This window comes from Triticum aestivum, chromosome 6A (assembly GCF_018294505.1).
Source record: "Triticum aestivum cultivar Chinese Spring chromosome 6A, IWGSC CS RefSeq v2.1, whole genome shotgun sequence".
Classification (NCBI taxonomy): domain Eukaryota; kingdom Viridiplantae; phylum Streptophyta; class Magnoliopsida; order Poales; family Poaceae; genus Triticum; species Triticum aestivum.
The window spans coordinates 13,149,343-13,221,431 of NC_057809.1; the positions used below are offsets into that span (position 1 = coordinate 13,149,343).

Here is a 72,089-nt window from a genome sequence, read left to right on the forward strand (position 1 = left end):
AACTAAATGAGTTAGTTGCAGGATGATGTATTACAGAACGAGTAAAGAGACTTGCCGGTAACGAGATTGAACTAGGTATTGGAATACCGACGATCGAATCTCGGGCAAGTAACATACCGATGACAAAGGGAACAACGTATGTTGTTACGCGGTCTGACCGATAAAGATCTTCGTAGAATATGTAGGAGCCAATATGGGCATCCAGGTCCCGCTATTGGTTATTGACCGGAGACGTGTCTCGGTCATGTCTACATTGTTCTCGAACCCGTAGGGTCCGCACGCTTAAGGTTACGATGACAGTTATATTATGAGTTTATGCATTTTGATGTACCGAAGGTTGTTCGGAGTCCCGGATGTGATCACGGACATGACGAGGAGTCTCGAAATGGTCGAGAAATAAAGATTGATATATTGAAAGCCTATGTTTGGATATCGGAAGTGTTCCGGGTGAAATCGGGATTTTACCGGAGTACCGGGAAGGTTACCGGAACCCCCCGGGAGCTAAATGGGCCATGATGGGCCTTAGTGGAAAAGAGAAGAGGCAGCCCTAGATGGGCTGCGCGCCTCCTCCTTCCCCTAGTCCTATTAGGACTAGGAGAGGTGGCCGGCCCCCTCTCTCTCTTTTCCCCCTCCGCTAGTCCTATTCCAACTAGGATTGGGGAGGGAGTAGGACTCTCCTGGCGCGCCAAGCTTGGCTGGCCAGCCTCCCCCCCTCTAGTCCTTTATATACTGAGGCAGAGGCACCCCAGAAACAAACAAGTTGATCCACGTGATCTATTCCTTAGCCGTGTGCGGTGCCCCAAGCCACCATAGTCCTCGATAATACTGTAGCGGAGTTTAGGCGAAGCCCTACTGCTGTGGTGCATCAAGATCATCACCACGCCGTCGTGCTGACGGAACTCTTCCCCGACACTTTGCTGGATCGGAGCCCGGTGATCGTCATCGAGCTGAACGTGTGCTCGAACTCGGAGGTGCCATAGTTTCGGTGCTTGATCGGTTGGATCATGAAGATGTACGACTAATTCCTCTACGTTGCGTCAACGCTTCCGCAGTCGGTCTGCGTGGGTACGAAGACAACACTCTCCCCTCTCGTTGCTATGCATCACATGATCTTGCGTGTGCGTAGGAAATTTTTTGAAATTACTACGTTCCCCAACAGTGGCATCCGAGCCTAGGTTTTATGTGTTGATGTTATATGCACGAGTAGAACACAAGTGAGTTGTGGGCGATACAAGTCATACTGCTTACCAGCATGTCATACTTTGGTTCGGCGGTATTGTTGGATGAAGCGGCCCGGACCGACATTACGCGTACGCTTACGCGAGACCGGTTCTCCCGACGTGCTTTGCACAAAGGTGGCTAGCGGGTGACAGTTTCTCCAACTTTAGTTGAACCGAGTGTGGCTACGCCCGGTCCTTGCGAAGGTTAAAACAGCACCAACTTGACAAACTATCGTTGTGGTTTTGATGCGTAGGTAAGATTGGTTCTTGCTTAAGCCCGTAGCAGCCACGTAAAACTTGCAACAACAAAGTAGAGGACGTCTAACTTGTTTTTGCAGGGCATGTTGTGATGTGATATGGTCAAAACGTGATGAGATATAAGTTGTTGTATGAGATGATCATGTTTTGTTAAAGTTATCGGCAACTGGCAAAAGCCTTATGGTTGTCTCTTTATTGCATAAGATGCAAGCGCCAAATAATTGCTTTACTTTATCGCTATGCGATAGCAATAGTTGCAAGAGCAATAGTTGGCGAGACGACCGTGTGACGACACATTGATATAGATCAAGATGATGGAGATCATGGTGTCATGCCGGTGACGATAGAGATCATGACAGTACTTTGGAGATGGAGATCAAAGGCGCAAGATGATGATGGCCATATCATGTCACATATTTTGATTGCATATGATGTTTATCTTTTATACATCTTATTTTGCTTAGTTTGACGGTAGCATTATAAGATGATCTCTCACTAAATTATCAAGAAGTGTTCTCCCTGAGTATGCACCGTTGCCAAAGTTCGTCGTGCCCAGACACCACGTGATGATCGGGTGTGATAAGCTCTACGTCCATCTACAACGGGTGCAAGCCAGTTTTGCACACGCAGAATACTCAGGTTAAACTTGACGAGCCTAGCATATGCAGATATGGCCTCGGAACACGGAGACCGAAAGGTCGAGCGTGAATCATATAGTAGATATGATCAACATAATGATGTTCACCATTGAAACTACTCCATCTCACGTGATGATCGGTTATGGTTTAGTTGATATGGATCACGTAATCACTTAGAAGATTAGAGGGATGTCTATCTAAGTGGGAGTTCTTAAGTAATATGATTAATTGAACTTAAATTTATCATGAACTTAGTCCTGGTAGTATTTTGCAAATTATGTTGTAGATCAATAGCTTGCGTTGTTGCTTTCATATGTTTATTTTGATATGTTCCTAGAGAAAAATTGTGTTGAAAGATGTTAGTAGCAATGATGCGGATTGGATCCGTGATCTGAGGTTTATCCTCATTGCTGCACAGAAGAATTATGTCCTTGATGCACCGCTAGGTGACAGACCTATTGCAGGAGCAGATGCAGACGTTATGAACGTTTGGCTAGCTCAATATGATGACTACTTGATAGTTTAGTGCACCATGCTTAACGGCTTAGAATCGGGACTTCAAAGACGTTTTGAACGTCATGGACCATATGAGATGTTCCAGGAATTGAAGTTAATATTTCAAGCAAATACCCGAGTTGAGAGATATGAAGTCTCCAACAAGTTCTATAGCTAAAAGATGGAGGAGAATCGCTCAACTAGTGAGCATGTGCTCAGATTGTCTGGGTACTACAATCGCTTGAATCAAGTGGGAGTTAATCTTCCAGATAAAATAGTGATTGACAGAATTCTCTAGTCACCATCACCAAGTTAGTAGAACTTCGTGATGAACTATAATATGCAAGGGATGACTAAAGTGATTCCCAAGCTCTTCGTGATGTTGAAATCGACGAAGGTAGAAATCAAGAAAGAGCATCAAGTGTTGATGGTAGACAAGACCACTAGTTTCAATAAAAGGGCAAAGGGAAGAAGGGGAACTTCAAGAAGAACGGCAAGCAAGTTGCTGCTCAAGTGAAGAAGCCCAAGTCTGGTCCTAAGCCTGAGACTAAGTGTTTCTACTGCAAAGGGACTGGTCACTGGAAGCGGAACTACCCCAAGTGATTGGCAGATAAGAAGGATGGCAAAGTGAACATAAGTATATTTGATATACATGTTATTGATGTGTACTTTACTAGTGTTTATAGCAACCCCTCAGTATTTGATACTAGTTCAGTTGCTAAGATTAGTAACTCGAAACGGGAGTTGCAGAATAAACAGAGACTAGTTAAGGGTGAAGTGACGATGTGTGTTGGAAGTGGTTCCAAGATTGATATGATCATCATCGCACACTCCCCTATACTTTCGGGATTAGTGTTGAACCTAAATAAGTGTTATTTGGTTTTTGCGTTGAGCATGAATATGATTTGATCATGTTTATTGCAATACGGTTATTCATTAAAGTCAGAGAATAATTGTTGTTCTGTTTACATGAATAAAACCTTCGATGGTCATACACCCAATGAAACAAGTTCATTGGATCTCGATCGTAGTGATACACATATTCATAATATTGAAACCAAAAGATGCGAAGTTAATAATGATAGTGCAACTTATTTGTAGCACTGCCGTTTAGGTCATATTGGTGTAAAGCGCATGAAGAAACTCCATGCTGATGGGATTTTGGAATCACTTGATTATGAATCACTTGATGCTTGCGAACCATGCCTCATGGGCAAGATGACTAAGACTCCGTTCTCCGGAGCGAGCAACTGACTTATTGGAAATAATACATACTGATGTATGCGGTCCGATGAGTGTTAAGGCTCACGGCAAGTATCGTTATTTTCTGAACTTCACAGATGATTTGAGCAGATATGGGTATATCTACTTGATGAAACATAAGTCTGAAACATTTGAAAAGTTCAAAGAATTTCAGAGTGAAGTGGAAAATCATCGTGACAAGAAAATAAAGTTTCTACGATCTGATCGCGGAGACAAATATTTGAGTTACGAGTTTGGTCTTCAATTAAAACAATGTGGAATAGTTTCACAAACTCATGCCACATGGAACACCACAGCATAATGGTGTGTCCGAACGTCATAACCGTACTTTATTGGATATAGTGCAATCTATGATGTCTCTTACCGATCTACCACTATCGTTTTGGGGTTATGCATTAGAGACAGCTGCATTCACGTTAAATAGGGCACCATCTAAATCCGTTGAGACGACACCATGTGAACTATGGTTTGGCAAGAAACCTAAGCTGTCGTTTCTTAAAGTTTGGGGTTGCGATGCTTATATGAAAAAGTTTCATCCTGATAAGCTCAAACTCAAATCGGAGAAGTGCGTCTTCATAGGATATCCAAAGGAAACTATTGGATACACCTTCTATCACAGATCCGAAGGCAAGACTTTTGTTGCTAAATTCGGAAACTTTCTGGAGAAGGAGTTTCTCTCGAAAGAAGTGAGTGGGAGGAAAGTAGAACTTGACGAGGTAACTGTACCTGCTCCCTTATTGGAAAGTAGTACATCACAGAAAACTGTTTCTGTGACACCTACACCAGTTAGTGAGGAAGCTAATGATGATGATCATGAAACTTCAGAACAAGATACTACTGAACCTCGTAGATCAACCAGAGTAAGATCCGCGCCAGAGTGGTACGGTAATCCTGTTCTGGAAGTCATGCTACTAGATCATGATGAACCTACGAACTATGAAGAAGCGATGGTGAGCCCAGATTCCGCAAAGTGGCTTGAAGCCATGAAATCTGAGATATGATCCATGTATGAGAACAAAGTATGGACTTTGGTTGACTTGCCCGATGATCGGCAAGCCATAGAAAATAAATGGATCTTCAAGAGGAAGACGGACGCTGATAGTAGTGTTACTATCTACAAAGCTAGAATTGTCGCAAAAGGTTTTCGACAAGTTCAAGGTGTTGACTACGATGAGATTTTCTCACTCGTATCTATGCTTAAGTCTGTCCGAATCATGTTAGCAATTGCCGCATTTTATGAAATCTGGCAAATGGATAAACAAAACTGCATTCCTTAATGGATTTACTAAAGAAGAGTTGTATACGATGCAACTAGAAGGTTTTGTCGATCCTAAAGGTGTTAACTAAATATGCAAGCTCCAGCGATCCATCTATGGACTGGTGCAAGAATCTCGGAGTTGGAATATACGCTTTGATAAGTTGATCAAAGCATATAGTTTTATACAGACTTGCGGTGAAGCCTGTATTTACAAGAAAGTGAGTGGGAGCACTACAACATTTCTGATAAGTATATGTGAATGACATATTGTTGATCGGAAATAATGTAGAATTATTCTGCAAAGCATAAAGGAGTGTTTGAAAGGAGTTTTTCAAAGAAAGACCTCGGTGAAGCTGCTTACATATTGAGTATCAAGATCTATAGAGATAGATCAAGACACTTGATAAGGTTTTTCAATGAGTACATACCTTGACAAGATTTTGAAGTAGTTCAAAATGGAACAGTCAAAGAAAGGTTTCTTGCCTGTGTTACAAGGTGTGAAGTTGAGTAAGACTCAAAGCCCGACCACGGCAGAAGATAGAAAGAGAATGAAAGTCATTCCCTATGCCTCAGTCATAGGTTCTATAAAGTATGCCATGCTGTATACCAGATCTATTGTATGCCCTACCACTGAGTTTGGCAAGGGAGTACGATAGTGATCTAGGAGTAGATCACTGGACAGCGGTCAAAATTATCCTTAGTGGAATAAGGATATGTTTCTCGATTATGGAAGTGAAAAAAAGGTTCGTCGTAAAGGGTTACGCCGATGCAAGTTTTGACACTAATCTAGATGACTCTAAGTCTCGGTCTAGATACATATTGAAAGTGGGAGCAATTAGCTAGAGTAGCTCCATGCAGAGCATTGTTGACATAGAAATTTGCAAAATACATGCGGATCTGAATGTGGCAGACCCGTTGACTAAGATTCTCTCACAAGCAAAACATGATCACACCTTAGTACTCCTTGGGTGTTAATCACATAGCGATGTGAACTAGATTACTGAATCTAGTAAACCCTTTGGGTGTTGGTCACATGGCGATGTGAACTATGGGTTAATCACATGATGTGAATCGTTAATCACATGGTGATGTGATCTAGATTATTGACTCTAGTGCAAGTGGGAGACTGAAGGAAATATGCCCTAGAGGCAATAATAAAGTTATTATTTATTTCCTTATTTCATGATAAATGTTTATTATTCATGCTAGAATTGTATTAACCGGAAACATAATACATGTGTGAATACATAGACAAACAGAGTGTCACTAGTATGCCTTTACTTGACTAGCTCGTTAATCAAAGATGGTTATGTTTCCTAACCATGGACAAAGAGTTGTTATTTGATTAACGGGATCACATCATTAGGTGAATGATCTGATTGACATGACCCATTCCATTAGCTTAGCACCCGATCGTTTAGTATGTTGCTATTGCTTTCTTCATGACTTATACATGTTCCTATGACTATGAGATTATGCAACTCCCGTTTGCCGGAGGAACACTTTGTGTGCTACCAAACGTCACAACGTAACTGGGTGATTATAAAGGTGCCTACAGGTGTCTCCAAAGGTACATGTTGGGTTGGCGTATTTCGAGATTAGGATTTGTCACTCCGATTGTCGGAGAGGTATCTCTGGGCCCTCTCGGTAATGCACATCACTTAAGCCTTGCAAGCATTGCAACTAAATGAGTTAGTTGCGGGATGATGTATTACAGAACGAGTAAAGAGACTTGCCGGTAATGAGATTGAACTAGGTATTGGAATACCGACGATCGAATCTCAGGTAAGTAACATACCGATGACAAAGGGAACAACGTATGTTGTTATGCGGTCTGACCGATAAAGATCTTCGTAGAATATGTAGGAGCCAATATGGGCATCCAGGTCCCGCTATTGGTTATTGACCGGAGACGTGTCTCGGTCATGTCTACATTGTTCTTGAACCCGTAGGGTCCGCACGCTTAAGGTTACGATGACAGTTATATTATGAGTTTATGCATTTTGATGTACCGAAGGTTGTTCGGAGTCACGGATGTGATCACGGACATGATGAGGAGTCTCGAAATGGTCGAGAAATAAAGATTGATATATTGAAAGCCTATGTTTGGATATCGGAAGTGTTCCGGGTGAAATCGGGATTTTACCGGAGTACCGGGAAGGTTACCGGAACCCCCGGGAGCTAAATGGGCCATGATGGGCCTTAGTGGAAAAGAGAAGAGGCAGCCCTAGATGGGCTGCGCGCCTCCTCCTTCCCCTAGTCCTATTAGGACTAGGAGAGGTGGCCGGCCCCCTCTCTCTCTTTTCCCCCTCCGCGAATCCTATTCCAACTAGGATTGGGGAGGGAGTAGGACTCTCCTGGCGCGCCAACCTTGGCCGGCCAGCCTCCCCCCTCTAGTCCTTTATATACTGAGGCAGAGGCACCCTAGAACACACAAGTTGATCCACGTGATCTATTCCTTAGCCGTGTGCGGTGCCCCCAGCCACCATAGTCCTCGATAATACTGTAGCGAAATTTAGGCGAAGCCCTGCTGCTGTGGTGCATCAAGATCGTCACCACGCCGTCATGCTGACGGAACTCTTCGCCGACACTTTGCTGGATCGGAGTCCGGGGATCGTCATCGAGCTGAACGTGTGCTCGAACTCGGAGGTGCCGTAGTTTCGGTGCTTGATCGGTTGGATCGTGAAGACGTACGACTAATTCCTCTACGTTGCGTCAACGCTTCCGCAGTCGGTCTGCGTGGGTACGTAGACAACACTCTCCCCTCTCGTTGCTATGCATCACATGATCTTGCGTGTGCGTAGGAAATTTTTTGAAATTACTACGTTCCCCAACACAATCTCCATATATACTAATATGTTGATCAGTAGTTGATCAGTTCCGGACTTCCTGACTACATTGAGATACAAGTAGAAGCGATAAACAAAGCTAGCTTAGATAAATCTACAGCTCGACAAGCAGATTTAGTACAGGTGTAAGATGAGCTAGTTACATATATACCTTGGTTAAGTGAAGAAATGGCACTATGTAGAGGATCTGTAGGTCGATAGAAGCCAAGTAGATCGTTCAGGTGCCACTATAAACTGGCTGGATTGGAGAGCAAAAACAAGAAAAAACAGCCGTGCTACATGGTACGGCGGGATAAACTTGTGAGGTGCTTATTTCTTGTGCTTACACACAAATGCCTTGCACAGACTAGAAGCAAGCGGTTCTATTCCTTACCTTTCCCTTTTCCATATTCCCAATCCATGCCAGGATTACCTTTTGCTTTAGCTAAATATAAAAAACAGTTCTTTGCTTGCAGCTGGCTAGCTGCGCGCAGGATTTAAAGATAAAGATACAAGATTGCAATGATGTCTGCTCACTGTCCAATCTTCCAGCTAATTGAAAAACTTTTGTGTCTCTCAAGTCTCAAGCCATTCGGATTGAAGAAACTCCGAAGTAGGGCAACCAAATTTGGATTTCAACTTGAATTGCCATTACACTAGTAGCAAACGGGTTAAATGCGAAGCATATTAGTGCCGGTTTGATTTTGAGTCGGCACTAATGTGACCATTAGTGCCGGTTCCAATGGCTAGGCGGGTGGGCATCATTAGTACCGGTTCGTGGGCAACCTTTAGTACCGGTTCATGCCGCGAACCGGTACTAATGAGGCCAGTGTGGCTGTGGTCAGGCTGGGGCCCCCACGAAAACCTTTAGTACCGGTTCATGGCATGAACCGGTATTAGAGTTTCTTAGTAAGCTGATTTTTAATCCTACCTCGCCAGGAAAGAGACAGTATGAGCGGTTTATAAGCTGTGAGTGCAGAGACAATGACGAAGAGGCGCAATGCTCACCTGCACGTTGATTAGCTTCAAGCCTTTCGGAATAGCATAGATTGCACTGAGCTATGTGCAGTGCAGTCTACACTATTCCGAAAGGCTTGAAGCAAATTAACCAGCATTGCACCTCTTTTTTATTTTTAATAACTTATTTGAACTCCGGACTTCTTCTGTTCCGTATGCAGCATTCAAAGCGACGTCATCAATTTCCAACATGTTCTGACATTATTTGTTGTTTTTCAGTCATTTACCTAATTGTTTAGAGAGCTAAATGACCATGAAATTGAAAATCACTACAAAATGAATTCTGAAAATGTTGAAATTTGTAATGGTATTATTATTTCACCCGCATAGCATGTGCAAAAAAGTAGAGAGGGTCACAAAAAAACTACTCAGAAATAAATAGAAGAAAATAAATAAAGCAGAAAAGAAAAAACTATATAAAAAATTACTCAAAAATAAATAAAAGAAAAATAAATAATGCAGAAAAGAAAAAAAACTATATAAAAAATTACTCAAAAATAAATAGAAGAAAATAAATAATGAAGAAAAGAAAAAACTATATAAAAAATTTGTTGGGGCGTTGCCCAGTGGGTCTGCCAGACCTAGGGTGTGCAAATGCAGGCCCAGAAGGGCCCGCAGACTCACAGGGCAGCGCGCCCTAGTTAGGCCCAGAAGCCTGCTATATAGAGAAGTTCGAAGAAGCAGCCGCGGCTGGGTTTATAAATAAGTGCGGCTGCCCTTCGCTCGGCGAGGTGGGACTAAACATTGTGCACCGTCGGTGGCAGCGCACAACCATTAGTACCGGTTGGTGATTGCAACTGATACTAATGATTGGGCCTTTAGTACCGGTTCGTGGCATAAATCGGTACTAAAGGGCAATTTTCGCCAGGCCAAAGGGCGGGAAACGACCCCTTTAGTACAGGTTGGTGGCTCCAACCGGTACTAAAGACCCTTTCTATATATATGGCACTTACGAGAAATTCAGTTTTATCGACCACCACTTCTTCTCGATCCAACTTCTTCACCGCGCCCGTCGCCCATCGCTCGCCGCCCCCGCCGCCCGTCGTCGCCGTCACCGCCGTCGCCCCTCCACCCGTCGTCGCCGTCACCCGCCGTCGCCCCCGCCGCCCGTCGCCGCCGCCTCGCCCGCCGCCCGTCCCCGTCGCATCGCCCGCTGCCGCTCGTACGCCGCCGCCCCCCACTCGTACACACACACATACACACACACACAGACACACACACACACACACACACACACATATACACACACACATACACACACAGACACACACACACACACATTGTTTTTACTTATTTTATATTTTCTGTTGTTTAGATCAATGTTACATAAATTACGTTGATAATAATGTTAGAATGTTAATGTTAGATAAATTACATGGAAAAGATGTTAAATATTAATGTCAATTTTAGATGAATTAGCTAGATATTAATTAGGTATATATATGAGATTTAAACTAGTTGAATTAATATAACTAGTTTATTTTTAGTATGAAAATTAATAGAACAAGTATATATTTTTAGTAAGAAAATTTAGGTATATGAGATTTGATGATCTAATCAAAATATTACTATATAGAACTACGTACTTTATTTTAGTAAAATTTAATAGAACTAGTTCATTTTTAGTAAATGCTTAGTTGAATTAATAGAACTAGTTTATTTAGTTGAATTAATAGAACTAGTAAGTGTTTAATGTTTCACCTATATATAAACATATGTTAGATATTAATGTCAAATGTTAGATGAATTAGATATAAATTATATGTTAGATATATATTTAATTTAGTTATATGAGATTTCATTATCTAATTAACATTTTATTATATAGAACTAGCTACCTTATTTTTAGTAAAAAAATAATAGAACTAGTTTAGTTGAATTAGTTGAATTAATTAGTTGAACTAGTTAGTTGAATTAGTTCAATTAATTAGGTATATTTTTCGTAAGTGCTTAGTTGAATTAGTTCAATTAATTAGTTGAACTAGTTGAATTAACAGAATTAGTTCAATTAATAGAACTAATAAATGTTTAATGTTTCACCTATGAACATAGGAATATTGTTTGACGACGAAAACGATTTCATTATGTGCGAATACTGCGAAGACCAGGGCGGCCTGTGTGGCAGAAATTTTCTAGTTAATGATAGACGCTTCAGCATCAAGCTGGATGAGAACTTCGAAGTGGATACAGTAAGTCACAACGACAAGTCTTTTTTCGTAATTAAGCATGACTTATGCTTAATTTGCTTCAACTTTTAATTTTAATTTTTCACTATTCTACTAGCGTATCCCCTACCATGCAAGAATTTTTTCTTGGATAAGATAGGTTTCAGTCCTAACGAAACTATGGAGGTAAAAAGAGTTTACTTGGAGACCGAGCATGGTTATATCTTCAACGTCAAATTATACAATGCAGACACATACACCTATTTTGAGTGCAAAACTTGGCAAGCACTATGCAAGGCTTATGCATTTGAGCCTGATATGGTTATCACCTTTGATATTCGTCCGGAAGATGATATTGAAGGTAATAGAGACATCTGGGTCGATGTGCAGACGCCTCCAGTTCTATCATTATGTGAATTTCTCAACCATATTTATGTCTTCGATATGAGATTATTTGAAACAGTTGAATAATTAATAGATCTCAATTTATATTGACAGCTTACTTCCAATCAAGCAAACATGTCCGGCGCTTGGTAGACAGGACCGTCCATTGTCCCGGGGCTGAACTAAACTGCGAAGAGACAAGTCATTATGTTTCATGGCTTGAGGATCTTGATGCTGTCAAGACAAATTTCTTTCCTGCACTTAGAAATGTTAGTACTCAAAACGTGTGACCAATAGTGTTCGTACTGAACTACGGTCACATATATTTAGGAAAGATGGTAAGATTTCTACTATTTCTCCTCAGTGCATCTTTTGCATACATTATTTTTTTAAGCTAAACTTCATTGCTAAGTATGTTACTATACGATGTTTTTCAACAAGGACTCCCGATGAATGTTGTGCCTGATTGGATCGAGACTAAAGGTACCATGAATATTATTAGCTTACGGCCAAGATATCCTACAATGCACTTTAGTGCATTCAGGATTTCTAATAGTGAGAAATGCATAATAGTAAAAGACTGGAGCAAAATTGTGAACGATCACAGAGTGATTTGCTTTTGTGGTGTTATGAACGCTTATAATATCATTACCATGTTGAACTCGATGATATCTTTGCCATGAAAACCATTGGTGATGATATATATGATGCAAGAGTTTTTATATTAATATGATGATGATGATGAGTTATTATATCATTTATGAAAGAAACTGCATATTAATTTCAACTGGATGGATTTTAGCTAAGTGATCAAGTATATGTCATATCCATATTACCTCGATCACTAAATTAGGTGATAAAGTATATATAATATGGATATGACATATACTTGATGACTTATCTAGGATCCACGCATCCAGTCAAACTAATTTGCGGTACATTCACCAAATAATTTAACAACTCATTATAATGTAAAACAATCACTAAATTAAATTGAAAACACAACATTAAAGTAAAAATAAAAAATAAAACCAAAACACACCCAAACATTTAGTACCGATTGGTGTTACCAACCGGTACTAATGTCCTACGCGGCCACGAAGCTGGCTCGTGCCACGTGGTTGCCCTTTAGCACCGGTTCATGCTGAACCGGTACTAAAGGGGGGGGGGGGGGGCTTTAGTGTCCACAATTTAGTGCCGGTTACCGAACCGGCACTAAAGGGCCTTACGAACCGGTGCTATTACCCGGTTCTGCACTAGTGTTACAGTAAGGTAGGATGCTAATGGGGCAAACTGTGCCCCTACTACTATGTAGCGGAATGTGGTTGACACATCTGTTTGCAGCTCTGGAGAAATGTGCGACACAGATTCATATAAGAGCTGTGCTAGTGTACTACAAGGCTTCATGCTCTTTAATGTAGTGTGAGGTTGACATGATATGCTTAGTTCTCCTACATAAATAAATCAATCAATCAAATAATGCTTCACGCATTGCTAGAAACTTTATGCGAAATGCAAACTACCCACAACAAAAAAGCAACCCCCCTGTACTCAGAGCCTGTTAACGAATCTTGATATGCACCATTAGTAGTACGTACATGGATGGTTAGGCATGCAGGTGCTACAAAAATATCAACTTCTCCTTGACCATGTAGTTTCCGTAGCGCCAACGAAACTCTGCAGCCAGGTCTAGCAAGCAATGTGCCTCTGATTTACTCCAGGTCTAGAAGGTGGAGCTCAAAGGGAGGGGGCAAATCGATTTCAGGTTTCTAGCAGTAGCATCTATCACCTTACCAAGAAACTAAACTAACGACGGATGACTGAAATGCAGAGCCAATGGAAACATGGAAGCTACAGCAGTGAGCAAGCAGAAGCAGGTACCCCGACTCGCAGCACAGGGTAGGAGGGGTCCGCTCGGCCGGCGGCGCCGTCTTTGGCGGTGCTTCCGCTGCCGAGGGTTGGTTGCAGGGAAGCCGGACTCAGCGCCATCGGAGGAGATGCGAAGGAGTGGCGGAGTGCGTCGCCTCCGACGAGACGCGGAGGGGTGACCCCATGCCGGCAGCTCTGGACGGCGAGGCCGCCGGCGATATCTATCTTCAGGGGGAGAGGACACACGGACAAACCACCACCCTTCGGCGCACATAGGGCTAGTTTGGTTCAATACCTGGCAAAAAAAATTGCTAGCCTGGACCTTCCCTGAGACCTGCCTGAAAATTGTTTGGTTGGTGCCTGAAGAGTGAAATACTAGCCTGACCTGGAGCTCCTGCCATAGTCATTAGCCTGACTGAAACATCAGGCACGATCGTTAGCCTGGACCAGCCGTTTTGCACCGGTCGCCTGGCTGCTTTTTTCTTGTGGGCCAGCAGCTATTTCTGACATGTAAATAATTGCTACACAGGGCTAGGGATGAAAATTGAGTGGAAAGTTTCCGCTTTTTCAGAGGAAAAATGGAAACGGAGAGGAAATGTGAAAACGAAAATGAAAATTTGCAAAATGGAAATGGAAATGGAATTTTTTTATACGGAAACGGAAACAAAAACGAAACGGTGTTTTCCAGTGAAATAGACGTAGAAACGGAACTTTCCATTTCCGTAAATATGGAATTTCCGTTTCTGCTATAGGCCTATGGCTACTTTGTAGCCCAACTACCAAACAACACACAATGACACAATGAGTAGAATGAGCGGAATGGGTCATTTGAGGACTAACTTTTACTACCATACACGTACTCAATGGATCCTATATGGAATTGTCATGTACTACTACAATACTATCCTATGTTGCTATCACAACCATATTATTTTGCAGCCATGTTAACAATTCCATAAATTTGTTTGTTTTTTGTCTATATTTCTCTATGATTCAACGGGGTTTTAAGTTCTGGTCAAGGAACCGTTTTGTTTCCATGTCTGCTCTGTATTCGCTCCGTGTCTATTTCCGGTAGTATTTATTTCCGTATTTGTTTCTGGGGTTTCTGTATTCGTTTTCGCTTTTGCAAAAAAAATGAAAATAAATATGATAGCACCCAGTTTCGTCCGTATCTGCGCCGTTTTCATCCCTACACAGGGCACATGACACGAACCAAACGCATAGCACTCAGGCAGGCCTGGCCAGGCAATAGTATTTTTCATGTCTCCAGGCCATGGCCAGGCTCCATTTTCTTCCAGGCATGAAGTCCATGCCTCAAACCAAACTAGCCCATAGTCAACGCCTGGCCCAGGAACAATGTTCTCATGGAAACCCCATCGGGCCCATTTGCAATTGCTACTTCTTTTCTACTCCCCTTTTCTTCGTTGCGCGACGCTATACGCGTCATCCGGCAGATAGCATAAAAACATCGAGCGCCTTCAGGGCCGTCCGGTTGACAAAAAAAAAACAGCCGTCGGATCTTCCCCAAACGTGCACGTCGCGAATCGCAACAAGCCGGTTGTTGCGTTGTTGGCTCTACAACCGAGGCTTCGTTGCAAAACCACCCGAAGCATTGTTTTCTTTGTTTTTTGAGCTTAAAGCATTATTTCCTTAAGTGTCATCTCTGCACTGTAGAAATTTATTTGCAACAGAGCTTGTGTTGCAAAAGTATTATTTTTCGTCTTTCACCTTTTTACAACATAGATAATGTTGCGGAAGGACTTCTACAACATTGATGGTGTCCGAGAAATATTGTTTTCGTCTCAAGATCTCTGCAACAGGAGCCTTGTTGTGCTCGGCCTTCTGCAACAAGATCATTGTTACAAGACCTTTTTGAATCATTTTTTCTCCGGTCTCTGCAACAAGGAGGCCTTTTCTAACAAAGAGGCTTGCTGTCTCTAAACACGAGGCCACCGGCAACAAAGGACCTCCGGCCGGGCTCGCTCTGTGTCGGAGGTGGGGGGTTGCGAGCCCGTGTCAACCAGGGATGGCTGCGTCGTGGCCCCGGCCACGTCTAGGCTCGCCGGGCATGGCTCTTCCCTGCCAGCACCTGGACGGCTTCGACAACGACCGCGCGGGCAGGTTGTGGTGGTGGAATCCCCCCACTGCATCTGTAACAACGATGGCACCGCGCCACGCCTTCACTCTGGCGGGCATCCGCGCAACACTCCATGGCCCAACATCGTCTAATGATTTGGGAGAGGGTGGGCGTACGGGAGAGGAAGAATAACAGAATGAGATAAGGCTTGTGGGATGTGTGGCTGAAAGGGGGATGTGGCCGCTAGCGGTGTGCTCACTCCGCACTGCAGGATCAAGACGATCTGACGACGAAGGAGGCGGTCGGCGCAAGTGAGTTATCAGTCAATTGAACAGAATCATTTCCCTAAGAAAAAAAGTAAGCATAATTCTCTGACAACCTTCAGAACTCCGAGAACGCTTAATAGGCTCCCATCCAAATTGTCATCATCTTTCAGATCGGAACAAACAGAAGACATGGATATAGGTAGCGCTAGTGATAATGTTAACCTATAACCAAACCGTTGTGCACACCACACACACAAAACCATCACTATCATCATCACCATTCATGTTGCAAATTAGAAATTACAATCAGTTGATTATTCGAACCACAACAAAACAACTCCACATACACAATAATCACCATCATCATTCAAGCTTACATATTACAGCCAGTCGATGGCCGACTGTACCACACCAAACACTCACACCCACACACAGAAGGAGCTCATGCTGCACTCGGATTTATTTTTGTCATTTGCTCGAAAGCAACCAGATGAACAGTGCTTTGATGGACCGAGCAAGGATGGCCAAATCAAATCAAACCAAAACCAAACCAAACCAAATCAAATGAAACTGCAAGGGGCGTCACCGCACTAAGGCAATGATGATGTAGGGAACACCACAAACCAATCAAGCAGCAAGCAGGGCAAGCAACATATACACGGCAGGAAAGCTTCAGTTATGTAGGTCTGCATGATGACGCACATGCATTCAGGTTGGACGAGCCCGAAGGTTGATTCACGGGAGAGGTGAATTACCTGCGGCATAATAAACCAACATTTGGTAGGGATGATTAAACATATGGACTTTCAAAGGATACAGTAGATAAGTTGGTTTTTGTTCTAGAAAAGAGAAGCTAGTGATTTGTTCAGCACAAAATTAAGTTTATTTGCAGAGTAGGAGAGATGGAGTAATATGTGTGTAGCTCACCTGAGTATGGTGCCTCTGGGCAGCTCGGCCTTGTAGTACAGCGAGTGGCTTGGCTCGTAGAGGGAAGGGTGATGGTACTTATTCAACCCGTCCCACTCAAGGTTATCCCACCAGGCCTTCTCGCAGTCCACCTTGGGTGGCTTGGTGTCGCGGCCGACGGACGGCAGACGCCTAAGGCTCCAACAGCCTCGGATCTTGACGGTCTCGAGTATAGGCGCCCACATCCTGCACCCATATATGTGCTGCAGCTTGGGGACCTCATGCAGGTGGATGCTCCTCAGATAGGGAAATTCTATAATTGTATCCTGTTTTTGGCGCCCAGGGGCCAAAGGGAAGACCTCCCTTAGATCATCACAGTACACTATCTCGAGGGTCTGCAAATAACTACAGAAGAACCTCCCTGAATTTCTGCTGGCCAAGGTGAACACGTGTAAGAGCCTGGGACAGCAGTCCAGGTGCAAGAACTCCAGGCTACAAAAGGTCAGAATTGACGTAGTAAATGTCTCTGCCGTCAGAAGCTGGGACAACCATAATGTCTCCAGACGCCTAAAGCTGGACGCACCATTGCCCTGCCCAATATTGAAGACCGTGTGTAGCTTGGGGCACCTCTCGACTCGGCACCATCTTAGACTCTGCCATCCTGATCCGTCGAGAGGTGGAGGGATATTGGTGATGGACAAGTTATCATAGGCATGCACAGATGTACTCTGCTTGCATATAAAACCAGGCAATAATAAAGCACTAGTGCTAGCACTTGGTGCATCCTCCAAAAGCTTGTTGCCCTGTCCATGAATGATCTTTATCATACATGTCTTCGGTTCATCCCAAAGAAATATCTTAGGGCAGTCCCACATCACCATCACTCCAACTGGGCCACCATCCTTCAAGACATATCCATACATGGAGTCCACCATAGTCCTTGTGTGCGGTTGGACTTGCAGTAGTTTGTGGCTGCTTGTTCCTTGGATGTTGCAACCACCAACAGTAGCTGCAGGAAAGATATCAATATGTACGGATGTGGCCCTTAAAAATTCTCTTACAGGAGAAAGCGACCTCAGGAGCCTTGTATCCATAAGAGAAATCCGCCATCCACTGTTAAACTTTTCTTCTTTCTGTTGTTGGAGGGCTTGATCGCTAAGGGGATGTGCATGTGATGCTTCACCTCCGTCAGCTGATGCTGATATTGAGGTGGTGTCAAGATGCAGCAAACCAGACCACCCTTTCCCTTCAAATGTCTTAGGCCACAATATTGCACGGAGCTTCTCTCAGCCTAGCAGGATGATCTGCTTGGGGAGTGAGGTGGCTACCACTTCCCTGAAGTTGAGTGTTTTCACTCCTGTGCCCGAGAGGTCCAGCTCTTCAAGACTCCCCAATGATCCTTTCAAGAATATGTTCTTCAATTCTTTGCAGTCCCTAAAAGAGATGATTTTTAACCCACCACAGGCACCAATAATGACAGTATCAAGGTTAATGTTGCTTGCTGAGCCAGATAAGCTTCTCATGTAACCACTGACCATATTCCCTGAAAAATCAAGAAGCTCCATGCTTTCCATATCTGAGAACACATTGGTGTCGGAACAGCAGGTGGACTTTGTTAACCGGAGCTTGCGAATGTTACGCAACCGTCCTTGTAAATGGCTAAAGTCCCAGCTTTTGGCTCCCATCACATTTAGCTCCCTGAGCTGGGTCATGAGATCCATCATCCGTGCAGACAAGATCCAATCACAATCTGTGTAGCGCAGGTCAAGCACCCATAAGCTTTGGAAGCATGACCACAACCTTGGGGTGTCCTCCTCTTCCAATTGCGCCTCATCTCTTTCCTAGGTTTTGACAGTGGTCAAGCCATAAAAATCTAAGGCTGTGGCAGCAGAGAAATGGAGGTGATGAAAAGCTAAAGCTACATCTTGAGAGTTTCATCACGCCAAGCTTGTCAAAATGCTGGAACATTCTGTTAGGAACGACTCCATCAGGGACCAGCACAAATCCATGAGCTGGTGATGCCCAGTGTGGTACGCACTCAGCATACCATAGAAAGCGAGAGGGAAATTCATTGTCGCGGTAGTCCATATTCCATCGGATATCACCTTGCAGTCTCTCACCAACTTGCCATGCTTCAGCAATGTCTGTGGCTTTCTGTATGATTCCATCACATATCCAATAGTTGCATGCATGGGTAGCCAAATCATACTCGCTGTCGACATAATGGCGGCTGGTGCAATGTATTGTCAACATATACAAGAAGCACTGAACAAGTATTTCAGGATCAACACCACTCTTATATGCAACTAGTGTAGCCTCTTTGCGCAGTAGATAGTACCAGAGATCTTGTGGGTTTTTCTCGTAGCATGAAGCTGAGAGAAGAACATTTGTTATATCCTTCTTGATGGCCTTGTCTTTCATATTGGGATCCATCCGAAACCTCCCTTGGAAGGTCCATATCACCTTGTTGGTCAAATATTCATATACAGGAAGACCAAGGCTAGATATGTCAATCTCCTCGTTGCTTCCATTGTGAAGAACCAGCAAAAACCTGCTGCCCTGTATGCTCCTCTGGATCTCTATTGCGACCTCTGCTATCCCAGCCCGAGATTGCTGATCAGTAATACCATTGAAATCATCCTCCTCGTCTTGCTTGCCAAACATCTGCATCACCTGATTGGGAAGATTCAGCTGCTCTGCGATTTCCCTCTGAACTGCTCTTGTGCTCTCCCACTTAGAGCAGTCGATGTGGATGACTTGCTCAAACTGCAGTCCCCATTGCCATTTCTTTTCATTCGATGCGAGCTGTTGGGCTACGGCTTGCACGACCGCAGATGCCCCCAGCCCGTCCCAGCCATCAAAGTATATGACATTTTCTTTTCCTCTAGTATACTTGAGTTCATCGAGAATTCCTTCAACAGCCTAATCAATGGTGTTTGCCTTGATAACCTGCATGCATATGTGAAGCGGTGAGGACGGTGGCCACCAGTGCAAAGTAGCTACATACATAGTAGCAGTACTCCCTCCATTCCAAAATATAGTGCGCCCGCGCTTCCCGAGGTCCAACTTTGATCATAAATTTAACCAACGAGACCAACTGTGGCAGGAGAAGAAATTATATAGTTGAAAACTTCTTTTGAATACGAATTCGCTGGTATAACTTTTGCTCCCGCCGCAGTCGGTCTCATTAGATAAATTTATGGTCAAAGTTAAAGCACGGGAATAGAGGAAGCACTCTATTTTAGAACGGAGGTAGTATATATATGAAACAATATGTGATGGGCAAGGTTACGCAAGCGTGATGCAATTAATGAACAGAACTCCTGAGATATAGAACACTTTACAACAAAAGATTTACCACAATCGATGCACCCACGAGGGTACAATAACCCAAATATTTTGTAAACTAGCTCGAACTGGATAAGAAAGATAACATGCACAAGTGAACGAAAAGTGATGGTACATGTAAACATACTTCTGTACGCATGATGAATTGGCAAGATACTGCAATCTCTACCCTCTAGATTAATTCCATTTCCAGGTCATCATTGATCAGTCAGCTCACTAGAAGTCTCCAGCTGAATTCCTCGAGCTCGATTGATTCCTGTATACAAATGCAATGATATGCAAGCAAGATTAATAAAATAAAACTCAATGACCTAAAGGAGAGCATGCAAAAAATATAATTCTCGTGCTTCCACAAAATTTCATAAAAAATCACACGTGTATGTCATAGAGTACTGTGTGCGGCTGTTAAGTTTCATACAAATTTTTATATTTTTATGTGCAAAAAATAACAAAATTAGAGCACATAAATGTGCTTTTTAGCCTCTCATGACTGCTATTTTAGTTCGGACTGCATGTGAGATTTCACCAAAACTTTGCAATACATAGGTTACTGTAATATCTACATGTGATTGTTAATGAAATTTTCTGAATCTTCGAAACTCACTTCTATTCTTTCAAAGTAAAGAGAGCACATTTGCTCAAGGGTAGAAAATCTATGTCCTGATAAAACTAGCATACATAGATACGAAGAAGCAGACAGGCTGATTGAATACAGGTGTAAGCTGAGCTTTACATACCTTGGTTATATTGAATAATTGGTACTATGCAGACTTGCAGAGAGTATGTAGCTAGGTAGAGACAGGGGCAACTAGAAGCTGGCTAGACTGGAGAGCGAAATCTGGACACACAACATGCTTCAACGGGGTCCTTGTGGTTACACACAAATGCCTTGGCTAGACAGAATAAAAGCAAGCAGTACTATTCCTTACCTTTTGCTTTGCCTTTTGTCTTTCCTTGAGGACTATCTTTTGCTTTCACTAAAGACAGAAATCAATTCTATGCTTGTAGCTAGCTTAGCTGCAAGATTTAAAGATAAAGAATTCAAGGCCTGACCGGCCATTGTTTGATCTCGCTGCTAGCTAATCAAACAACTTTTGTGTAACTTGCATTGAAAAGAATGTGGTGCAAGTTAGATTCAAGGGTGCGGCTAATATCACTAATCCTATTTTACTATTTAGCTTCATCTGCTACACAGATTCCTATACAAGTACTACTCACAAGGATTGCAGTTTTTTATTCGAATGTAATGTGAGAGCCTGAAATGCTTACTTAACTTTGCTACATAATAAATCAGAAAATGCTTCCTACACTGCTACAAACTTTTAAGAAAGTTACCTGCATATAATATTGACACTATCAAGAACTGTCAAGGCACACTCCGAAATGTACTAAATAACATAGTTTTAAATAGCCGGCTATAGCCCCGCTATAGCTCCGCTATAGCTGTTTGAGGGTGTTGCCGCTAAATGATTTCATGTACAATTTGGCGCTATAGCTCCGCTATAGCCCGCTATAGCCTAGCTATAGCTGTTTTTAAGGGTCGCCGCTAAATGCCATAGCCCGCTATTTAAAACATTGCTAAATATCGACACACAATTTTTGCGCCCTTCACTGCATCTGTCAGATATGGTCAGAAATATCACATTGTCAAGCTAAAACATAAGTAGCCTGTTGTACAGAAATATTGTAAAGCAAAAAAGCTACATGCTGCGAAGAAATATTTGGGCTGCTTCATGCTTATCAGTGTGCACAAATACCTTAGAACGCAGAATAAAACAAGAGGCAGTATCCTTACCTTTTGCTTTCGTTTTTCTCTCACATTGGGATGATTACCTTACGCTTTGCTAAAGACGGAAATCAATCCTTTGCTTGTGTCCAGCTACCAGCAGGGTTGAAAGATAAAGATAAATGATTGCAAGACTGTCCCTTTACTATTGGATCCTCCTGCTAATTGAGCATCTTTTGTGTCTTTCAGGCAGGCCACCTGCCTGTCAAGTAGAGCATCCAGCTTTGGGTGTTAGATTGCATTGCAATTCAGTGAAGTAGGATTCTCACTACTAGGAAAAGGCCTACTAATGACGCACCAATTTTGCCTACTAATGGCGCATCACTGATGCGCCATTAGTATCACGCCACTAGTATTTATTACTAATGGCGCACCACTGGTGCGCCATTAGTATCTGGTATACTAATGGCGCACCACCCAGTGCGTCACTAGTATATAACACCATGCGCCATTAGTATGCCTCCCAGGGGCCATATTTAACCATGTGCTTTGGCACACTAATGGCGCACTGCAGATGGATGCGCCATTAGTATACTTGGCATACTAATGGCGCACTGTTTGGTGATGTGCCATTAGTATACTTTGGCATACTAATGGCGCACTCTATAGTGATGCGTCATTAGTATGAATATTAGGTTTTTTTTACTTTTCTGATTTTTGCACAGGTTACAAAATATATTATTTGACAGAATATAGACAGTAGCACACAGCAACAGCAGATTCATTGAATACAATAGAAGATTAGTCTCCGAATATAATTCATCATATTAGTCTCCGAATTCAAAAGATCGAACAAAGATAAAACAATACAAGTCTCGAGACCGCGAGTATCGAGTTTGTCTTCACATTACAAGTCGATATCGATCATCTAAACTACCATCACATAGAAGAGAGCTGCGTCATCACGATGAGCATCATCGCGATGAAACTGGTCTTCATCCGGTTCCTCCAACGCTCCCTCCTCTCTCCCGCTAGATAGCGGGCGTATCTAGATTCCGCCTCCGCCCTAGTGGTGTACCCTTTGTAACTGTTACCGTTGAAACGGTGAACCTGTCTCCGACACTCCTCCCAGTCGTCGTAGACTCCGGAAACCTTACCCTTGTACACGACATACGATGGCAACTCTATGCACAAGCCAAACAACAGACAATACATACATAAGCAATATATAAGTATGCAACAAAAGGATCGGAAGAGAAAAACAAGACATTAATAGCACGATTCATGTCCTACTAATAAATAGCATCAATTACATCTAAGTTGAACGACTGTCCAAATCAAAGAGACATACAATTCATTAAAGTTTAATTACAACATGAGCCAATCAATGTTTCAGAACTACACATCACTACTTTTGACTCGACTCATGGACAGGAGCGTGGATGAAGCCGCCGTCTGTCGTGATGGTCATGAAATCGCGGGCATTGTCAGCCTACATTTGTAGCATTCCGTCTATCTCAATGTTGGATGGTTGATATCTGAGGAAGAACTGCCCCGAGGTATGAAGGACATCTTGATGGATGATGTCTGCAAACTCCGACTGGATGCGAAAGAATTCTTGTCTGATGTCCGCGTCCTGGATTGCCGACAAGCTCGCGGCCCAATCTTTGAGATTATTTGGTAGCAGAAGGTGATGATGGTCCCTTACGATCGCCCGCATGTGATGGAGGGCGTAGTAGGCATCCTTCTGACCGCCAGGCGGTTGCTTGACGCAGCAAAACGTTGTATTGTGGGCGAACACGTGCTTGCCGTACTTACGAACTGCCCTGATGAAGGTGCCTCCAGATTTGGCGTAGCCGGGGAGAACATCATCAAGAACTTTCTTGATATTTGTGTAGTCTATCTTGGAGTTATGGTTCGGGTCAAAATACGTGGCCATGGAATATTTCGGGCTTAAGAGGATGAGTGTGCAATGTGTGTCACTGCACAGAACACGGAATGTTAGAAAAAAAAAAAGAATGATCGAAATCTAAGAAATCATATGTTACGGGGCGGTTAAGGGATGACTTACTCGGGAAAGTAAGCCACAAGGAAGTTATCCTTATCTGGGTTTGCCAGAATGACGTCTTCGAGGTGTGAACTCGCGACTTGGCGGTCCCCAGCGCTGCTCAAGAGCTTGGCACACATGTAGAAGGGGTCGACGATCACGATGTCCGGGGTCTTGTCTCTAATGATCCGCATCTCCATACTCAGCGAAAACAGCCGAACGAAGGTGTAGTGCAGCGGATGAAGGTTGAACATAGCAAAGATGTCATCAAACCGCAGGACGATCGTACCCCCGATGGCGCCATCCACAAAGCCCTTGCCCTCTGGCACCTTGGCCACGAAAACCGGGTATGCCACATCATTCTCTTTGAGATGCCGCTTCTCCAAAGAAAGAACACTGTCGTGCAGACTCTGCATAGCACCGGTTGCAGCATTGAGCATATTTGTCAGTAGCATCGCCCTACCCGCCACATGCACCCTCCTCGAGATATCCTTAGGTGAAGGTGGCCCGTCCTGAGCACGGATCGTACTCGGTGCCGGCTGGCTCGCACCGGCGCCCTTTTTAGTCTGCCGTTTCTGGCCCTTCTTCTTGATCTGCTCTAATGGGACCGAGTTCTGCTCACAGACCGCCTTCTTGAGTGTGTTGGGGCTGATAATATTTGGCACCTCCGCTATCTGAGGCTCGGTGAAGGCGACAGCTGGAGGCGTCTCCTGAGAACTGAACGCCAGACGACGCTTGTTGCAATTGGGTTTCTCCGCCGTACTAGCTAGATCGCGGTCGTCTTGTTTGGGTTCTTGAGAAGGAGGCCCGCAGAACTCGTCACCGTACCCATGTTCGGCAAAGTACTTATCGATGTTGGTAAATGTACCATCGTCGTTGTCGTCGTCGTCCGGATCCTGTGCCATATGCATGTCCAGATCCTGTGCCATAGGGATGTCCGGCATGTCCGGTAGCGTTGCGGCGTTCTTGCCATGGCTTGGCGCCGGCACGACTGGCGGTCTTGTCTGTGGGGTGGTGTCCCCCGCCCCCTAACGAATCTGGCTCTTCGGCCAAAGCAGGGGCCAGCTTACGCAGGCGCTGAGGGTCATCTCATCTTCTTCGTCGGCCCCAGCGGGTCGAATCGGAGGTAACAGCTCGTCGTAGCCTGGCAGCACCCGAACCAATTCAACCCTATACATTGTGGGTGGCATCGGATTACCGTGGAACACGGGGTTGCCCGGTTGAACGATTCTTCCCTTGGCGACATCGACCAACTCGCCGCCCACGAAGTGCAGGAGAGTGCAAAGAACGTCGGCGGTGCCCTGCGAAAACATGTAGGGCATCAGGGATGCCCAGTCAAAGGCAAGGAGATGAAGTCCTCGGTCGAGAGGCTTAGTTACCGTGATGCCGTCGAGCTCGGCTAATGTCGAGGCACCGCCAACGGCGGGCGTGCAACTGACGGAGGGGCCGCTTGCTGGCGAGGTGCCGGCCGGCGTACACCCGGGTGCATTAAGCTCCAATGTCGGTGTCGGAGACACCAATACCGCCGCCGCCGGAGACATCAATGGCGCCGCCGCCGTAGACACCAATATCGCCGCCGCCGGAGACACCAATGGCGCCGCCTGCGCGTTGTGCGAGTTGCTGGCCATGAAGCTGGGAATTGGGGGCGGCCCCTGTTGGCCACCCGCAATCCACGCCGTTATCCCATGAATCAAGGTAGGCATAATGCCGATGAGCGTCGATCCCAGTTGTTGTTGCACTTGCTCTTGGACCATCTCCGGAATCCGCGCCACTTGCGCCTTGAGTGCTTCAACCTCGCGCGACTGGCTTTCCGAGCTGGTCTTTTTCTCCTTTCGCCCACCAGCGGCATAGTATGACGACCATTTTGTGGACAAGCCTTTGCTGGCCACATGACCAGCTGACGTCGGCTTATTGAGCTTATCCTTATTTTTCATTATGTTCAACACCCTATTCAAAGGGGAGTCGAAAGGGGAGCTCTGAGACGACCCCGCGCTACTGCTTTCTTTGTCCTGCGGAAGGAACGTGAACCATTTAGAAATATTGGGGATTAATTAGAATGCAACCATATGGAGCTAATTACGCGGGGGTGTATTCCTTACCAGAACAAGCTCAAGCTCCTTGGTCTTCGGATCCGTGGTAAGCTCCTTTGTTACCGGGTCCTCCTTGTACCGGGCCCTGAGAAAGTTCCTGGTCTGCTTGTCACTGTATTTCTCGAAGCGGGGCGGTAGGCCTTACTCGGCACGCTCCGCGTCCTCCTTGTCCCATACAGGCTCCGCCACTCTATAACCGCCGGGACCGAGTTGGTGGACCCCTATGTTCAACTGCCGCATTTCTTCCCCCCACTGACTTGATTCGGAGGTTGCGGGGCTCTTGCACTTGATCTTGAACTCCTTGTAGTCATCTTCGCTAATCAAAGGATATTTCGCCTTGATCTTCTCATAACTATCACCTTTGTCAATCATTGCCTTCACCATGCTTTTCCAAGTAGACAGGGTCGTGCTCATCGTCGTGAGGGTGGCACCGTTCACTTTATTACCCGAGAGGCGTGTGTTTGCGAACTCAGCGGGGAACTTGTATCGTTCGTGCAGCTTCGTGAAGAGGAGGCTGCGCAAATTCCCTCAGTCCTTATGCCTTAGGTTCTCGGTGTTGATCGAGGCGGTGCTTCGGAGAATGCACCCGAGCTGAATCGAGTACCCCTTGACTACGTGTTTGGGTGTCGTCGGATGCCCGTCGGAGTTCACTTCAGTAAATTCCTCCCTGATGGTGCCGAGCATGTTCGGGCGCCGGTCCTTCCGTTGCCTCTTCGGTTGGCTGCCATCTGTGCGTGCGCCGCCATCATTAGTGGTGGCATCCGTGGCGCCATCATCAGTGGTGTCATCCCCGACGCCACTAGGGGTTGTGTAGTCAGGATCGGTGTCTTCCGCGGCGTCCTCATAGCAGTGAGGTTCTTCCTCCAACTCCTGGGACAGCTCCCAGAATTGCTTGCCGCCCGAACCGCCGGCCTCATCGTTGTGGGCCATGTTTCACTCTAAATAGGAAAAAAGTTTGGTCAAAAAGTTGGTTATTGTCAAGGAACAAGATCATGGTCTCATCATTTAGGGTTTGTTGACACCGAGGCATCCTAAAAGCTAAGCTTTTATCATTTAGGGTTTGTCGATGCCGAGGCACCCTAAAAGCCTAAGCGTGCATCATTTAGGTTCTCATCGACACCGAGGCACCCTATAGAAGCCAAGTTAAGTTTTCATCATTTAGGGTTTATCGATGCCGAGGCACCCTAGGTTGGGCCTAATCACTTGGCTCTATTGCCACCTATATTGGGTTTATCATCTAGGGTTTATCGATGCTAAGGAGAATTCTAAGTTGGGCCTAATCACTTGGCTCTATTGCCACCTATGGCTTAATGCAGCAAGAATGGCGGGGCAATTGATCCTACTTAACTAAATACTAAGATACCCCGGCCCATGCATTAGTCGCAAGTACCCCATATGTCCTATTTTTAGCAAAGTCATGCTAAAATTCACGGAAAATTTCAGCATGACCTTTGCTGAAAATAGGACATATGGAGTACCCGAATTTGCCGGAACGGAAGTTAATCGACATTCCGGCAAACTCAAGGGCCTCTCGGGGTACAGCAACAGCATCACAAGTTGATGAAATTCCCAAGTAGTACAGCAGCAGCATCACAAGTAGTACCAATGAACATATAGTCCAGCAAGTTGAAAAAGCTGAAGTTCTCAGCATGAAGAATCACACAACACATCACCTACATTATGATGATACATTTGGAGATTGCACATACAGTTTTCACATAAGCATAATTGTTCTGGAGATTGCACATACAGTTTTTGACAGCACAACACCTATGACAACACATACAGTTGTCGTTACTGCTCCCAAATGAAATGACACTTTGACATGGCTGCAATTTTTAGTGTCTACTTATCTGCAATTTTTCAGTGTCTGCTTAGGAGAAATAGGTTTCAAACTTCAGCTTGCTTTGTATAAGGAGACTAAAAAACTATCCAAGGAGTTCTTCAAGTTCAAGTTACAGCCTGCATGACATTTTCCTACACAATGCTTGTTGTAAATAATTACTTAAAGTAAACACTTTTTTATCTTAGCTTACTTACAACAGAATGCCTATCTTTCTGGTTTTCCAATTCCTTTTGTTTCATTTTCAACATTGCTCTATTTGTAATTAATAGCACTGTTCAAGAAATCTGTATATGCAATCTACAGAGATTCCCCTGCTGACTTTTAGACTGATTTTCCATCAAAATTGAAAATAGTTACACTAAGTTTCAAAATAAAAAAATACACTTCTTAGTTTTACAAACTGAAAATTACTCTAAAACTGAAACTTTAACTGACTTTTAGACTGAATTTTTACTCCAAGAGTTTTTATATTCAGATCACTTTAACTGAATTTTACATTGAGTTTTAGATTGAATTTTAAACTTTCTTGCAATATAAGCTTGCCGTACACTTTATATTTAGATCAGGAGCCAAGCTCTAAAATTGAATTTTTAACTGAATTTTGACGACTGCATCTGTTTCAATTTCAGTTTCAGATAAAGTTTATATTCAGGTCAGAAGACTGACTTTTAAACTGACTTTATATTCAGTTTCAGGTAAGGACATCAGAGAATCTACAGCGAGGGGCGGCCGACGCGGTGAACACGAGCCCGCATGCACAAACGGTGACTAAACAAGGAGAAAAACAGGGGAATCGATGGAGACGCTCACCGCGGAGCTGGGGAAGGAGACGGCGAGGCCGAGGGTGGTCGGGGCAGCGCGGATCGACGCCGAGAAGCAGTGGTCGGTGATGAGGAAGAAGAGGTCGATGCGCTCGATCCTTGATGACCCGGCTCCAATCCGTGGACGTAGGCGATGAAGGTGATGATGGTGTTGCTCCTGGCGCAGCTCCTAGGCACGACGACGGAGGACGGGGCGGTCGGTGGCCGCGGTGACGCGCGGCGGCGGCGCTCGGGGTGGAGGGAATGAACGGGGCAGGCCGTCGGCGGCGAGGATCGAGAGGGCGATTGAGGAGTGGAGGGAAGGAGCAGGGCAGGCCATCGGCGGCGAGGACCGAGACGGCGAGGCGGGGCACGGGGGTCGTCGGGCGACTAGGGGGGAATGAATCTGGCGAGTGGGAGGGACGAAGGGATCGAGCGACTAGGGGAAGATTACTAATGGCGCACCCCCTGGCAGTGCGCCATTAGTATGTTTTTTTATAGCAATGGGGCACCCCTGAGACGGTGCGCCATTAGTATTCTTTTTTTTAGATAGCAATGACGCACCAGCTAGCCGTTCGCCATAAGTAAGATTTTTTTATTATTATTTTGTTGCATCTAATAATTTAATAGAAAATTAATATGAATATGAATATGAATATGAATATGAATATGAAACAGTAATATTTTTTTATAAAAACAGTAATAATTTTTAAAAAATATCATCAGATTTGTTATTTGAAAATATTTATGAATATAAAAAAATATCATCAAATTTGTTATTTGAAAATATAATCAAATTTGTTTTTTGAAAATATAATCAAATTTGTTTTTTTTATTTTTAGTTGCATTCATTTGTGACGGTGGAGCGGGGGAGGGTGCGGGGGTCGTCGGCGGTGGTGAAGCGGGGGAGGTGCGGGGGGTGCTCGGCGGTGAGGGGGATCTGGCAAGGGGGATCTGGCGAGGGGGGGTAGCGATCGAGATGGAGGGGGGTCGAGATCGAGTGTCCTCATGAATATTCAATATGTTTTCATGAATTCAAAAAGTGCCCATGAAATTTAAAAATATTCATGATATCAAAAAGTGCCCATAAAATACAACCGAGAAATGAAGACTACGATTTAAATACAGTCGATCTTAGCTAGCTATCTGTTCATAATCTTCTTGTCATTCTTTTTTGCAAATGGAGTTATTCTGTGGAACAGACGTCCTTTAGGTAGGGTGGTCCTGCTTCTTCTTGTGGTGTATGCTGCTACTTCATCGTCGTCGTCATGTTCAATCTTCGGGTCGCCGTACTTGTCGAAGTCTTGCTCATTGGCTACTCTATCCATTCCGATGATCTTCCTTTTGCCTCTCCTCACGACAACACGACTGGGCTTTGACGGGTCGGTAATGAAGAAGCATTGGTCCACTTGGGAAGCTAGTACCCATGGCTCATTTTTCGCGGTGACATTTGCGCCCGCGGTCTTGGATTTGGCTTCGGGTATAACCATGATGGTGAAATACCGGTCTTCTTTTAGGACGCTCTTGGCCCATATGACACCGAACATCGAGACCTTCTCTCCAACGTAGCTCAGCTCCCAGATCTCCTCGATCCTTCCGTAGTATTTGTCCTTGTCGTTACCGGTGTAGGATTCCATCGTTACCCCGGAGTTCTGATAACCATCGCTCTTCATGTCCTTGTTCTCGGTGTAGAATGTGTAGCCGTTGATATCGTACGCCTCATAGGTCATCAAGTTGTGCTCGGCGCCCTGTGACAAGGCGAATATGAGTTGTTCTTCCGCGGAAGAATCCTCATGTAAAGGGTACGACAGAAGCTTCTGCTTGAACCAACGCGTGAAACATGAGTTGTGCTCTTTGATTATATCTCCGTCCGTCCTCTGTTGGCTCGGTCATTGTACGTCTTCTCAATAAAGGTTTTGTGCTTTACCACCCAAGGATCGACCACGTTTATGTGTTGTAGCGCGACTAGGTTTGCTCTTTCAAAGTCGGCGAGTCGACCCTCGAAGTTGACATGCATTTCGCGGCGACCCTCATAGTGACCCCATCCAGCGAGCCTGCTGAGGTGCCTGTTGACGGGCAGACCAACGGGGTTCTCGATGCCTAGATAATTCGTGCAGTAGGAGATGCACTCTTCGGTCAGAAAGCCCCTGGCTATACTTCCCTCTGGACGTGACATGTTGCGAACGTATCCTTTAATGACACCATTCATCCTTTCGAATGGCATCATGCTATGCAGGAACGTCGGCCCGAGTTGGATGATATCCTCCACGATATGGATCAGTAGATGCACCATAACGTCGAAGAATGCGGGCGGGAAGTACATCTCAAGCTCGCATAGTATCACCACAATCTCTTCCTGTAGCCTTCTGAGTTGCCTCACGACAACCAACTTCCGAGAGATGACGTCGAAAAAGTTGCATAGGCCAAATAGCGTTTCACGGACGTGAGCGTCCATGATCCCACGGATTGCAACTGGAAGTATCTGCGTCATCAGCACGTGACAGTCGTGAGACTTCATTCCGCTGAACTTCTGCTTCGCTGGGTCTAGGTATCTGCTTATCTTCCCCGCGTAATTGTAAGGAAGTTTTACTGCTACGAGGCAGGTGAAAAACTGCTCGATCTCCTCCTGACTTAGAGTGAAGCACGCGGGAGGGTAGTCATTTCCTGTCTTCTTGGCCTTTTTGCCTTTGCGACGACTTTCTGTGTCCTGCTTCGCCTCATCATCATCATCATCATTAGCGTGAAGCTCCTGCCTGATGCCCATTGATTTCAAGTCTGCCCTTGCTTTCGGCCCATCTTTGGTCATCTCTGGCATGTTGAGCAGGGTACCAAGCAGACTCTCGCACACGTTCTTTGTGATATGCATGGCATCAAGGCTGTGAGGCACACGGTGGATCTTCCAGTACTGCAAGTCCCAGAAAACAGACCTCGTTTTCCATACCTTCAGCAGCGGCTCTGGCTCCTTTCACTTCTTTCCCAGCTCTGGCGCCTTTTGCTTCTTTCCCGACAGTGGGCAATCTTTCCAATTTTTCAACAGCCCGTCTATTTCCTCGCCGCTCCTCGTACGCGGGCGTCTTCGGAGTTCGGTTTCACCATCGAACAGATCCTTGCGTTTCCTCCACGGGTCATCGTCGTGAAGCCACCTTCGATGTCCCATGAACACGATTTTCGAAGACCCGGGATCTCTATCTAGCTGGCGATACGTTGTGTCATCCATGCACCTGACGCATCTAGAAAATCCGTGGACCACCTGCCCCGCGAGATATCCGTAATTGAGATAGTCGTGCACCGTCGTGAGCAATGCAGCTCTCATAAGAAAATATTCTTTCTCTGCGGCGTCCCACGTATTGGCTGGCGTTTTCCACAGCGTGTCTAGCTCCTCTTTCAGCAGCCCCAGATACAGATTGATGTCGTTCCCTGATTGTTTCGGCCCTTCAATTAGCATACTCATGTGAATGTACTTCCTCTTTATGCACAACCAGGAGGGAAGGTTGTACATCCACACAAACACAGGCTAGGTGCTATGTGTGCTTCTCTAGCTGCCAAACGGATTGACTCCATCGGTGCTCGCGCCCAGCACGATGTTCCTTGAATCCTTCCCAAATTCTGGGTGTTCGAAGTTCAACGCTTGCCACTAGCTCTCATCCTTAGGGTGACTCAGCAGCTTGTCTTTTTTATTTATCTCCGGATCATTTGCGTCATCTTCTCGCTTCTTCTTCTCCCTATCCGCGTGCCAACGCAGGAGCTTTGCTACCTTAGGGTCCGCGAAATACCGCTGCAGACGAGGAGTGATCGGAAAGTACCACACCACTTTTTGAGGAGCTTTCTTCCTCTTCTTGTATCGAGTGACGCCGCACACTGGACATATGGTAGACTCCTCATGCTCGCCCTGATAAATGATGCAGTTGTTCATGCACACATAGTATTTCACGTGCGGTAAATCCAGAGGACACACTACTTTCTACGCCTCCTCAAAACTGGTCGGGCACTTATTCCCCTTGGAAAGACATTCGTGCCAGAATGACATGTTCTCGTCGAAGCATGCGTCGGTCATTTTGTGTTTTACCTTCATCTCCAAAGCCATGAGCGTTACTTTCAGGCGGGTATCCTCGGGTCTGCATCCTTCATACAATAAAGTAACCGCATCTATCTCCAGTTGATCCAGCTTGGTTTTCTCTCGAATGACAGCTCTTGCGTTATCCGTCTGCTTGAGAAGCATCTCTTGAATATAAGGGTCCTGCACCCAGCCCATCGATGGTCCATTGCCGTCTGCTCCTCCAACATCTCGGCCTTCGCGGAGCTCAAAAACCTATTCACGATGCCTTCGGTCATCGTGCGAACCATGGTCGCCTGCGGGGTAGAGCAAAACGATATTTTAGAATCAAGAAAAAAATTGGCATGACTTTCCCTAAAAATAAGACCAAAAAGAATGCATAGTGCCAAAATTCTTGCCGAAACGGAAATGAATCAACATTCCGGCAAAATATTGGCAACTATCGCATTTCAAATACCGGTACTTGCAAACACAAACATATATGCAACATCACAAACATATGCAACACCACAAACATACATAGATCTAGCTAGGCCACAAAAAGTGCATGTGCACGTTGTTGGAGCGAGCTAGGGAGAAAAAAAGTAGATCTCTACAACATGAAGATAGCTTTCCCCTTACTTACCTATCAAAAAAAGGTAATTTCAACACTTAATTTTGATGAATCTATGATGCAAATGAGGTGAGGAGGAGAAGGCAGCCGACAAGCTTAGAGAAGGAGGTGGGGGGAATGAAGTGGGGAAAGTGAGTGTGTAGGTGTGGCTGTCCAAAAATATCTAGCTGGTCCCAGGTTACTGATGGCGCGCCACACAGACATGGGCCATTAGTAACCCAACATACTAATGGCGCACCACACAGACATGCGCCATTAGTAGTTTTGCAAAAAAGTAAAAAAAATAATTTTTATACTAATGGCGCACTGTGGCACAATGCGCCATTACTAGTTAACTAGTAATGGCGCACTATGCAACGGTGAGCCATTAGTAGTTTTGCAAAAAAGTAAAAAAAAAATATAGTAGTGACGCACTCTATGACTGATGCGCCATTAGTAGTTCTAACTACTAATGGCGCACTCTACCAGGATGCGCCATTAGTATGTTTGAAAAAATGAAAAAAAAACATTTTGTTACTAATGACGCACCATGTGCCTGGTGCGCCATTAGTGTCTTTCACACTAATGGCGTACCAACAGATGATGCGCCATTAGTATATAGTAATGGCGCACCACATGTCTGATGCGCCATTAGTGTCAATTCCATCTATAGCCCTTTTCCTAGTAGTGTCTATTGGAAGCAAAATGTACTCCTGCCAGTTATGTTGCGGAATGTGGCTCATATCTCTAGTGTACTATGTATAGCTTGGAGATGTGCTGCGTGGACTCCTATATGTGCCCTATAATCACAAAATTTTCTGCTCTCTTTCCCTTTGGAGGTGATGTGAGGCTGACTTGCTTAACTTCACGATAAAATCAGAAAATGCTTCACACACCGCTAGAAACATCATATGGAAAGTACATGCAACTAAAAATGGTGACCCCTCGGACTCAAGCACTCGAACCTGCTATGGAATCTTCATGTGCACCATCTATCCTTGCTCAAAATCATCCAACCAAATTTACTACATATAGTAATACCCACTTTATCCTGCAAGAGAGAAATTAGTATAGTACATCAGTAAAGTGGAGCAAAAGTACAAAAACAGCAGGACCTGAATTTCTGTTAAGGTTGCATTATATAGTTATAAGCAGCTTATGGTGTAAATAATTGCTTTCTTAGAGGCTGGGGCGGGGCAAAGTAAGAAAACCGACCTGATGTGGAAAGTGTGTAAGACTAAACTATGCACAATGGAAACACACCTTTGCTAACTTTTTTTTATCTAGAATGGAATAGTTAAGATAAGCAAAACAATTAGATTATGATCTTGACAAATATAAGCACATGTGCATTATCTTGACAAATATCTAGAATTGTCAAGCCACTCTGAACTGCACTGAATGTCGAAACACAATCTTTGCACCTTTCATTACATTCAGTCATATACGGTCACAAATATTACATGGCCAAGCAAGAACATTTAAGTTTGTCAAACATGGTTAAGCAAGTGCTACAAAATCTAGCAATTTACTATATGTACTCAGAAATATTACATGGTTAGGAGTATGAGCTGTATCAGGCCTCCACTAAAACCATCAAACAAAATTCCACAATCAGGTCTAGCAAGGAACATTTTGGTCACCTACATAAAGCTGTACTGTTGTGTGCTTACTCTCACTGTAAGTTCTTAATTTGAATAGGGCAAAAACGAATCAGTACTGCGGCCAAAATGTTACCAATACAACCTCACTCCGGCGGCATGCAGAATTGAAATTCCTACTTACCGGAGTGCCAGTGTGGAGGCAAGTGGTCCGGTGGCGCAGCCCAAGCATAGCTCTGAAAGCCATAACCAGTTATCGGAAACAACACTCATCGAGCCCAAGTAGAATTACACGTGCAATGAAAGAATGTTAAAAATAACCTCCTCGGAAGCAACAGCATCCGAACCTATCCACAATTCTCTATGCACTGCTCCATTCACAAGTTGAAGAAATAACAAACCTTCAGGAGCACTTGTCTTGAGTAAATAATTTAGTTAACACCAATACTTGATATGAATACTGCCACCGAAATCATCATCTTCCGGATCAGAACAGAAATAAAAGATGGATAAAAGTACCTCTGGGTCTCAGAAAGCAGATATCATGACTTCGGAAGATGATGATCTCGGTGGCAGATAAGTGAACCTAGCAATGGATTTATGATCGAACTAAAACTGTTGCACACTATATTTTGTTTACAAAAAATTACAGTCAGTCCATAACTGATTGTTGACTACCAGAATAAATTATACTGTATTCTAGATGCACATTATATTATATATGTAGGAACTGAATAAATATGTTGCTGTGATCTCATTGTCGAGAGTTTCACTTAGCTTCACTGCACAATGCAGCTAAGCTAGCTAGCTGTGTCTGTGTTCTACAAACAAGCTCTGCATGCCCATGCTTCACTTGCCACCTTGTGGTCTAGTGGCATGCAAGATTTACAATTTGGTACACTACCACCAAACTACTCCCTCTGTAAACTAATATAAGAGCATTTAGATCACTAAAGTGATCTAAATGCTCTTATATTAGTTTACAGAGGGAGTAGATACTAAGCAATTTCTGCTAGTACAGCCAAACTGCTTGTACCCAACAAAGACCATCTACGTCAACGGGATGTGCCTCTTCAACAACAACACCAGCGCCCGGGTCACCACCACCAGCCTCATCATCCATGAGATGGACTCCTACAACCAAGCCAACTTGGCTTCACTGTAAAGAAAAATGGAAACATCACTTTCTTTATTTTATAGCATATAGTATATGTGCAGTATCCCTTCCGAATTTTTGCTTCACTTTTCCTATCTTTTATTTTTCTTTTCCATCTTAGTTATCTCTATTCATTCACCCGCAAAAAAAAATAGTTATCTCTATTCATTGTCAAGGCCTTTCAGTAAGTTGTAATAGCTAGTGGAAGATGTCAGGTTACAAAGCTAGAGTTGTACATCACACCAGTCCAATTTCGACAGAGAATTTTTACTTCCAAATTTTCAGTTGGTCAATACTGTCTCAGGCTAACAACAATTGCAGGAGGACAGTACCGATGTGACCATAAAATGCACAAGAAATACATATGATTCTTCACACACTGGATAACACTTTGCGCTGTTATATATATCAGGTATCTAAAATACACTCACCTGGCCATGCTGGGGTTCTTGGGCATGCAGCCAGTGACTTCTGCAATTCCTGATATTCAAATTGCAGTATAACTGTTCTTCAGGGGCATTTCTCCAGTAAGTTCTTCCCAGTACTTGCTGCAGCTTGTTCTCCAGTAGCTAATGGTGACAAAACTGCAATGACCTTGTCCAAGCAGAACTGCTAGAAATATACCCTTTACATGACTCACATTGCCATCAAGTACCCATATGGCAACCAGGCACTAAACTTCAACAAGGGATTGGTTCAGGCATCACATTGGCATTGTTTTAGGCTGCCTGTGGAAACACTTCGGTTGCGTAACAAAAGTCTTGGAGATTTGGAAGCCAAGCTAATAACAGAGACTCAGTGGATGGTGATTAATCGCTTTGTTCCCTTTGCTGCTTGGTGCAAAGCCATAAGTGGGATCTTCTTTCAACAAACTTGAGGCCCATCTCCAAGCCATAACCGAAAAAATACCCTGCACATTTTGCAATTAGTAACCACTTGAAGTGTGCAACATCAAACATTATGTAAAATGTAAAGAAAAAACACTGGAGATGGAGCTTTATCTGGCAAGAGGTTAAGCTCAGACTAGCATCATTCTAGTTATGCTAAAATGAAATGAAAAGATTAACACTCAGACTAGTAAGGCAGAAGAGTGGTGGTTTCTCCTGTCAATGTGCCGAATTTGGTAATTAGCGCACAGAATGACAAAACCTGGCATACCCTTCCACTTTGGTACACAAGAGTCAATAAGGATATAGAAGTCATGCACAATCCTTATACCAAACTGCATACTGCTGTTAGCAAATGCAGATTCTCCCTTTGTCTGTCAGATCCATACCAACCAACAATTAGGAACAAAATGTTAATCAAAACAATCTTCCAGAACTACATTTTCATGATGACATAAACACACCTCTTATGAGTCCTGCACCTGCAGGGAACGTGATTTGTTCGTACTGTGTCACACAAACCCAGTTGATGGCCAGGGACTATTATCCATGATTAGCTTCGTTCAGCTTTTCTCCTTTTCTTCCAGTAGCACTTCTGACTTTAGTTAAACTTGAAGCATGTGCAACGTTGGCCAAACAGACAGTGGAATTACCAGAAGTCCCCACATGAGCAAATGCCATTGCTAAACTTGTGAAATCTGACAGCATCCCTCACAAGAATATCACGACCGGTTATCTTCGAGATGAACTTGGTAGCATTGTGGCAATCCACACAAACACGCAGATTCTTGACAACCCGGATCGGCATTTCCTCTGGAACAAAAATTAAGCCAAAGGCAATTGCAAGCTTCTCGCTATGATTGCTGAGCATGTGAACCTTCTCAGCATCTGCCACATCATGCAGCACAGAACTGACATCAGGCTTGTATCCTTCTTCCACCATCTTAGAGTTGAGCCACTGGAGCTTTTCATAAATTGTTCCGGAGAAGGGGTGAGACTGATCGTCGGCTGAAAATATGTGAACTTTATTTTTATACTTGATCCAGCTGCAGCCTGGTTCCTTCTTCACTTGCCTATCCCTCATTCCACGCCTAAGCTGGGCAACCTCGCTCCATTCACCTTTAGAAGCATGCATGCTGCACAGCAAGACATAGCTCGCTGGGTTTTGAGGGTCAGTTTTCAAGAGATTCTCAGCAGCCCATTTCCCAATCTCCATGTCACCATGCAACCGGCATGCACTAAGCAATGTTGCCCATCCAATTGCATCAGGACACCGTGGCATCTGCCTTATGAACTCCCCAGCTTCTTTTAACCTCCCTGATCTGCTATAAAGATCAATCATACAAGTATAGTGATCGTCCAAGGGCACAATACCATGGTCCTTCTGCATGGAATGAAAGTAGCTGCGGCCTTTCTCCACAAGCCCTGAACGGCTGCAAGCAGAAAGGACACCAATAAATGTTACCCCGTCAGGCTTCACACCCTTCAATAACATCTTCTCAAACAAATCCATAGTTTCTTTTGCTTTCCCAAACTGCGCATAACCTGAGACAAGGGCAGTCCAGGAGACTTGATCATGAAACGGCATCTCATCAAACAGGCGGTGTGCGTCCTCGATACTGCCACACTTTCCGTACAAGGTAACGAGTGCATTAGACACTGTAATGTACGGCCTCAACCCTGAGACAAGCGCCATACAGTGGAACTGTGCTCCCTCTTCCAGGCTTGCTAGATTAGCACAAGAACTTATAACACTGCCAAGAGTGAAATCATCAGGCTTAATCCCATCCCTCTGCATCTCCGAGAACACCCTCACAGCCTCCTCGCCGCACCCATTCTGTCCATAGCCAACGATCATTGCAGTCCATGAGATGATGTTTTTGCATGTCATCCTTCTGAAAACGGCTTCTGCCAATCTGATGCTCCTGCACTTTGAGTACATGTCAACAAGCGCGCTTCCAACAAAGATATTGTCATCATACAGAGTTCTGATTGTGTAGGCATGGATCTGCTTCCCCTCTTCTGAGGCAGCAAGGGCGCCACAGGCTGTAAGGATGCTTCCGAAAGTGTACTGATCAATGCCAACACCCTCGGCCCTCATCCGCCTGAAAACATCCAGCGCCTCCGACTGCAACCCATTCTGCGTCAGCCCTGTAACCATAGTAGTCCAGGTGATGGAGTCCCTGTCGACCATCGCCTCAAACACCCCCCTGGCCTCCTCAACCATCTTGCACCGGAGGAGCCCCGTGATCATGGTATTATACATCACCACATTCTTGCCCTCCATCTCATCAAAGACCCGCTTGGCGTCCCCAATGAGCCCCATCTTGGCATACATATCGACCAGGGGGCTCCCGGTGAAGGCATACGCCCCGAACCCGAGCCGCAGGATCTGGCAGTGCACCTGCCGGCCGAGCGCGCGGTCCCCAAGCGCCGACGCGGCCATGACCATGCCGGACATGGTGATGCGGCTGGGCCTGACCCTGGCGCCTTCCACCACCGCCTCCTCCCGGAGCAGCGCTTGGTACGCCTGGGCCGCCCGCGCAGGGGCGCCGGCGCCCGAGAAGCCCGCGATGAGCGCGTTGTAGGACACGGCGTCACGCTCGGGCATGGACGCGAAGAGCCGCTCCATGTCCGGGAGGAGGCGCGCGCGGGCCAGCGCCGAGAGCAGCGCGTTGCGGGTGAAGAGGTTGGGGTCGGGCATTGCGTCGAACAGGCGGCGCGCGAGGGGGAGGCGGCCGGACCTGGCGTAGGCGGCGAGGAGGTGGTTGAGGAGGTAGGTGGGCGGCGGGTGCGGGAGCGTCCGGAGGACGAGGCAGTGGACGGCGCCGGAGACGCGGGCCCCATCGCGGCCGCCGGCGGCGGCGGTGGAGGAGAGGAGCGCGGCGTAGTGGTTGCAGAGCGGGCGGCTCATAGCGGGAGCCGGCGCGGGGGCTCACACGCGAAGCCATTCGCGATCCATATCACGCCCGTTATGGGCCTAGCACTCAGGCCCATCTCTCGTTGACGCGTGGTCATGGGCCTCCAGTAAAAAAATTCTACTCTCTCAGTCCCAAAATATAAGAGAAACGCTCTTATATTATGGGACCGAGGGAGTAATAAATTGTGCACCTCCCGCGGGTTTTGCCACAATAAATACAGCTTGTTTTAAAGAAAAATACAACTATGAGATGGTCCGAAATTTGAATGATCGGTTAAAAATGGATGTACTTTGTTCGCTAGAATGTCTGATCAATCAAAAAGGATATTGTGCCGATCAATGTATATGATGACCCACGCCCACCCTTCCACTTCAGCAAAGAACATGTTCGTGTCTCCCTTTAGTAGTCCCGCTTGCTTCAATACACGACCCTCTCTTGCAACGGCGAGGATAACTAGATTCTTGGATGGCGTGGCCCCGTCAAAGATGTTAGAGTTGCGGTGCTTCTAGAGTTGCCACATAACTAGGATAATGATCACATTGGCATCCCTCTTAGCCCGTCCTCGTCCTCCCTTGTCCTGGCACCATGTGGAGAGGTCGTCGTCCGGTGTCGGTATCCACTCCGGCTTGCCAAGGGGGTGGCATATCGCCGTCCACACCTCACGCGCTAAAACACAGTGTAGTAAGATATGGTTGATGCTCTCTTTCGCTTGGCTGCATAGTGGGCAGCTATCTTGATGATCAAGTCCTTTTCTTGCCAACCGGTCGGACGTCCAACATCTGTTCTGAATTGCAAGCCATGTGAAGAAGCGGCACTGTGTTGGCGCTTTGAATTTCCAGGTAAAGTCGGCTATTGGGGCGGTTTGCCTGCCCCAGAACTTTGTGGCATAGACCGCTCTCGTGAAGTAGCAGCCGTTTGCTTCCCATGACCAGGTGATGCTGTCTCGTCATGTTGGCTGAAGTTTCACCCTTTCAATTGCAGTCCACAGTTGCAGGTATTCACTTATAAGATTTGTTAGAAGTCAGAGTCCATAATGTCTGACCAGCTTCACGGGGGAAACAAGATTGACATCCACAATACGAAATCAATTTTATTAGACGCGTCATGATAGTTTCCATATTGCATAACTTTAGTATTGTAGATGTTGTTATTTCTTTTATATAAACAAGGTCAAGGCTTTATAAAATTTTACTTGAGGCGCATTTTACGTGGGGAGTAAAATCTAGATATATCCACCTTCACTTTTTTTACTGTGATGATGTGACGGCGTTGAATGATCCGGCCATCGTCGCTCTCACGCATTCGTACCGGGCGTGCTGCTCCACTCAATCATTCCTTCCCCTTTGTTGATAACGCACGCATCGCATCATGGGTGGGTTGCCCTCCACATTTTGCCCTTATCTGAATGGCCTGATCGGCCGAAATCCAAACGGCGACCTGCCACTGCCGGCACTGTGTCTGTCCGCGCGCAAGCCGGCACCGCGCCCACGCTCCTCCGGCGAGAACGACGCGCTTGGCGGCCGCCGGCGTAGGGCAAATTTGACAAATTTGACCTGTGGACGAAATTAAATTACAGAATAAACTGCCCGTGAAACTATTTCACGCGGTGACTTTTTTGTGTGACGTCCGACACAAAGGCGCTATACTACACTATGCAACGCCTCACAGATAGACGCTATATGGCTGACCAACGTTGCATCCCAGACTGTCTAAAAGTTGCTAAGTCATTGTGCAGAGCCTAAGAGCTAGGTGTTGCACTGTATAGTGTGGCGCCTAGCTCTCAGGCGCTGCACTAGTGGTTGCACTACAAAATGATGCAACCACTAGTGCAACGCCTAGAAGCTAGGCGCTACGCTGTATAGTGTGACGCCTAACTCTCAGGCGCTGCACACTGACTTAGTAATTTTCGGATCACACGGATGCGACACTGCCAGGCGTGTAGCGCCTATCTGTGAGGCGTTGCACAGTGTAGTGTGGCGCCTTCGTGTCGGGCGTCACATAAAAAGATTAGCCGCGTAAAATAATTTCACGGACAGCTCATTCTGTGATTTGATTTTGTCAATAGATCAAATTTGTCAAGTTTGCCCCGGCGTAGCCACACCTGGGCGCGGCGCGTGGGCTCTGCTATAGTCCACGCCCGCCACACGCCCGCCACACGACACGACAGACCGAAGCTTCACGTGGCTCGGTCTGGTCTCTGTGGATGCAAGGAAGGAGCTTCACCACGCTTCTAGTAGGACTAGACTGCCAAGAAGCCTCAGGTTGATCGGCTGGCTGGCGCACGGTCGCTTTCACGCATTGGGTGCTGTGCCGTATCCGATCATGGCGCGGGCCGCGAGCCATATCCGAGTCGACTGGATCATTGGATTAGTACTAAAATCCTAGATTTTGTAGAAATCAAACAAACTGAGATTATCATTCCCTTATCATAATCAGTCTCAGATAAGTGCAGTGCAAGTTCTTTGTGCTCTTGATTTGGCCTTGTCGGTGAGCGAGCTGCCAAACACGGCCGTCGATAAAAGAACGACTTGAGGAGGACTAGTTACTGATAAATAAATCGACACAAAGATGGAGCCAGCTTGAAAACCCAAATCCCGAATCCCGAACTCGATGGAATTTTTACACGCGGAATAGACTGGAAAAAAGAAAAAGAGAAGAACTCGGGAGGCAGCAATCCAATTCCAGAGGGAGCGAAGCAGAGGCAGAGCGCTTGGCAACGCCACAAGGGGGTGTCTCTCGCGCGCGCGTCAGGGCGGCGCGCGGCATGTCGGGCAGGAGGGGCGGCGGGCGGCGGAGGCGGGCACGGCGAGCCACCGCTCGATGCAGCACGCGTGGAAGCCGTGGCCGCACGCCGGCATGGCGCGCACGGCGTCGCCGTCCGCGAACTCGGCCAGGCAGATGGCGCACTCGTGCGCCGCCGCGCCCGCCAGCCGCGTCCCGGACGCCGAGTACACCAGCAGCGGCGGCAGCGGGGGCGGCGGCGCCGGCTTCTCCGGGTCCTCCACACCGTCGACCCCCCGCCCCTGCCGCTGCCGTTGCCGGCGGCGGCGGAGCAGGCACCTGACGCCGGCGTGGAGCGCGAGGGCGAGCGCGAGCGCGGCGAGCAGGGAGGCGAGGATGATGGCCATGTTGCCCGCGAAGTCGCCCGCGCCCGAGTAGGGCCCCCACCGGTTGGTCGCGATGGCGGTGGCCGTCGCGTTGCCCCGGCCCGCGCGCGCGTGCTCCGGCGTCGCCATGGCCTGCCTCCCTCCGGTTCTTTCTCTGGCTGGCTGGCTGGCTGGCTAGCGCGCGGCGGCGGGCAGTGCTCCGTGAAAGCGAGGCTCGCCCCGGTGCACTAGCTGGTGCAGCTGAGTGAGTGACTGGCTGGTGGAGTGGAGTGGAGGTCGACTGACTGATTGATTGATTGCCGTGGTGGTGCAGGCGAGATGGGCCAGACCCGGACGGACGGATGGATAGAGGCTGGCTGGCTGGATCCGGGGTCGGGAGCGCGACGTGCCATGCCCCATTCACCTCCGTCCTCCACCGGCTAGCCGCCTCTGCTTGGCCCGGCACGACGAGCATGGGGTGTACATAACGTCGGGACCAGCTGTGCTGCTGTTCTCGAGCACACCGTATCGCGCTCTCCACACAGCCAGAGGATGAATGGATGATGGTCTTACTTACATGTGGCCACTGCAACAAAATCACGAGTTTGATTAAAGCTACAAGCCATTCTTAAATTCTTTTTTTTATCTTAGACAGGTCAAAACACATACTCCCTCGGTTTCAAAATATATGACAGTTTTTTCTTAGCCTAGTCTGGTCGAAGATAGGGGCACGGCCGTCGCTGCGCACAAAGCAGCCACTGAGCGAGCCTACTGAGAGGTTTTGTACGGTTTTCACTGATTTTATTATAAATAAACATTCTAGAAGGTTTTGGCATGTTTACGCTGTTTTTGATTGTTTTTGATTTTCTAAAAAATTCAAAAATATTCAGAATTTCAAAATTTCCGTCTGGTCTTTTAAAAGTTCATACTTACAAAAAAAAATATTTCTTGATTTGTTATGTTCGAGTTTTCAAAATATGTTCGTGTTTTAAAAATCAAAAAGTATCCGCCTTCCAATAAATTCTCTCATTTTCCAAAAAAATGACAAACATTTCAAAAAGGTTCACATTTAAGAAAAATCTAAATATATTTTCACACTTTTGTAAAATACTTTTTTTGTGATTTTTTCAATAGGAAAAATGAAAAAAAAATGTACTCCCGCCGATTCATATTAATTGTCGTGGACTTATTAAGTCCTTGACAATTCATATGGATTTGAGGGAGTTCTAAAAAAAATCTGTTCCTATAGTGCAGATGAGCTCGAGCCCAAAAATTAATATTCGCCACTGAGAGGGGCAATTTGGCTACCGAACTCATCTACACCCGCCGTGAACAGCAAAAAAATACTAGAAAAAGTCAAAAAAATCTCTTTTTTTTTGCTTGGTAGATGTTTCAGTGCCTAAGATTCATGCAAAATTTTAGCTTGTTTCGACATCTGAGCAGCTCTCAGAAAAAAGACAAATTCAGGGTTTTTAAAAAAGTGTATTGTTCATGTACCCTTCGGATCGATTTTTTTTGCTGAGAGCTACTCAGATGTCCAAACGATCTAAATTTTGGTACGGACCTCACGCACTGAATCATCTACCATGCAATTTTTTTCGGACTTTTATGAATTTGTTCACGTTTTTATTTTATTATTCATAGGGTGCAGACAGACGTATTAGAAATGAATATTCGCCGCACCTTCACTTTTTTACTTGTCTCTCTTCTATACGTAAACAAAAAGTGCCATGTAAGCAAGCTTATAGCCCACTAGCATACTTGCTCTTATATTGTTAACTACTAATGTAAGACCGGTTTAAAGAGTGTGCTAGTCTATCTGGGATTGGGTGAGGGTGGTGATGTGTCATGCACACGGATCATCATCCTTCACTCATAACTGGATAGCTTCTTCTGCTTGTTTTGGCCTTGCACTTATCTGTTGGGGAACATCGCATGGAAAACAAAAAATTTCCTATATCCACCAAGATCAATTTAGGAAATGGACATCTACGAGAGAAGAGATTGGATCTACATATCCTTATAGATCGCTGAGCGGAAGCATTAAGAAACGGGATTGATGTAGTCGAACGTCTTCGCGGTCCAATCATGATCCATCCCGCGAACTCTGATCCAAGTGCCGAATGGACGGCACCTCCGCGTTCAACACACATACGACTTGATGACGCCTTCACCTCCTCGATCCAGCGAGCGATGGTGAAGTAGTAGCTCGAGTCCTCCGGCAACATGACGGCGTGGTGGCAGTGGAGGTGGTGGAATCTCAGCAGGGCTTCGCCAAGCACTACGGAGAGGAAGATGGACTATGAGGGAGGAGAGGGGCAGCGCAGTGGCGTAAAGATGTGCTCAAGGGGCGCGGCTGCCCTCTCTCTACCTCTCTATATATAGGCGAACGGAGGACAGGGTGGCGGCAGCCAGGGCAGATGGGATCTCCCCTAGGGTGACTTGCCCCCCAAGCCGGGTGGAGCGAAACCTAGACGGGGGCGCCCCACCTCTCCTGGTCACGTGGGAAAGGGTGAGAGGGGCACTCAACCCCTTAGTGGGCTGGTTTCCCCCCTCCCCTTGGCCCATGAGGCCCCACCAACACTTGTCGGAACCCCCCGAAACCCCTTTCGATCATGCTGGTCATCACCCGGTACCCCCGGAACACTTCCGGACTCCAATACCCTTCGTCCAATATATCAATCTTCACCTCCGGACCCTTCCGAAGGTCCTCGCCACGTCCAGGATCTCATCCGGGACTCCGAACAACCTACGGTAACCACCATAATGACTCAACTATACTTATATCGTCACCAAATGTTAAGTGTGTAGACCCTGCGGGTTCGAGAACTATGCAGACATGACCGAGACACCTCTACGGTCAATAACCAATAGCGGGACCTGGATGCCCATGATGGTTCCTACATATTCTACGAAGGTCTTATCGGTCGAACCTCAATGTCAAGGATTCAGCTAATCCCGTATATACACTACAAAAAAAATACACTTCCGTGATGATATGTGTTTATCACAGTAGGTCGCGTTTTTTGTCATGCATGTACATCCATGACAAATTTATGACAGAATCAAGATAGTCATACATGTGCTGTCGTAGAAGTGTTCCATGACATTACCAAAATTATCATCACGGAAGTGTCCACTTCCATGACGATAAATCGTGCGTCACAGAAGTGCTTTCGTCAAGGGTGACCGACACGTGACATCCACCGTAACGGAACGCCGTTAAGCTATCGAGTCGGGTTTTGGATCCGATAACCCGTTAACAGCCCCGACCAATGGGGATTTTCCACGTGTAAAATCATCATTGGCTGGAGGAAACACGTGTCGGCTCATCGTTGGGACAGATGCCATCCACTCATTGGACAGAAGGCGCTTATGATACGTCGACACGTGACACGGCCCAACAGAGGCCCATTCCCGTGAAAAGGCCGGCCCGTTTGACTTGGTCAAAAGGTGGCGGGCCGGCCTATGTAAAGCTTGTTAACGGCCTGTTCGCATATAGCCCATTTACAGCCTGCTAACCCAAGACCCGTTACGCCCTATCCGAATTAGGCCCAATAGCGTCATCTAGGCCATCCAATATGATTCCAGCCTGTTTTCACTTCTGACCCATGTATGGCCCATGACGTCTTTCGGCCCATATGAGGCCCTATGTAACTCTTGTCCTATTAACGGCCCGTGGTGAAACTGGCCCGTAATAAACAGTGTATCACTTTACACCCGTTAACGGCCCGTGGTGAAACTGGCCCGTAATGAATAGTGTATCACTTTATACCCATTAACGGCTCGTTATTCCGTTGGGCCGTTTCCAACCCATGTTATCTTTCAGCCTTCTCAAAGCCCATTTATTCTTGGGCTCATTTCCAGCATTCATTTACTTATGGCCCGTTACTCTATTTTCTGCTTGTGGGCCAAATTCAGCCCGTGGTTACAGTCGGCCCATTTGTGGTCCGTTAATACGTTGGGCCGTTTTCATAGCGTCATCAAATACGGCCTATTAACGATGACCCGTTATGGTCGGCCCATGAACGGACGATTCCAACTCTAGCCCGTTTATGGCCATAATGCGGCATGTTATTGGCCCATGTTTGGCCAATCGATCATACTGCCCGTATAAGGCCAATTGATGATACGACCTGTAGAAGGCCCATTGTTTCTACGGCCCGTAGAAGGCCCACTGTTTCTACGGCCCGTAGAAGGCCCAGTGTCACTACAGTAAATATTAGCTCATGGTTATTGTGGCCTAGTTTTAAAAAATAGGTTATTGCAGCCACTAGCAAACCGCAGAAAAAGAGCTGCAATGACTACAAGCAAACAAATAAACAAGGCAACGAGGAAATAAATAAGCAAGCAACTTATGCTAGGCTATCACGACTATCACACATATTACATCCACTGGGCATCAAAGTTCGCCACCAGTGCAAATAAACGCGCCGACAAAAGAATATACAAAACTGAAAGCACTTCAGAAGGCACTAGGCCTGGCCAGGTCGGGCCCCCCAAACAGCTGAAGAAGCTGGGTAGACCTCAGTTGTGTCAACGATAGATGCATCAACACTAGATTTAAGGCATGATGCTGCGCACGGCAGTCCTCTGACATCTTCATTGCATCTTTGACTTCAAGTCAGAGCTGAGCTGAAGTAAGTCTTTCCGCTTTACGTTGAGACTGAAGAAGTCGAACTGATTGAGGCAGCGACTGCACAGAGGTTGTCTCGCACCTGCTGGTGAGTAGCTTCAACTCACTGTCTTCATCAAGACAGGACCTTGGGGTCATCTCGCCATCCTCAAGATGGTTTGGCTCACTATCTTTCCTAAAGTTCTGCCTGGCGTAAGAGATACGTGTCTGAAAGAGAAACAAGGAGACACGTAACAGGTTTCACAATTATATAAGCAAATAAATGGATCTGTTCTGCATAAGGAACATGTTTTTACAACTACAATTTGAAACTGGTAGTTGTTGCAAACATCCAATCAGATGTAAACAGCAAAGCAAACAGCAGTGGAGGAAATGATGCCTATCCAAATCTATACTAGAACAAAGTTTGAAGACTTGAGAAGGATGAACTTACATTACATGTTAACACGGGCTGGACAAAGCCCTTCACTACTAGAAAAAGGGCTATAGATGGGATTGACACTAATGGCGCACCAGACAAGTGGTGCGCCATTAGTATATACTAATGGCGCACCACCTTCTGATACGCCATTAGAGCTGAAACTACTAATGGCGCACCTGGCCCAGGGTGCGCCATTAGTATCAATTTTTTTTTGAACTAGTGTGCCTGTCCAAACATACTAATGGCGCATCCAGACACAGTGCACCATTACTAGTTGTAACTAGTAATGGCGCACCTGTCAGAAAGTGCACCACTAATGTTGTTTTTTTATTATATTTTTTATTCCTTTTTTTGCAAAACTACTAATGGCGCATTGTTCGACCGTGCGCCATTACTAGTTTAAACTAGTAATGGCGCACTGTTAGTATGTTTTTTTTGCAAAACTACTAATGGCGCACCATCAGAAGGTGCGCCATTAGTAACCTGGATTATTAATGGCGCATTTAGAGCTGGTGCGCCATTAGTAAGTGGGCAGCAACAAGATATTTTGGACAGCCTCTCCTACCCACACTCACTTTCTCCCCACTTCATTCTCTCCACCTCCTCCTTGTCTCGGGTGCCTCCTCTTTTTCACCTCATTTCCATCATAGATTCATTCAATTTAAGTGGTTAAATTACCTTGTTTTGATAGGTAAGTAAGGGGGGAAGCTATATTTATGTTGTTCTCCCTACAACAATGTGCACATGCACTTTTTATGGCCTAGCTAGATCTATGTATGTTCGTGGTGTTGCATATGTTTGTGGTGTTGCATATGTGTTTGTGTTTGGAGGTGTACCGGTATTTGAAATGCGATAGTTGCCAATATTTTGCCGGAATGTTGATTCATTTCCGTTTCGGCGAGAATTTTGGCATTAAGCATTCTTTTTGGTCCTATTTTTAGGGAAAGTCATGCCAAATTTTTTCTTGGTTCTAAAATATCGTTTTGCTCTACCCCGCAGGCGACCATGGTCCGCATGATGACCGAAGGCATCGTGAATAGGTTTTTGAGGTCCGCGAAGGCCGAGATGCTTCAAAAGAACGAGACGGAGATAAGATGTCCGTGTCGAAGATGCAAGCTGAAGAGCCTTATTGCGGACCCGGAATCCGGGCAGGTGCGGGACCACCTGCTCTTGCGTGGTTTCATGGATGGCTATCGGTGGCAAGGTGATGAAGATGACTACGAAGTCGTCCATGGGGGCCGGGCAAGAAATGAGGAAGGGCAGCAAGACAACCACCGCGGCTCGGGCGGGCGAGAAGACGAAGAATCCCCAGGAGATGATCACGACGGTGATGCTGTACACAGTCATCATGTAGAAGATGCAGGACATGATGATGAGGAAGATGCCGGAGCAGACGACGGGCATGATCATGAAGATGATGATGCCGGCGGAGCAGACGACGCTGGACCATCGATGGGCTGGGTGCAGGACCCTCATATTCAAGAGCTGCTTCTCAAGCAGACGGATAACGCAAGAGCTGCCGCCCGAGAGAAAGCCAAGATGGATCAACTTGAGTTAGACGCGGTTACTCCATTGTATGAAGGATGCAGGCCCGAGGATACCCGCCTGAAAGTAACGCTCATGGCTCTGGAGATGAAGGTAAAACACAAAATGACCGACGCATGCTTCGACGAGAACATGTCATTCTGGCACGAACGTCTTCCCAAGGGGAACAAGTGCCCGACCAGTTTGGAGGAGGCGAAGAAAATCGTGTGTCCTCTGGATTTACCGCACGTGAAATACCATGTGTGCATGAACAATTGCATCATTTATCGGGACGAGCACGCGGAGTCTACCATATGTCCGGTGTGCGGCGTCACTCGATACAAGAAGAGGAAGAAAGCTCCTCGAAAAGTGGTGTGGTACTTTCCGATCACTCCTCGTCTGCAGCGGTATTTCGCGGACCCTAAGGTAGCAAAGCTCCTGCGTTGGCACGCGGATAGGGAGGAGAAGAAGCGAGAAGATGACGCAAATGATCCGGAGATAGATAAAAAAGACAAGATGCTGAGTCACCCTAAGGATGCGAGCCAGTGGCAAGCGTTGAACTTCGAAGACCTAGAATTTGGGAACGATCCAAGGAACATCGTGCTGGGCGCGAGCACCGATGGAGTCAATCCGTTTGGCAGCCAGAGAAGCACACATAGCACCTGGCCTGTGTTTGTGTGGATGTACAACCTTCCCCCCTGGTTGTGCATGAAGAGGAAGTACATTCACATGAGTATGCTAATTGAAGGACCGAAACAACCAGGGAACGACATCAATCTGTATCTGGGGCTGCTGAAAGAGGAGCTTGACACGCTGTGGAAAACGCCAGCCAATACGTGGGACGCCGCAGAGAAAGAATATTTCCCTATGAGAGCCGCGCTGCTCACGACGGTGCACGACTATCTCGGTTACGGATATGTCGCGGGGCAGGTGGTCCACGGATTTTCTGGATGCGTCAGGTGCATGGATGACACAACGTATCGCCAGCTAGATAGAGATCCCGGGTCTTCGAAAACCGTGTTCATGGGACATCGAAGGTGGCTTCGCGACGATGACCCGTGGAGAAAACGCAAGGATCTGTTCGATGGTGAAACCGAACCCCGAGGACGCCCGCGTACGAGGAGCGGCGAGGAAATAGACGAGCTGTTGAAAAATTGGAAAGACTGCCCACTGCCGGGAAAGAAGCAAAAGGCGCCAGAGCCGGGAAAGAAGCGAAAGGCGCCAGAGCCGCTGCTGAAGGTATGGAAAACGAGGTCTGTTTTCTGGGACTTGCCGTACTGGAAGATCCACCGTGTGCCTCACAGCCTTGATGTCATGCATATCACGAAGAACGTGTGCGAGAGTCTGCTTGGTACCCTGCTCAACATGCCAGAGAGGACCAAAGATGGGCCGAAAGCAAGGGCAGACTTGAAATCAATGGGCATCAGGCAGGAGCTTCACGCTATATATGATGATGATGATGATGATGATGATGATGAGGCGAAGCAGGACACGGAAAGTCGTCGCAAAGGCAAAAAGGCCAAGAAGACCGGAAATGACTACCCTCCCGCGTGCTTCACTCTAAGTCAGGAGGAGATCGAGCAGTTTTTCACCTGCCTCGTAGGAGTAAAACTTCCTTACGGTTACGCGGGGAAGATAAGCAGATACCTAGACCCAGCGAAGCTGAAGTTCAGCGGGATGAAGTCTCACGACTGTCACGTGCTGATGACGCAGATACTTCCAGTTGCAATCCGTGGGATCATGGACGCGCACGTCCGTGAAACCCTATTTGGCCTATGCAACTTTTTCGACGTCATCTCTCGGAAGTCTGTTGGCGTGAGGCAACTCAGAAGGCTACAGGAAGAGATCGTGGTGATACTATGCGAGCTTGAGATGTACTTCCCGCCCGCATTCTTCGACGTTATGGTGCATCTGCTGGTCCATATCGTGGACGATATCATCCAACTCGGGCCGACGTTCCTGCACAGCATGATGCCGTTCGAAAGGATGAATGGTGTCATCAAAGGATACGTTCGCAACATGTCACGTCCAGAGGGAAGCATAGCCAGGGGCTTTCTGACCGAAGAGTGCATCTCCTACTGCACGAATTATCTAGGCATCGAGAACCCCGTTGGTCTGCCCGTCAACAGGCACCTCGGCAGGCTCGCTGGATGGGGTCACCGTGAGGGTCGTCGCGAAATGCATGTCGACTTCGAGGGTCGACTCGCCGACTTTGAAAGAGCAAACCTAGTCGCGCTACAACACATAGACGTGGTCGATCCTTGGGTGGTAGAGCACAAAACCTTTATTAAGAAGACGTACAATGACCGAGGCCAACAGAGGACGGACGGAGATATACTCAAAGAGCACAACTCATGTTTCACGCGTTGGTTCAAGCAGAAGCTTCTGTCGTACCCTTTACATGAGGATTCTTCCGCGGAAGAACAACTCATATTCGCCTTGTCACAGGGCGCCGAGCACAACCTGATGACCTATGAGGCGTACGATATCAACGGCTACACATTCTACACCGAGGCCAAGGACATGAAGAGCGATGGTTATCAGAACTCCGGGGTAACGATGGAATCCTACACCGGTAACGACAAGGACAGATACTACGGAAGGATCGAGGAGATCTGGGAGCTGAGCTACGCTGGAGAGAAGGTCCCGATGTTCCGTGTCAGATGGGCGAAGAGCGTCCTAAAAGAAGACCGGTATTTCACCACCATGGTTATACCCGAAGCCAAATCCAAGACCGCGGGCGCAAACGTCACCGCGAAAAATGAGCCATGGGTACTGGCTTCCCAAGTGGACCAATGCTTCTTCATTACCGACCCGTCAAAGCCCAGTCGTGTTGTCGTGAGGAGAGGCAAAAGGAAGATCATCGGAATGGATGGAGTAGCCAATGAGCAAGACTTCGACAAGTACGGCGACCCGAGGATCGAACATGACGACGATGATGAAGTAGCAGCATACACCACAAGAAGAAGCAGGACCACCCTACCTAAAGGACGTCCGTTCCACAGAAGAACTCCATTTGCGAAAAAGAAGGGCAAGAAGATTGTGAACAGATAGCTAGCTAAGATCGATTGTATTTAAACCGTAGCCTTCATTTCTCGATTGTATTTCATGGGCACTTTTTGAACTATCATGAATATTTTTAAATTTCATGGACACTCGATCTCGATCCCCCTCCATCTCGATCGCTATCCCACCTCGCCAGATCCGGTCCCCCTCGCTGCTGAGCACCCCCCGGTCCACCGGCCGCCGTCGCCGACCCCCCGCACCCTCGATTCCCCTACTCAACCGCCGCCGCCCCGACCCCCCCCCCCGCACCCTGCGCACCCTCCCCCGCTCCACCGGCATTACTGTTTGATGATATTTAAAAAAAATTATTACTGTCTTATAAAAAAATATTACTATTACTGTCTTATAAAAAAATATCACTGTTATGATTTAAACAAGTTTAAAAAATTATTACTATCTTATAAAAAAATACTAATGGCGCACCATGGTGAGGTGCGCCATTAGTATGGATGTACTTATGGCGCACCGAGGGGTGGTGCGCCATTAGTATTGTGCCATTGCTATAAGAAAAAAAACTACTAATGGCGCACCACGGTGAGGTGCGCCATTAGTATGGATGTACTTATGGCGCACCGAGGGGTGGTGCGCCATTAGTATTGTGCCCGATCCCCCCTTCCCTCTCCCCCTTCGCCCGATCCCCCCTTCCCTCTCCCCCTCGCCAGTTCCCTCTCCCTCCCTCCACCGTGCCGCCGCCGATGCTGCCCCGACCCACTGCGCCGTAGCCGCCCACGCGCCCCCGCCGCCTGCCTCTCCCCTTCCTCCCCCTCGTCGCGGGCCCGACGCCGCCCCGTCCACACCGCCCCGTCCACCTCGTCGGGCTCCTCCTCCCGCTCCCACCAGCAGCCGCCGCCGGAAGTTGTTGCCCTCCCACTGCCGCCGGACGCCGCCCCCTCCCCCGTCATGCAGAGCATCCAGGCGAGACGCCGGTGCCCCCCTCTTCAACGCCCTCCTCGACGACGCCCCGCCTCTGCCTCCTCTTCCACGCCGGCCACTGCCGACCTGCCGCTGCCTCGTCACCAGACGGTGAGCTCCTCTTCTACTCTCGTGCGCGTGCTACCTGCTGCCGCTTGAGCCACTGGTGCTGTGCTGCTGCTTGCGCTACTGTTCTGTTGTGCCATGGATGGGTGGTTGTGCTGATGCTAGCTAGTGGCCGCTGTTCTAAAAAAATGGTCAATTTTTCAATTGAAGCATATGTAGAGTCAGTGTACACGATGGTCATTGCTATGTGAATTTGTCAATTGAAGCATGTATACACGGTGTGCATTTTACTTGCCAATTTATATGTGTGGAGAGAGTGTGCATTACTATGTCGCCTGTTTATAGTACGTGATGCAACTTTTATCTTTTGATTGATACACTAGTATATTGTACACGTCGCACGAGTGATACAATTATCATATCTTATAGGTGTCATGCCTCAGTACAGCAGTTTGGCACATAGGTGAAGTATACAGATGCAAGAACAGAAATGCATATGTAGCTGGTTAATGTCCCAAGTGTTTACTGAATGCAAGTAGCAGCACTGATGCGAATGCGATGTCCCGTGCTTCCTAAATCCCAAGTGTTGGTTGGTTTCTCTTATGTTTCGACATGCCTGACTCATCAAAGTATGCATTGTAGCCGTGAAAGTGCTCGGTTTATGGTTACTTCTTACTTGGTGCCAGTCATCTGTGTGCGCGCGCTTTGATTTGCAGTATGCAGGGGGTTAGAGTAAAGTGCAGAAATTTGAGTGCCTAGTTCTCAGGTCTCAGCTCCCAGCTTGATTGATACTCATGTTATTAAGTCTGAACTAGTGAACATATGCGGTTGAAGATGATACGTTTCTGGAAGTTAACTTGCATCTAAACAGAGGCAACTCTGCATTGTTTCTGAATCACATTTCAGTAAAAAGTTAAATGGAATGTGGTAACAAATGCACCAAAAGATCAAGCAGGGTCACTGCTGTAGATTGCAGTGGCATGGATATTTACACCACATTGCTTGTTGACACTCAAACTACAATACATCAGGCCTTATTATAAGTAGCGAAACCATGGACTGAAGAGGCTCAGCCACATAGTGACCTGACTGAGTCATTCTAGTTTCTTGTATGTGTCCAGCCGGCTCAGAGCACCGTCTGGCAGAGCCTTCGTACTGTTGCTGATCACTTCCCTTGATTGTTTCAGCTCAGTCTTGCCTGCAATGAACCAATTCTCCTTTTATCCATTTGATTGGCTCCTATTATAATTGCAGAGGATAAGAAGAACTTGCTCTGTTCTTGCTTGTACACCAATCTCTGCTTCAACTGCTGCATTTACTTTCATGTAACAGTCTTGTACCCAATGCTTCAGTGGCAGTGCATCCTAAGCAATGGAGGCCTTTTTTCACATGCCAATGTATTTTCCATGTTGTGATGGAGGCCTTTTTTGCCTTGTCCACCCGAGAGGCCCTTGAGTTTGCTGGAATGTCGATTAACTTCCGTTCCGGCAAATTCGGGTACTCCATATGTCCTATTTTCAGCAAAGGTCATGCTGAAATTTTCCGTGAATTTTAGCATGACTTTGCTAAAAATAGGACATATGGGGTACTTGTGACTAATGCATGGGCCGGGGTATCTTAGTAGTTAATTAAGTAGGATCAAGTGCCCCGGCGTACTTGTGACTAATGCATGGCTTTTAGGGTGCCTCGGTGTCGATAAAAACCGAAATGATGAAAGCTTAGGCTTTTAGGGTGCCTCGGCGTCGAAAAACCCTCAATGATAAAAGCTTAGCTTTTAGGATGCCTCGGTGTCGACAAACCCTAAATGATGAGACCATGATCTTGTTCCTTGACAATAACCAACTTTTTGACCAAACTTTGTTCCTATTTAGAGAGAAACATGGCCAACAACGATGAGGCCGGGGGTTCGGGCGTCAAGGCATTCTGGGAGCTGTCCCAGGAGATGGAGGAACAACCTCACTTGTATGAGGACGCCGCCTTCCCCACCGATCCTGAGACCACTGATGGTACCGCCGAGGATGACCCCACTGATGCCACCACTGATGGTGCCGCCGAGGATGCCACCACTGATGATGGCGGCGCACGCACAGATGGCAGCCAACCGAAGAGGCAACGGAAGGACCGGCGCCCGACCGTGCTCCGCACCCTCAAGGAGGAAGTTACTGAAGTGGACTCCGACGGGAATCCAACGGCGCCCGAACGAATAGTCAAGGGGTACTCGCTTCAGCTCGGGTGCATTCTCCGGAGCACCGTCTCGATCAACACCGAGAACCTGAGGCATCCTGACCGAGGGAATTTGCGCAACCTCCTCTTCACGAAGCTGCACGAACGATACAAGTTCCCCGCTGAATTTGAAAACACAAGCCTCAAAGGGAATAAAGTGAACAATGCTGCCCTCACGAAGATGAGCAAGGCCCTGTCTACTTGGAAAAGCAATGTGAAGAGAATGATCGAGAAAGGTGAGAGTTATGAGAAGATCAAGGAGAAAAATCCTTCGATCACCGAAGATGACTACAACGACTTCAAGATCAATTGCTCGAGCACCGCAAACTCCGAATCAAGTAAGTGGGGGAAAGAAATGCGGGAGCTGAACTTAGGGGAACACACACTCGGTCCCGGCGGTTACAGAGTGGCGGAGCCTATATGGGACAAGGAGGAGGCGGACCGTGCCGAGCAAGGCCTACCGCCCCTCTTCGATAAATACGGTGACAAGCAGACCAGGAACTTTGTCAGGGCCCGGTACAAGAAGGACCCGAAAACAAAGGAGCTTACCACGGATCCGAAGACCAGGGCGCTTGAGCTTGTTCTGGTAAGGAATACACCCCCGCGTAATTAGCTCCATATGGTTGCATTCTAATTAATGAAGCCAAATTTCTAAATGGTTCACATTCCTTCCGCAGGCGACTGAAAGCAGTAGCGCGGGGTCGACTAAGAGCAACCCTTGGGACACCACTCTAAATAGGGCGTTGAATGTAATGAAGAACAAGGATAAGCTCAGTAAGCCGACGTCAGCTGGTCGTGTGGCCGGCAAAGGCTTGTCGACAAAATGGTCGTCATACTATAACACTGGTGGGCGAAAGGAGAAAAAGACCAGCTCGGAAAGCCAGGCGCGCGAGGTTCAAGAACTCAGGGCACAGGTGGCGCGGATTCCGGAGATTGTCCAAGAGCAAGTGCAACAACAACTCGGAGCGACGATCACCGCCATTGTGCCTACCTTGATCCAGGGGATTAGTGCGTGGATTGCGGGCGGCCAACAGGGGCCGCCCCCGATTCCTAGCTTCACGGCCAGCAACTCGCAGAACGCGATGGCGGGGCCATTGGTGTCTCCGGCGGAGGCGGCATTGGTGTCTCCGACGCCGGCACGGGAGCTTAATGCACCCGGGTGTACGCCGGCCGCCACCTCTGCAGCAAGCGGCCCCTCCGTCAACTGCACGCCCGCCGTTGGCGGTGCCTCGACATTAGCCGAGCTCGACGCCATCATCACGGTAACTAATTAAGCCTCTCTCGGCCGAGGACTTCATCTCCTTGCCTTTGACTGGGCATCCCTGACGCCCTACATGTTTTCGCAGGGCGCCGCCGACGTTCCGTGCACTCTCCTGCACTTCGTGAACAACGAGTTGGTCGATGTCGCCAAGGGAAAAATCATTCAACCGGGCAACCCCTTGTTCCACGGTACCCAGATGCCACCCAACTTGTTTAGGGTTCAACTGGTTCGGGTGCTGCCAGGCTGCGACGAGTTGTTACCTCCGATTCGACCCGTCGGGGCCGACGATGATGACGTGATGACCCTCAGCGCCTGCCTGAGCTGGCCCCTGCTTTGGCCGAAGAGCCAGATTCGTTTGGGGGCGGGGGACACCACCCCAAAGACAACACCGCCAGTCGTGCCGGCGCCAAGTCGGCCCCATGGCAAGACCGCCGCAACGGTGCCGGACATCCCTATGCCACTGGATCCAAACATGCATATGGCACAGGATCAGAACGACGACGACGACGACGATACATTTGCCAACGTCGATTAGTACTTTGCTGATCATGGGTACGGTGGCGACTTCATGGGGCCTCCTTCTCAAGAACCCAACCCAACAAAAGACGTGCGCGATCTAGCTGGTACCGCGGAGAAGCCAAGTTGCAACAGGCGTCGTCTGCCGTTCAGCTCTCAGGAGACGCCTCCAGCTGCCGACTTCACCGAGCCTCAGATAGGCGAGGTGCGAAATATTATCAGCCCCAACACACTCAAGAAGGCGGTCTGTGAGCAGAACTCGGTCCCATTACAGGAGAAGAAGAAGGCACGCAAAAGAAAGACTAACAAGGGTGCGGGCCAGCCGGCACCGAGTACGATCCGTGCTCAGGACGGGCCACCTTCACCTGAGGATATCTCGAGGAGGGTGCATGTGGCGGGTAGGCCGATGCTACCGAGAAATATGCTCGATGCTGCAACCGGTGCTATGCGGAGTCTGCATGACAGTGTTCTTTCTTTGGAGAAGCGGCGTCTCGGAGAGAAGGATGTGGCATACCCGGTTTTCGCGGCCAAGGTGCCAGAGGGCAAGGGCTTTGTGGATAACTCCATCGGGGGTACGATCGTCCTGCGGTTTGATGACATCCACGCTATGTTGAACCTTCATCCGCTGCACTACACCTTCGTTCGGCTATTTTCGCTGAGTATGGAGATGCGGATCATTCGCGACAAGACCCCGGACATCGTGATAGTCGACCCCTTCTACATGCGTGCCAAGATCTTGGGCAGCGCTGGGGACCGGCAAGTCGCGAGTTCTTACCTCGAAGGCGTCATTCTGGCAAACCAAGATAAGGATAACTTCCTCGTGCCTTACTTTCCCGAGTAAGTCCTCCCCTCAACCGCCCCGTAACATATGAATTCTTAGATTTCGATCGTTTTTCTTTTAACATTCCGTGTTTTCTGCAGTGACACACATTGCACGCTCATCCTCCTAAGCCCCAAATATTCCATGGCCACGTATTTCGACCCGGACCGTCAGTCGAACGTAGACTACACAAATGTCAAGAAGGTTCTTGATGATGTTCTCCCCGGCTACGTCAAATCTGGAGGCACCTTCACCAGGCCTATTCGTAAGTACAGCAAGCACGTGTTCTCCCACAATACGACATTCTGCTGCGTCAAGCAGCCGCCTGGCGGTCAGAAGGGTGCCTACTACGCCATCCATCACATGCGGGCGATCGTACGGGACCATCATCAACTTCTGCTACCGAGTAGACTCAAAGATTGGGCCGCGAGCGTGTCGGCAATCCAGGACGCGGACATCAGACAAGAATTCTTTCGCATCCAGTCGGAGTTTGCAGAAATCATCCATCAAGATGTCCTTCGTACCTCGGGGCAGTTCTACTTTAGAAATCAACCGTCCAACAGTGACATCGACACAATCCTACAAATGCAGGCTGACAACGCCCGTTGTTTCATGACTCCCACAATAGATGGCGGCTTCATCCATGCTCCGGTCCCTTGAGTCGAGTCGAAAGCAGTGATGCTGTGTCTAGTTCTGAAACATCGATTGGCTCATGTTGTAATTAAACTTTAATGAACTTGTAGTATGTCTCTTTGGTTTCGAGAGTCGTTCAACTTAGATGTAATCGATGCTATTAATGTCTTGCTTTTCTCTTCCGATCGTTCTGTTGCATACTTATATATTGCTTATGTATTGTCTGTGAATTGGTACTAACGTTTCGTTTGGCTACTGCATAGCGATGCCGTGGTATGTTGTGTACAAGGGTAAGGTTCCCGGAGTCTACAACGACTGGGAGGAGTGTCGGAGACAGGTTCACCGATTCAGCGGTAACAGTTCCAAAGGGTACACCACTAGGGCCGAGGCCGAATCTAGATACGCCCGCTATCTAGCGGGAGAGGGGAGGGAGCGTTGGAGGAACCGGATGAAGACGAGTTTCATCGTGATGATGCTCATCGTGATGACCGCAGCTCTCTTCTATGTGATGGTAGTTTAGATGATCGATATCGACTTTGTAATGTGAAGACAAACTCGCGGTCTCGAGACTTGTAATATAATGTTCTATCTTTGTTCGGTCTTTTCAATTCGGAGACTAATATGATGAATTGTATTCGGAGACTAAAATGATGAATTGTATTCAGAGACTAATCTTCTATTGTATTCGATGAATCTGTTGTTGATGTGTGCTGTCTATATTTTGTCCAATTATACATTTTGTAACCTGTGCAAAAAACAGAAAATAAAAAAATAAAAAAAACCTAATATTCATATTAATGGCGCATCACATCATAGTGCGCCATTAGTATGCCAAAGGATACTAATGGCGCATCATTAAACAGTGTGCCATTAGTATGCCGAAGTTACTAATGGCGCATCCTGTTGTTGTGCGCCATTAGTATGCCAAAGCACCTGGGTATACATGGCCCCCTGGGAGGCATACTAATGACACACTATTGTATATACTAATGGCGCATCTGAGGTGCGCCATTAGTAAAATATACTAATGGCGTGGCACTAATGGCGCACCACTAATACGCCATTAATGGCCAAATTAGGTGCGCCATTAGTAGGCCTTTTCCTAGTAGTGCTTCTCTATGTTGATGGAAGGATAATTCAATAAATTCCCCAAATAAAATTCTTTATAAGTGTTGCCATTATTCTACATTTTGCAAAGAGTAAATATAGATCAAATAATATTGGAAGAAATAGAGGATAATGAATCTCAGGTGCAGACTGATGATACATAATCAAGTAGCAATTAATTAAGTACAACGTTACAAGGCAAAAGGGAGAGAGGTATTGACAAGAGCAATGCAGAGCCCATTATTGTTTTGAGATCGTATGATCCTTTGAGCAAGGAGATTCATCTGAAATTAGTTTTCATACAAGAGAGAAGGTAAGGCACAAGCAGAAATTTAGGAGTTCAAATTTTGAATTAATATCATAGACAGTACCTGACGCTGGGCTCCCAGCAGTTCTAATAGGGGTTTGGCCACTGGAGTAGGGGTAAAGTGTGGTACAGTTGGGCCTGTGTTTTCTGTGGCTGCTGATCTATCTGATTTAATAGGTATCGCTACCTTTTCCAAATACCTAGTTTGTACTCCTTGAGGATCTGCACTCATCCTCTTCCTTTTGGACATCTATTACGAAAGAACAACATTTGACTGGAAAAACATAGTGTGATGACACATGGAATAGGTACAGAAAATGGATAGGTATAACATATACTCATATATGATGCTTAAACTAAGCAGATGGTGTAACAAAGTAGAAATAATGCAAGAGGTCAGATGCAAAATATGTGCGACCAATACAACTTTGCAAAGTTAGAGCAAGCACCTTGATGGGTGAATAAGATAGGCCATCCTCCACCATGCCAAGTTTGTTAGCCAATGGATCGTTCCGCAATATTCCTCTCGTGCGCCCATTCTCATATTCATTTTGATAATGTTCAATATCTGACATGCATGAAAACATAAAAACAAGTGAGATTTTCTTTGTAATGCAGAAGTGATTCTAATCCAATACTGCCTCCCTGTAAATCCCTTAGTGCTATCTCTGCAATTCTTTTAAAAGATGCCATGCATGCTGTAATTTGTTGTGTGCATTAATATAATGTGGCCTACTACTCAAAATATGAGAGCTCTAGAAGTGATGACACTTCGCAGATGATAGCTTCAACATATAGTAAAGAAGAACAAGTCGACCTGACCTGACAAATTCAAAATATACTAAGGGAGAACAACTCGACCTGACCAGTCGACCGCAAGAGAAGAGTATCATCTTAAAGAAGAGCAGAAGAGCAAGCAGATTGAAGATATTACAAGTCTTTCAATACAATGTCGGTTGGCCACCCATGATGAACTAGAGCGCACAGAGAAATACTATTCTTTCCGGTCTCTCCATATGTGGCTCACATGCATTTCGAAACTAAAGTAGGAACATTTAGCTAACCAATTAAACATCTCTCAGTTTTACTAATATCAGGAATAATATCAGATATGAATTTGTACAACTAAGCTTGTTTAGCTCAATGGGTGGAATAGTGCTATTACGACACGAACCACGTAGGTTGATTGTGGTCATCATAAAATTGGGAAAACATAAGCATGATGAGTACAGTGTTGACCGTGGCAGTGGGATGGCAGATTTGAAGCTGCAAACCGCGCAAAGGGTAGTTAGCAACTGATGTTTGCTTTGAAATAACAACTAAGATTTGGTATGGACAAGAAAGTACGGTCAACAAGTGACAAATAAATACAATTATGCTGTCTCTCTATATGTCGTGACATGCATTTGGGAACTCAAGTGGGACCTTTAGCTGACCAATTAAATGTGTCGGTTAACTAATATCAGTATCATATCACAATCATATTTCAACAACTAAGCTTTTGAATTCTGAGTGTTGTGTTGTTTAGCTTGAAGGGTGGAGTAATGCTAGTACGACAGAAAGCACCTACGCAAATCATAGTATAGTAGATAAAAGGGGAAAACCCTAAGCATCAAGAGAAAAATCAGGGAAGTGGAACTAGCTGGACCAGTGGGTGGCGCACATGCTATTCGAAATGAATATAGGAACATTAGGTGACCAATTAAACGTTCTCTGTTTTAGTGATATGAGCATCATATCAGATTCGTATTTCAACACGTATGCTTTGGGCTGAGGTCTTGAGGAGCAGTGCTAGCACGACACGAAGCACCTACGATGATGGTAGTGAATATAAAGGGGGGAAACCATAAGCTTTACGAGTATAGTGTCCGTGCCATGGCGGATCTGAAGGTGCAAACCGGACAAAGCTACTTCGCAACCAATGTTTGCTTTCAACTAGCCACTACGATTTGGTACGGACAAGAAAAGTATAGTAAACAAATTACGATCTATTTTCCGGGTGAGATCAATAACTTAAGCACATATGGAAGAGTACCATCTCTCTTGCGACGCCGTGTAGGCCTATGCTGATACGTTGAGGGTGCTGCGGGTGCATTGCCTGTCGGGGACGGGGAAGAAGACTTTAGACGGCAGACGGCCGGGTCGGGGGATATATCCTGTTGCCGTGGACGAGGCGGTCGTAGGAGTGGCAACGGCAAGGTGGACGACGGCGCCGTTGAAGCGAGAGGAGGCGATGAAAGGATCCTGGTCCAGCGCCGTGGATGAGAGACGTCCATCTCTTGCAGTGGACGACGAGGTAGGGGTAGCGGCTCCGGCAAGGTGGAGGATGGGGTGGCGGACGGAGGAGGCTGGCCGCAGTGCGGAGGTTGTCGTGCCGCCGACGGCGTATGAATGGGGAAATGGAGGGGAGGGGGGATCTCAAACTTTAGGACGCGCTTCTTTGAAATGGGGGAAAGTTACGAACTTATCCCCCGTTTAAAATTTCAGACATCACGTCGGTTGGGGATAGGACGGTAATCTCGCATCTCCCAAATATTTGCCGGTAACTATTTCGAGCGAGGAGAGGGTTTTTTGCCGCCCACGGTTGGCGCCCATGGTGTATGAACAGGGCTGACAGGTAGGGCGGTTGTGTCACGTCTGATGGAAGTTACACATCTGCCCCTATTTAAAATATTAGCCTACATCGATTTCGGACAAGGAGAGTTTGTTTTGCCGCCCACCGTATATGAATGGGGAAATAGAGGAAGAGACACATGTGTTTCGGACGAGCTTGAATCAAATGTGCTTTGCCGCCCATGTTTGGCGCCCACCGTGTTTGAATGGGCTCAGAGGCCGTCGTGTCACGTCTGATTGAAGTTACTAGTCTACCCCTATCGACAGCAATGTAAATCCGGTCGATAAGGATGTCAAGTGTCAGGGGTAGACAATAATTTCCATCTCGCAAACACTTGCTTCGGGCAGCCCACAAATTATAGTGGGTGTTTAGCCGCTTTGTTCAAAACTTGGGAGAATTAGCATTCACGTTTGCCATGGGACCTGACAAACTAAATGCAAATCCAATTTGTATTCGATTACAAATATCCACATATAATTATACGTTTTGTTATTTATTTCTTCAAAACCACAACAAAGATTTATTCCACCTTTATATATGATTATGATTTAGAAATGCCGTGATCTTCGAATTCAGTAGGTTGGATACACTCTGAGTAAAACAGTTATTTCATCCAATACAATATGCTCACACGAAAAACAGTTCACCTTATGTCAATCATACAAGTACTGAGGATTACTTCGCCTAAAAAATTCGGATCATTACAACACATGGACAACATAGGGGGTCTTGCAACATAATCCATTTAGAGACATGACACAACATGCAAGTACAATAATCTAATGACAATTTCAACTGGTATCTAAAGAAGAACCGGGTTTACCTTAGGCTTCAGATAGCAGAAACAGCAGGACCTCCTCCGTCTTCAAATGCAACATTCTTACTTCCTCCAATTCTTGGGTTGCTTGCATAATGCGTGCCGCTAATTCCATAATTTCTAGTCTCAAGATAAAGATTACCTCATTCATGGCAGCCACACCATCTCTTTCTGCCTCTAGTAGAGCCTCAAGCACTATAATATCTGTGCTCAGACTGCTCTCCGGCGGTGTTTCCTCTGAACTGCTACCGTATGGTAACATGGATGGTGCACTGCTTCCACAAATAGATTCTGGGGTTGTACATTGTGTCCTAGTGTGAACGGCATCCTGAAAGGTTTCCGCTAGACATAAGTAAGAGATAGTTATCGTATGATCCAGGCAGTAAGCTTACATGGTAAACGATGGACGAATTATTGCCGAGCATGGAAAACTATATTTAAATGGTTCGAAGCAACATCAGCCGAAAAGAAATTAAAATGGTAAGATGAAACTAGGGATGTAGGTGGCAAATAAATGACATCCGCCAGTCCCATCTAGTTAGTTTTTGCTACCTCCCTAGTTCATTTTCCTCAAAAAACAAAAACTCTTTTGAACTATCATACCACTAGTGGACTTTAATCGGGATTAAACGGGACCCAGTTGACATCCCTAGTTGAAAGGGAGTGTACAACCGCTATATTTAAGTTGCCAAGGCATCTAAGCAGTTGAAATAATCTGAGAAAGCACTTAAGAGTGTGGCCTCATATAAACTACGAAGACAGTCTTGTGATGAAGTTGAGAGGAAAAGTGAAGGACTCAAATGAAATAGGCATGCATTTCTTTACGATAGTACAGCAGGCACTGCTGACATATTGGCCAACTCAGGTATAGCATAACAACAAATAACCATTCAAATCAACCAATACAGCGAAGTAGACAACTGAATTATTTGTGATTCGGTAGGATTACACGTTGAGGGCACAAGCCAAGAAAGCAGCCCACTCGCATTGCATTTCACATGTACTAGAACACACTGGCTTACCATATGTTGCTGTGAAGCCTAGCTGCTGTTGCAATGTTCTTTGAAGATATCAGCAGCATCCCGTGGTTGCAAATTGATACGTCCATTTTGCATCATGCTTTTATATCGATATTTATCGCATTATGGACTGTTATTTCACTTTATGTCACAATACTTATTGCTATTCTCTCTTATTTTACAAGGTTTACATAAGGAGGCAGAATGCCGGCAGCTGGAATTCTGGTCTGGAAAAGGAGCAAATATTAAAGACCTATTCTGCGCAACTCCAAAAGTCCTGAAACTCCACGGAATGTCTTAAAAGAAATAAAGAAAAATCCACACCAAAGATGAAGGCCAGGGGGCCCACACACTGCTCATGAGGGTGGGGGGCGCCCCCCTAGGGCGCGCCCCCTACCTCGTGGGCCCCCTGGTGGCTCTCCAATGCCCATCTTCTCCTATATGAGGTCTTTCAATGAGAAAAAAAGAGGGAGGAACTTTTCGGGACGAGACTCCGCCGCCACGAGGCGGAACCTTGGCGGATCCAATCTAGAGCTCCGGCAGAGCTGTTCTGCCGGGGAAACTTCCCTCCGGAGGGGGAAATCATCACCATCGTCATCACCAACGCTCCTCTCATCGGGAGAGGGCAATCTCCATCAACATCTTCACCAGCACCATCTCATCTCCAAACCCTAGTTCATCTCTTGTATCCAATTCTTGTCTCAAAGTCCGGGATTGGTGCTAGTAGGTTGCTAGTAGTGTTGATTACTCCTTGTAGTTGATGCTAGTTGGTTTAATTGGTGGAAGATCATATGTTCAGATCCTATATGCATATTATTACCCCTCTGATTATGAACATGAATATGCTTTGTGAGTAATTACGTTCGTTCCTGAGGACAAGGGAGAAGTCTTGCTATGAGTAGTCATGTGAATTTGGTATTCGTTTGATATTTTGATAAGATGTATGTTGTCTAGCCTCTAGTGGTGTTATGTGAACGTCGACTACATAACACTTCACCATTATTTGGGCCTAGAGGAAGGCATTGGGAAGTAATAAGTAGATGATGGGTTGCTAGAGTGACAGAAGCTTAAACCCTAGTTTATGCGTTGCTTCGTAAGGGGCTGATTTGGATCCATATGTTTCATGCTATGGTTAGGTTTACCTTAATACTTTTGTTGTAGTTGCGGATGCTTGCAATAGAGGTTAATCATAAGTGGGATGCTTGTTCAAGTAAGAACAGCACCCAAGCACCGGTCCACCCACATATCAAATTATCAAAGTATCGAACGCGAATCATATGAACGTGATGAAAACTAGCTTGACGATATTCCCATGTGTCCTCGGGAGCGCTTTTCCTATTATAAGAGTTTGTTCCGGCTTGTCCTTTGCTACAAAAGGATTGGGCCACCTTGCTGCACTTTATTTACTTTTGTTACTTGTTGCTCGTTACAATCTATCTTATCACAAAACTATCTGTTACCACTTATTTCAGTACTTGCAGAGAATACCTTGCTGAAAACCGCTTATCATTTCCTTCTGCTCCTCGTTGGGTTCGACACTCTTACTTATCGAAAGGACTACGATAGATCCCCTATACTTGTGGGTCATCAAGACTCTTTTCTGGCGCCGTTGCCGGGGAGTGTAGCGCCTTTGGTAGGTGGAATTTGGTAAGGAAAAATTTATATAGTGTGCTGAAATTTACTGTCACTTGTTACTATGGAAAGTAATTCTCTGAGGGGCTTGTTCGGGGTATCTTCACCCCGTCCAGTAGAGCAAAGAGTTGCTCCTCAACCTACTGAACCTATTGAAAATGAAATTCCTTATGAGTATCCTTCGGGTATGATAGAAAAACTGCTAGCTAATCCTTTTACAGGAGATGGAACAAAGCATCCTGATGAGCACTTAATATATGTGGATGAAGTTTGTGGATTATTTAAGCTTGCAGGTATACCCGATGATGTTGCTAAGAAGAAGGTCTTCCCTTTATCTTTGAAGGGAGACGCATTGATATGGTATAGGCTATGTGATGATATGAGATCATGGGACTATAAAAGATTGAAGCTGGAATTTCATCAAAAGTATTACCCTATGCATCTTGTTCATCGTGATCGCAATTATATATATAATTTCTGGCCTCGCGAAGGAGAAAGCATCGCTCAAGCTTGGGGGAGGCTTAAATCAATGTTATATTCATGCCCCAATCATGAGCTCTCAAGAGAAATAATTATGCAAAGTTTTTATGCTCGGCTTTCTGAAAACAATCGCACCATGCTCGATACTTCTTGTGCTGGCTCTTTTATGATGAAGACTATTGAATTCAGATGGAATTTATTGGATAGAATTAAACGCAACTCTGAAGATTGGGACCTCGACGAAGGTAAGGAGTCAGGTATGACACCTAAGTTTGATTGTGTTAAATCTTTTATGGATACCGATATTTTCCGTAAGTTTAGCACTAAATATGGACTTGACTCTGAGATAGTAGCTTCTTTCTGTGAATCTTTTGCTACTTATGTTGATCTCCCTAAGGAGAAGTGGTTTAAATATCATCCTCCCATAGAAGTAAAAGTAGCTGCACCTATTAAAGTTGAAGAAAAGACTGTCACTTATAATGATCCTATTGTTCCTACTTCTTATATTGAGAAACCACCTTTCCCTGTTAGAATAAAGGATCATGCTAAAGCTTCAACTGTTGTTCGTAAAAGCAATATTAGAACTTATACACCTCCTGAGCAAGTTAAAGTAGAACCTAATATTGCTATTGTTAAAGATCTCTTGTCTGATAATATTGATGGGCATGTTATTCAGTTCGAAGGTGAAACTGCTAGAATTGCTAAACCTTGTGATAAAGATAAACATAGACCTGTGGTAGGCGTGCCTGTTATTTCTGTTAAAATAGGAGATCATTGTTATCATGGCTTATGTGATATGGGTGCTAGTGCTAGTGTTATACCTCATGACTTATACAAAGAAATTAAGAATGAAATTGCACCTGTTGAGTTAGAAGATATTGATGTTACTATTAAACTTGCTAATAGAGATACTATTGCACCAATTGGAATTGTTAGAGATGTTGAAGTCTTGTGTGGGAAAACTAAATATCCTGCTGATTTTCTTGTTCTTACTTCTCCGCAAGATAGCTTTTGTCCAATTATATTTGGTAGACCCTTCTTAAATACTGTCAATGCTACCATAGACTGCACTAAGAATATTGTTACTGTTGGCTTGGATGATATGGTTCATGAGTTTAATTTCTCTAAATTTAGTAAACAACATCGTGAGGAAGAATTACCTAGTAAGGATGAAATTATTGGTCTTGCTTCTATTGCCGTACCTCCTAGTGATCCTTTAGAACACTATTTGCTAGACCATGAAAATGATATGTTCATGAATGAAAGAAGGGAAATAGATGAAGTATTCTTTAAACAGGAACCTATTCTGCATCACAACTTGCCTGTTGAAATTTTAGGGGATCCTCCTCCACCCAAGGGTGATCCCGTGTTTGAGCTTAAACCTTTGCCTGATAATCTTAAATATGCTTATCTTGATGAAAAGAAGATATATCCTGTTATTATTAGTGCTAACCTTTCAGAGCATGAAGAAGAAAGATTATTGAAAACTCTGAAGAAGCATCGTGCTGCTATTGGATATACTCTTGATGATCTTAAGGGCATTAGTCCCACTCTATGTCAACATAAAATAAATTTGGAAGCAGATGCCAAACCAGTTCGTGATCCTCAACGACGTCTGAATCCTAAAATGAAAGAAGTGGTAAGAAAAGAAATACTAAAGCTTCTGGAGGCAGGTATAATCTATCCCGTTGCTGATAGTGAGTGGGTAAGTCCTGTCCATTGTGTCCCTAAGAAGGGAGGTATTACTGTTGTTCCTAATGATAAAGATGAATTGATTCCACAAAGAATTATCACAGGTTATAGGATGGTAATTGATTTCCGCAAATTAAATAAAGCTACTAAGAAAGATCATTACCCCTTACCTTTTATTGATCAAATGCTAGAAAGATTATGCAAACATACACACTATTGCTTTCTAGATGGTTATTCTGGTTTCTCTCAAATACCTGTGTCGGCTAGAGATCAATCAAAGACTACTTTTACATGCCCTTTTGGTACTTTTGCTTATAGACGTATGCCTTTTGGTTTATGTAATGCACCTGCTACCTTTCAAAGATGCATGATGGCTATATTCTCTGACTTTTGTGAAAAGATTTGTGAGGTTTTCATGGACGACTTTTCCGTCTATGGTTCCTCTTTTGATGATTGCTTGAGCAATCTTGATCGAGTTTTGCAGAGATGTGAAGAAACTAATCTTGTCTTGAATTGGGAAAAGTGCCACTTTATGGTTAATGAAGGTATTGTCTTGGGGCACAAAGTTTCTGAAAGAGGTATTGAAGTTGATAAAGCCAAGGTTGATGCTATTGAAAAGATGCCATGTCCCAAGGACATCAAAGGTATAAGAAGTTTCCTTGGTCACGCCGGATTTTACAGGAGGTTCATTAAGGACTTCTCAAAAATTTCTCGGCCTCTGACTAATTTATTGCAAAAAGATATACCATTTGTCTTTGATGATGATTGTGTAGAAGCATTTGAAATACTTAAGAAAGCATTAGTCTCTGCACCTATTGTTCAGCCACCTGATTGGAATTTACCCTTTGAAATTATGTGTGATGCTAGTGATTATGCTGTAGGTGCTGTTCTAGGGCAAAGAGTTGATAAGAAATTAAATGTTATTCATTATGCTAGTAAGACTCTAGACAATGCTCAAAGAAATTATGCTACTACTGAAAAAGAGCTTTTAGCAGTTGTATTTGCTTGTGATAAGTTCAGATCTTATATTGTTGATTCTAAAGTAACTATTCAAACTGATCATGCTGCTATTAAATATCTTATGGAAAAGAAAGATGCTAAACCTAGACTTATTAGATGGGTTCTCTTGCTACAAGAATTTGATTTGCATATTGTTGATAGAAAGGGAGCTGAGAACCCCGTTGCAGACAACTTGTCTAGGTTAGAAAATATTCTTGATGACCCACTACCTATTAATGATAGCTTTCCTGATGAACAATTAAATGTTATAAGTACTTCTCGTAGTACTCCATGGTATGCTGATTATGCTAATTATATTGTTGCTAAGTTTATACCACCTAGCTTCACATACCAGCAAAAGAAAAAGTTTTTCTATGATTTAAGACATTACTTTTGGGATGACCCACATCTTTATAAAGAAGGAGTAGATGGTGTTATTAGACGTTGTGTACCTGAGCATGAACAGGAACAGATCCTACGCAAGTGTCATTCCGAGTCTTATGGAGGACACCACGCTGGAGATAGAACTGCACATAAGGTATTGCAATCTGGTTTTTATTGGCCTACTCTCTTCAAGGATGCCCGTAAGTTTGTCTTGTCTTGTGATGAATGTCAAAGAATTGGTAATATTAGTAGACGTCAAGAAATGCCTATGAATTATTCACTTGTTATTGAACCGTTTGATGTTTGGGGCTTTGATTATATGGGACCTTTTCCTGCCTCTAATGGATACACACATATTTTAGTTGCTGTTGATTACGTTACTAAGTGGGTAGAAGCTATTCCAACTAGTAGTGCTGATCATAACACTTCTATTAAAATGCTTAAGGAAGTTATTTTCCCGAGGTTTGGAGTCCCTAGATATTTAATGACTGATGGTGGTTCACACTTTATTCATGGTGCTTTCCGTAAAATGCTTGCTAAATATGATGTTAATCATAGAATTGCATCTCCTTATCACCCACAGTCTAGTGGTCAAGTAGAGTTGAGCAATAGAGAGCTCAAATTAATTTTGCAAAAGACTGTTAATAGGTCTAGAAAGAATTGGTCTAAGAAACTTGATGATGCATTATGGGCTTATAGAACTGCATACAAAAATCCTATGGGTATGTCTCCGTATAAAATGGTTTATGGAAAAGCATGTCACTTACCTCTCGAACTAGAACATAAGGCATATTGGGCTATTAAAGAGCTTAACTATGATTTTAAACTTGCCGGTGAGAAGAGGTTATTTGATATTAGCTCACTTGATGAATGGAGAACCCAAGCTTATGAAAATGCCAAGTTGTTTAAAGAAAAAGTTAAAAGATGGCATGACAAAAGGATACAAAAGCGTGAGTTTAATGTAGGTGATTATGTATTGCTATACAACTCTCGTTTAAGATTTTTTGCAGGAAAACTTCTCTCTAAATGGGAAGGCCCCTATGTTATCGAAGAGGTCTATCGTTCCGGTGCCATAAAAATCAACAACTTCGAGGGCACAAATCCGAAGGTGGTAAACGGTCAAAGAATCAAACATTATATCTCAGGTAATCCCATAAATGTTGAAACCAATATTATTGAAACCGTAACCCCGGAGGAATACATAAGGGACACTTTCCGGAACGTTTCAGACTCCGAAAAGGAATAGGTATGTGGTACGGTAAGTAAACCGACTCCAAAACAATTTTTAAGGCAATATTTCTCCGTTTTGGAATATTTAGAAAAATAGAAAAATAAGTAGCAGTCCGGGAAGGACACGAGGGCCCCACGAGGGTGGTGGGCGCACCCTACCCCCTGGGCGCGCCCCCTACCTCGTGAGCACCTCGTGTGCCTTCCGGACTCCGTTTTCTTGCACGTTACGTATTTTGGTCGGTAAAAATTCATTATATATTCTCCCGAAGTTTTGACTCCCGTATCACGCAAAAATCTCCTGTCTTTGTTTCGAGCTGTCCTGTTGCAGATTAAATCAACATGTCTTCCCAGGATTCGGAAGGAGAAAGCTATGTGGATGATTACTTAGCAAATCCAAAGGTCTATGGAGATGTGGAACATAATGGATGGACCACAGAGGAAGAAGAGGACTATGAACCCAAGGGGAAGGAAGATACGAGCTCAGATGAAGATGAAGCACCATTACCTCAACCTGGGGACATGCACGTGGAGTTCAAAAAGTCAAGTCTCCCTGATAGGGTAAAGAAACCCAAGTTCGAGTTTATCCCTTTTCGTCTCTTGCAGGAAAATAAGCAGGACCTATGCAAAAAGATATTAACCCTGGAGTGGGAAATTGATGATCTGAGGGATCAAAATGCCGTCCTCAAGCGCAAATTAAGGGAGAAGACTAAGCCATCAACTAAGCCAACATCACCACCACCTTCTTCACCAACAAAGAAGGAGACATAATCACATGAGTATGGGCACTCCCCTTGGCAACTGCCAAGCTTGGGGGAGGTGCCCCGGTATCGTATCACAATCACAACTCCTATCTTTACCGTTTTTCTAAGTTCGATCCTATTAGTAGTATCTTGATCTAGTAGAATAAAGTTTATGGCATGATCTAGTTTTGA

General features: G+C 45.6%; 3 protein-coding genes across 5 annotated transcripts; all 3 read right to left on the reverse strand.

Moving 5' to 3' along the window:
- Positions 1-15,975: 15,975 nt before the first annotated feature.
- Positions 15,976-19,587, reverse strand: LOC123129979 (uncharacterized). Its single transcript, XM_044549934.1, has 2 exons — positions 16,666-19,587; positions 15,976-16,493 (listed from the first exon to the last, which is right to left on the reverse strand). Exons 1-2 carry the CDS (start codon positions 17,736-17,738, stop codon positions 16,490-16,492), a joined length of 1,077 nt encoding a protein of 358 aa, XP_044405869.1. The 5' UTR covers positions 17,739-19,587; the 3' UTR covers positions 15,976-16,489.
- Positions 19,588-34,159: 14,572 nt separating this feature from the next.
- Positions 34,160-39,717, reverse strand: LOC123131666 (putative pentatricopeptide repeat-containing protein At1g68930). 3 transcript variants are annotated; one of them, XM_044551338.1, is made up of 5 exons: positions 37,256-39,717; positions 37,063-37,165; positions 36,336-36,814; positions 34,933-34,984; positions 34,160-34,198 (listed from the first exon to the last, which is right to left on the reverse strand). In XM_044551338.1, the coding sequence occupies exon 1, from the start codon at positions 39,703-39,705 to the stop codon at positions 37,441-37,443; it is 2,265 nt and encodes a 754-aa protein (XP_044407273.1). In that variant the 5' UTR covers positions 39,706-39,717; the 3' UTR covers positions 34,160-34,198; positions 34,933-34,984; positions 36,336-36,814; positions 37,063-37,165; positions 37,256-37,440. The 3 variants fall into 3 exon arrangements, with proteins under 3 accessions (XP_044407273.1, XP_044407270.1, XP_044407271.1); XM_044551335.1 differs by lacking the exons at positions 34,160-34,198; positions 34,933-34,984 and adding an exon at positions 35,469-35,907; XM_044551336.1 differs by lacking the exons at positions 34,160-34,198; positions 34,933-34,984; positions 37,063-37,165 and adding an exon at positions 35,469-35,907.
- A 2,566-nt stretch (positions 39,718-42,283) lies between these two features.
- LOC123129980 (RING-H2 finger protein ATL79) lies at positions 42,284-43,242 on the reverse strand. The gene has a single exon (XM_044549935.1). It carries the CDS (start codon positions 42,946-42,948, stop codon positions 42,460-42,462), a length of 489 nt encoding a protein of 162 aa, XP_044405870.1. The 5' UTR covers positions 42,949-43,242; the 3' UTR covers positions 42,284-42,459.
- Between the last annotated feature and the right edge of the window lie 28,847 nt (positions 43,243-72,089).

What these genes read in the sequence shown, in the direction of transcription:
- LOC123129979 (XM_044549934.1), bottom strand. Translation starts at nt 17,738, where the DNA reads ATGGATACAAGGCTCCTGAGGTCGCTTTCTCCTGTAAGAGAATTTTTA.
- LOC123131666 (XM_044551338.1), bottom strand. Translation starts at nt 39,705, where the DNA reads ATGAGCCGCCCGCTCTGCAACCACTACGCCGCGCTCCTCTCCTCCACC.
- LOC123129980 (XM_044549935.1), bottom strand. Translation starts at nt 42,948, where the DNA reads ATGGCGACGCCGGAGCACGCGCGCGCGGGCCGGGGCAACGCGACGGCC.